The following is a 72,089-nucleotide window of genomic DNA, read 5'->3' on the forward strand; positions in this document are numbered from 1 at the left end:
AAGCATATAGCTCTGAAAAAATGACTTTTGAGACTAGAAACTGAGATGCAGACACATTCAGATTTTAGGTTGCATTTGGTGGGACCAATGCTCTGAAGAAATTTCCTTAAATCTCCCCATTCTCCCCATGGTCTAAGATGGTCTGAGAGTGTCTCCATATGTTAGGGAATGGAGGAGGAATGATTTTCTTTCTATTCTTACTATAGTTACAAAGTAAATATCCCTTTGTAAAAGCTAAGTGATGATAAATGATTAAAAAGAATTGAAAGTGGCTGCTAACAATGAGAACAATCTTAGAATGAGAGCTTGATCCAACAGCCTTAGAGAAAAACCACCCTGACAGAATGAGTCCACAGAGTAGAAATCATTGGCTTTTTTTAAAAAAGGGAGTCAATATATTATTTATTTAATTCATTTAATGAAATTTTATAATGTGTATTTATGCAATTCTGAATCAGTAATAACTATCTTAAGACAAATTTAAGGTAGGGGGAAAACCCTAAGACAATATTTCTTAGAAGCAACAAAAAATTAAGGGTAATTGGTTAGTACAGTGGATAGTGCATAGGCCCTGGAGTGAGGAGGACCTGAGTTCAAATCCTGCCTCAGAAACACATGTAATACTTAGCTATGTGACCATGGACAAGTCACTTAACCCCACTGCCCTGCAAAAATAAATAAAATAATAAAATAAAGAAGGAAGAATGATTTCTATATAAAATCTAATTTTAATCTAATTATAGAATTCAGAAATATCTAATATTGCTTAGAGCTATTAAATAAATACATTTTGAAGGAGAATAAAAGAATTAAATGGAGAATAACATGAAACATCATTCAGAATTCCTAAACCAAAACTTTGATAGTATAAAGATAGAAAAAGACAGTAAGATTTCAATCTCACAAGTATATGCTGTTAAATCAAAGAGAATAACAAATATTTAACTATTTGTTCCAATGGAAGGCAGCGTGATATATATAGCACAGTGCTTCCCATTTAGGAAGGGAGTCTAAAGGTTTTGCACTAAAAATTCTATGATAGCATCTTAAGCAGTAAATATTGCCCAATTATGTTTCAAATATATTTTTCTTTTGTGACAACAAGAATGTGCAAGTTTGAAACATTATAGGTGTGTTTCTTTAGTGATCTGAAACCATGATGAGAGTATATCCTTGTAGTTTCTCAACCAATAATCAAATTGTTTCCATACTGTCATGAGGGTCTGACATATGAGAGCAAATTGATTTCCAATGAATGGTCAAACAAAATAGACATTACTTTGATTTGTATTCTATACATTATAATAATTACCTTGTTCTCCTTTGTTACCCTGTAATCATACCTCATAAGATGTGTTCATGTAATCAATAAAGAACAAATGTTTGTGTTTTTGAAAGGTAAATGGGTACATTTTAAACCATCTTGAAACCATCACAAATCATCACAAATGTTCTGCAAAAAAACAAGCTATATATTGCCTCTCATCACAGTATTTATAAGGCCATTTTCCCAATCTCATCTTCTGCTTACATTTCTATTCTGGTGGATTTTTAAATGAATTGGCTGGCAATACTAGTCAATTGTAGAGTTTCTGTGAGAATATATGGCTGGTGTGTCAATGGTAGAAGGAGAAGAAAGTTACATCTGAAGAGATTCCTTACAAAGGTTGTTTATATAGCAACAATGTTAAAAATTAATGCAATTGCACTTTAAATATATGTCAAATTAGTATATGGGGCAGCTAGGTGGCACAGTGGATAAAGCACCGGCCCTGGAGTCAGGAGTACCTGGGTTCAAATCCAGCCTCAGGCACTTAATAATTACCTAGCTGTGTGGCCTTGGGCAAGCCACTTAAACCAATTGAGTTGGAAAAAAAAAACTTAAAAAAATTAATATATAACTTGTCTTTAGCTAGTCAAAAATGAAATATTTTATATGCTAATGATTAATTTTCACTGATAGGTTGGGTGGCTATAAAGGAAAACAATCTCAGTTCTCAGCAAGAAAATTTGTAAAATTTCTGTTTCTACAATTTAGATTTATATTGTGTAAACAAGCATTTTTGCTTAATTCTTGTTTTAAATCAAAATACAAGTATAAACTTGATTTGGAATCAGATTTAAGATAATATTTGTCAGATGCTGATACTGGAACACTTTGTCAAATAACAAAGTCTAGTGTCAAAATTAAGTTTACATATGATTACTAAATTATGCTTAACATTTTCCAAGTTATAATTTATTTCAATAAAAAGTTATTTAAATTCAACTAAACTTTTTTAGGTTGTTTTTTTTTTGCAAGGCAAATGGGGTTAAGTGTCTTGCCCAAGGCCACACAGCTAGGTAATTATTAAGTGTTTGAGACCGGATTTGAACCCAGGTACTCCTGACTCCAGGGCCGGTGCTTTATCCACTGTGCCACCTAGCTGCCCCACAACCAAACTTTTAAGATAAAGAAATTTAATGTGAAGTTTTGTAGATAAGAGTAAGGATATCTATCACATTTTGCTGTTTCTGTGGATCTTACAGAATGTCCTGCATATAATATCTATAATTATTTATAACTATAGAAAATATAAAAATATTTTAAAAAATAATACATAATGTAAAAAAAGCTGGGTTGGGGGAGAGAGAAGGAACAAACACTCCAGGGCTCAAAAATATGACTGAAGATGATGAGAAGGCTGAACTACTTAATTTTTTTATTTCATATTTATTCTCATTTTGTTCAAATAATGTTTTTTAAATATTTATTTATTCTCATTTTGTACAAATTTTTTATACATTAATAAAATATTCTTGTTTAAGAGTAAACAAAATACCCCCTCCCCCTCCAAAATATAGACTCACTTGAGTGATAAAGTAAAGGGGAGAGAAAAAAATTAAAATAAAAAAAATAATAGTGATAATTGTAGGTATGGCCAGGTGGTGCAGTGGACAGAGCACCAGCCCTGGAGTCATGAGCACCCAAGCCCACATCTGGCCCCATACACCCAACAATCACCCAGCCCTGTGACATGCAAGCCACCCGAATCCCACTGCCCTGCAAAAACCAAACCCCCCCCCGAAAAACCCCCAAATAAAATAAAATAGTAATAATAATAATAGGGGTGGCTGGGCAATGGACAGAGCATTGGCCCTTGAGCCAGGAGCACCCGGGTCCAAATACAGCCTCAGACACCCAACAATCACCCTGCTATGCGGCCCCAGGCAGGCTACCCAGAGCCATTTGTCCTGCACCCCCCAAATAATAATAATAATAATAATAATAATAATAATAATAATAATGTGCTTGAGTCTGTGTTCCAACACCAACAACTCCGTTGAGGGTGGATCACATTCTTTATGATGTCCATCACAAAAGTTACTTCCATATTTTTCCACCTTTGTCATTGCTGATCGCAACTCCCTCCTTTCTTATTTCTCCACTACCATGTACTATATTTTCTCTCTCCTTTCACTCTGATTCTGCTGTAGGGTAGCTGAGTGGTGCAGCAGACAGATCCCCAGCTCTGGGGCCAAGAGGCCCTGAGCCCCCCTACCACATCCTAGGCCCAGCATCTACCGGGCCCTATGGTCCTGGACAGGCTTCCAATTCCAGCCTCTTGCAAGAAGTAAAAAAGAAAATGTGTTATATCTGACCACTCTCCCCCCATGGTCCATCCTCTCCTCCATCACTCACATACCCTCCCTTCCCCCTGTCCCCCCCCCCTTCTTACTCCAGATGCATATACCCCATTGAGTATATATGCTGTTTCCTCTCCTAGCCACCTCTGATGAGAGCAAAGATTCCCTCATTCTCCCCCTTCCATATCATTGCAATAGTCCATTGTAATAAAGAAAAATCTTATTATAGGAAATATCTTTGCCTATTCCCCCTCTCCTTTTTCTTTCTCCTATTACATTTCCCTTTTTTCTATTGACTCCATTTTTACACCTTATTTTATCTTCAAATTCAGCTTTCTCCTGTGCTTCAACTATAAAAGCTCCCTCTACCTGCTCTATTAACTGAGAAGGTTCATATGAGTATTATCAGTGTCATTTTTCTATACAGGAATACATGCAGTTCATCATCATTAAGTCCCTCATATTTTCCCCTTCTCCTCCAATCTCCATGCTTCACCTGAGTCCTGTATCTGAAGATCAAACCTTCTGTTCAGCTCTGGCCATTCCAACAGGAACATTTGAAATTCCCCTGGTTCATTGAAAATCCATATTTTTCCATGGAAGAGGACATTCAGCCTTGCTGGGTAGTTGATTCTTAGGTGCATTCTAAGCTCTTTTGCCTTCTGGTATATTATATTCCAAGCCCTACAAGCTTCCAATGTAGCTGCTGCTAAGTCCTGTGTGATCCTGACTGCAGCTACATGATATTTGAACTGTGTCCTTCTGGCTGCTTATAATATTTTCTCTTTGACTTGGGAGTTCTGGAATTTGGCTATAATATTCCTAGGGGTTTATTTTTTGGGATCTCTTTCTCGGGGGGATCAGTGGATTCTCTCCATTTCTATTTTGCCCTCTGCTAGAATATCAGGGCAATTTTCCTGTAGTATTTCTTTGAAAATGATGTCAAGGCTGTTTTCCTGATCATGACTTTCAGGTATTCCAATAATTTTTTTTTGCTGGGCAATGGGGTTAAGTGGCTTGCCCAAGGCCACACAGCTAGGTAATTATTAAGTGTCTGAGACCGGATTTATTCCAATAATTTTTAAATTATCTTTCCTAAGTCTGTTTTCCATATCGGTTGTTTTTTCAATGAGATGTTTCACATTTTCTTCTAATTTTTCATTTTTTTTGGTTTTGAAGTATTGAGTCCTGGTTTCTCATAAATTCATCAATCTCCCTGAATTCTATTCTTTGAAGGATTTGTTCTCCTCAGAGAGTTTTCTTATCTCTTTTTCCATCTGGCCAATTTTGCTTTTTAAAAGCATTCTTGTCCTCAATAACTTTTTGAACTGTTTTATCCATTTGATGTAAGCTCGTTTTTAGCATGCTATTTTCTTCAGCATTTTTTTGGATTTCCTTGACTAGGCTGCTGACTTCATTTTCATGTTTTTCCTGCATCTCTCTCATTTCTTTTCCCAGTTTTTCTTCTAACTCCCTCATTTGATTTTCAAAGTCTTTTTTGAGCTCTGTCATAGTCTGAGCCCAATTGCTGTTTTTCTTGGAGTCTTTAGATGCAGGAGCTTGTGCTTCCTCATCTTCAGACTGAGTATTTTGATCCTTCTTGGGTTCATATGCAAAGTATTTCTCAATAGCATTCCTCTTGTTTCTCTGCTTTCTCATTTTCCCAGCCTGAGCTGGGTTTTGGGGTGCTTTCTGAGCTTTTGGGACACTCACAAGGGTCTCAGTGTATGATGCTCTGTCCTCCCTCCTGGTCTGTGAATGACCATATGCGCTCCTTTCTGCCATGGGGCTGAGGTGGGGGGGGGCGTGCTGTTCTATGCGGGGCCTAAACTGGGATCAGGATCTGAATGTGGTCAGAGCCCCAGAGTCCTGTTCCAGGGGCAGAGCCTGGCAGTCTCTCTCTTCACTCCCCTCCCTAGGTTCAATGGGCTCATGCCCTGGGGGCTCCTGCTTACTGCCTCCACCTGCTTCCATTTCCATCTGCTGGCCACTCCTTCTTTCTGTGTGCCCTGAGGCCTAGGCTTCATGAGCTCACTCTAACAGAGGTCCCCCGCTATTCCCCCAATTTGTGCTTGGTGCTCTCCTGGGCAGGCATAGCTCAGGGAACTCCCTGCTGTTGTGAACTGCGGTTCCTAGCGCCCTGGGGTTGCCTTTGGGAGGCTGAAGTTCTTTCATTCTGGTGGGCCACCCCTCTGGTGGTTCACCCCTCCAACCCTGGGGGAATAGAGCCTTTTTGCTCTTTTCCAGGTTAACTTGAGTAGGAGAACTGCCTCCCTGGGTCCCTCTGTGGGTTCTGTCTCTTGAAAATTTAGTTAGAGTCCTTAGCTTATAAGTTTTATGAAAGAGCGCCTAAGACACCATACATTCTTGTCTCCATCTTGGCTCTGCCCACCACTACTCAATTTTTAAAAAAGAAAATTTGCTTCTATTTGTATTTTTAAAGAAAATATTTGTACTAGAAACTTAAGATATGTGTGGAGGTGGTAAGAAGTGATCATTGCAATGGCCAACATTGAATCCATGTTATATCCAGTGATGTAACAAGCTTGCCACTGACCTCTCAAGGGAGATGATGGATTAGTAATGTGAGTGACATACACATTTTAGAACATGGCTGGTGTATGGGTTTGTTTGGCTTGACTATGTTTATTTGTCTTTAGGAAGGGCTTATTTTTATTTCTATTTTTTGCAGTTTCAAGAAAAGCAGAGTTTAAGTGATAATGATGTCACAAATAAGGAAAGAGGATCACTGAAGCATTTTAAAAGACACACAGAAAAGAGCAAAAGAAAATTGGAGGAAGAACCCCCCCCCCGCCCCCGAAGGTGGATATCTTTAAAGCTAATGTTGAATTTATTATATGCTTTCAAAGGGGGCATGTTATTTGTTTTAGGCATATATTGTTTCATGTATAATTATTCTTTTTGTTCTTCTTTGCATATGGAAACAATCACATTAATTGGCACTTTTCCAGTGCAAAAAAAAAAATTTTAAAAAAGATTCTTCAGAGGCAGAGAAGGAAAGAAAACACTCATACAAATCCCTGCACTAACTCCAGTATACATTCATATTTGGACTACCTAAAAGTCAAACAGGGGTTTCAGGAGTTGAAGGAATCTCTAGACACCTGCCATGTTTGGATGGACTATTGGCCTTGGAAAATTAGAATGTGTATGAATTGCTTTCAGGTAGTCAGACGAGAGCTACATTTGCGCCATCTAGTGGACTTGCCAAACAGTGACCAGACCCTGGTCTACAATACTTGGATAAATTGACCATAGAGTAACCCATAATTCAAATGTGTTGTCAGAAACATCATGGGAGACTTAAACTGATAAGGCAGAAATGAATAGTTGTGAATGGAACATATTTTCAGAGCCACATTTTAAAATAAGCCAAAATTAAGTATTGGTTAGATTAATCAGTCAATAAATATTTTTCAAGCTATCTATTATGTATCAAGGCATTGTGCTAAGTACTGGGGATACAAAAAGAACAAAAAGATGCAAGAGACAGACCCTGCCCGCAAGAAGTTTATAATCTAACTGGGACAGGAAAGAAGCAAGCAAATATATACAAACTATCTTCTGGAAAAATAAGAAATATTCAACAAAGGGAAGTTACTGGAATTAAGAGGAATTGGAAAAGATTTCCTATAGAAGATGGAAGTTTAGTGGGACTTGAAGGATGACAAGGAAGGCAGGAGACAAGAATTAATAAAAAACAAAAGTCTTCCAGGCATTGGAGTCAGAAAAAAATGTCTGGAGCCAGTAGATAGTGTCTTACTTAGAACAATCGGAAGGCCAGTAGTCACTGGATGGAAGAGTAGAAGAGAACATGTCAAAAGTAGGGTGCGAGAAGCCTAGAAAGACAGAAGGAGAAGGGTGAGGACTAGATTTTGAAGGGCTTTGAATGTCAAACCAAAGATCCTGGAGGCTAAGGGAGAAAATGAAGTTTATTAAGTGTAGAGGTGATCTACTATGTACTTTAGGAAAATACTTCTAATGGTTGAATGGAGGCTTGGAAGTGGAGAGAGAATTGAGGGAGGCAGCGATAGCATCATCAGCAATTATTGCAATATTGCCCAGCCATGAGATGATGAGGGCCTGCACAAGAGGGTGGCAGGGCCAGAAAAGACAAAAGGGGATAGGTGAGAGATGCTACAAAGATGAGATAGATCTTGGCAACAGATAGGATGTGGGGGTGAGAGATAGTGAGGAAATGAGGATGACTAAATTGAGAACCTGAGGAACTTGCAGGAAAAGTAGAAGTGGGGAGAGTTTAGTTAGAAAGATAAGACTTCAGTTTTGGACATGTTGAGTTTAAGATGTTTATTGGATAAACATCTTTGAGAAGTTTGAGAAGTCTAAAAGGTATATGGAAATGCATGATTGGTAGTTAGCAGAGAGATTTGGACAGGATAAGTAGATTGGAGAATTATCAGCAGAGAGATAGTAATTAAATCTGTGGGACTTGATACATGGGTGAGATGGGAGAGAATCATAAGGTGATTTACTGTTTGATTTACTTATTCCTAAAGGTTGGTTCCATTTTCTGGCCAACCTATCTCAGGGTATTTTTTTTAAACATTGCTTTAAGTTTTAATGTTTATTTTCCCAAGACAGCCTAGCCTTCACTCTACTTGGATAAATTTTACAAGCTAGTTTTCTGCTGCTTCTAATTTTAAACTTTAACCATGTTCTGATGACAAGGAATGCTGCAAAAATACTCTAGTCCAGCAGAGTTATGATCACAAAATAATCTTCATCCATTCTTCAGTGTTTCAGAATTACTAGTTGATTTTTAGACACAAAGTAGATAATGATGCTAATGGTGGCTAATCTGGTATGTTTCTTATAGCAAACCGCTGTTCATGCAACACGTGTACTCGAAGGGGAAGGCACAGGGTTTCCTACAATGAGCCACCTTTTTTTTAACATTTATTATTTTCAATGAAAAAAGTTATTTTCTATGCCTTCCCTTTACCCATGAGGGAGAGGGGACCCCTCATCACAAATTTTTGCATTCAAGCACAAGATTACTGCATTGGCCATGTCTAAACATGTTTGTCTCATTCTACATCTTGAGTCCGTCATCTCTCTTTCAGGAAATGGGTAACACGTTTCATTATCAGTTCTTTGGAATCATGTTGGTCATTGTAATGCTCTGAATTCTTAGGTCTATCAAAGTAATTTTTCTTTACAATGTTGTAGTTACGATTCTAGTTATTTTTTTCTGAATTAGTTCACATAAATCTCTGCAAGTTTCTCTGATGTTATTCCTTTCATTATTTCTTAGGGCACAATAGTATTTCATTAATATACCATGACAAAGGTCTGAATGGTTCAGCCATTGTCCAATTGATAAGTACTCCTTTAATTTCTAATTCTTTGTCTCTTCAGAGAATATACATGTATGTACATGTGTGTGAGTTTTGGTAAATATTAATTTTTTTACCCTTTTGTTTTGATCTTTCTTTGATGAATAACCTGCTAGTAGTCTCACTGGATCTTAATGAGATGCAGAGTTTTATAATTTGGGAGGCATTGTTCCAAATGTTAGTCTAATTTCTGCCAGACTGCATTCCAGTTTTCCCCTAAAGTTTTTGTCCAATAGTCTTAAGATCTTTTTTTGTCAGAACTGTTATACTATGAGTCCTTTCTGAAGGAAAGAGAGCAAGGTCAGCAGAAAGGTAAGGAGAGACAAGAGATTTTTTTTAGATCCAGCATCATCTCTTCAGCTGCAGTAGTACTTGAATGGTAATTTCAAGTTTCATTCAAATTTTGTGATTTTCTGAATTTGGCCAGATAGTTTTATATTAAACTGTTTTTGAAGTTATCTCTTCTTGGAGTATTTATCTTCTTTAACTTTTCAATGTGGGCAACTTGATGTAGAGTAGAATGATGATACATTAAATTTCATCTCTGACCCTTACCCTAAGATTATTTCCACATCTGTAAATGGGGACCCTACTGTTTGTGGTGCCAATCTCTCAAGGTGGTTATGAGGCTCAAATGAGACAATGAATATAATAATCCCTACTACATTTATAAGGTACTCTGCAAACTTTAAGACATTACATAAATAATCAATTATTTTATTCTTTAACCCCATCCCAATTTCCTAACTTAAATTGTACAGAACTTGGTTAAGCATAAAATTCTCATGAAAATTTCTCTAAAAGATTTTTTAATTTGTGTAAAACTCTTCCCCCAGAAAGTGTGATTCATTTTTAGGTTCCATGAGACTTTGGTATTAAATATACTCCATTTGCACATTGTTGAAACTTGAATTTAATAAATTTGCTTTTCATGTATTCTTTAACTGGTTTCATTTATGTATATATCATTTCCCTAATCAGGCTGAAAACTCATTGACAGTTGGAATCATGTCTTTCTGTTTTTATAATATTCCCTTAAAGTTCTGAAGTATAAAGGGAGTTCATAATTGTTATTAGTTGAGTTTCTTTTGGTTATCTTGATAAAGATCTAACATCTATAGTTACTGGAGATGTTATGACTTTTTTTTTGTAATAATAGTAATTCCTATGTATATTGCATGTTGAATGACAGAGAGCTGAACTTGGAGTCAGGAAGATCCAAGTTCAAATCTGATCTCAGATACTGGGGCAAGTCTCTTGACTTCTTTTTGTCTCAGTTTCCTTAGCTATAAAAAGGGAACCTTCACAAAGCTATGAAGATCAAGTGAAATATTTTTAAAGCACTTAACACAGTCACCACTATACAAATATAATTATGTATATAATTAATATTTTCCCCTTCCCCTTCCCAAGGTGAAAAAGTAGATAGAGGATTACCTGTGAAATTAGAAAGAACTAGGTTCAAACCCTGCTTCTGGTACCTATGAGCTGACACCAGTAGCCCAGGTAACTTTCTAATATATAAGAAATCAAATGAGTTGTTGATCTATGGCAGGGAGGAAGTATCCTTTGATTTCTTCTCTACCTCACCAAAAATACAAAACATTTCCATATCTAAATACATATAACATTAAGATTTATAAAACACTTTCTCAGCTATGACCTTCCCTCTAAGTTAGGTGGTACAAGTCCTAGGACTCCCATTTTACTGATGAGGAAACTGAGATAAGTTAAATGATTTGCTCAGGATGGCACAGTCAGTATTAGAATTGAAAAATGAACCAATGTCTCTGAACTTCAAGTTCAGCTCTTTTAGCACCACCAGCCCACCTACTAGGGGGGAGACTGATTTGGTATAATAATGAACTTGGCCATAAAAGAAGTGTGCTTAAAATATTAAAAAATATCCTCTTTTGGTGTTACCTCTTTCTTCAAAAATTGCTAACTTCTTCAGGGTGGGTATTTATTTTCCTAATAAGGATCACAATACTACTATTTTTGAATTACTATGGCTGAAAAATTCATCACTACAGACAAGCTGTTGAACCTTTGTCAGATCATGGGTAAGATGGTTTTAAGATGATAGATATATGATCTGAAATTAAGTCAATTCAGATTGGTAGGAATAAGTCTATGAACCTATTTTTTAAAGAGATATTTTTCTGAAACTATGCCCAAAGAGTACTAAACTGATCATACCCTTTATCCTAGCAATACCAATTCTAGGTATATTAAAAAAAATCATAAAATATGGGGAAAGTCCTACATTCAAAAATAATTGTAGCAGTTTTTTTTTGTGGTGGCAAAGAATTGGAAATTGAAGGATGCCCATCAATTGGGGAATGTCTGAACAAGTTATAGTATATGAATGTTATGGAGTACCATTGTTTTATAAGAAATCATGAGTCGTTGGACTTTAGAGAAGCCTGGAAAGAATTACATGAACTGATGCTGAATGGGAAGCAGAAATACACATTAACAACAACATTGTGAGTTGCAGGGCGGCTAGGTGGTGTAGTGGATAAAGCACTGGCCCTGGAGTCAGGAGTACCTGGGTTCAAATCCCACCTCAGACACTTAATAATTACCTAGCTGTGTGGCTTTGGACAAGCCACTTAACCCCATTTGCCTTGCAAAAAAAAAACAACCTAAAAAAATACATTGTGAGTTGATCAACTGTGATGGATGCAGTTCTTTTCAGCAATTCAGAGAGCTAGGACAACCCTGGGAGATTTGTTATGGATATCGCCATCCACATCCAGAGTTAAAAAAAACCCAAACCAAAAACCAAAAAAACCACCATAGAATCATGCATATTATATTCATTTAAAAAAAAAAACTTCTCTTATGTTTTTGCTTTCTATATCATGGTTTTCTTTCTTTTCCCTTAATCCTAATTCCTCTTGCACAAAATGACTAATATGTAAATGTGTTGAACACAATTGTACAATTTATACTTGATTGTTCTCTGCCTCAGGAAAGGGAAGGGCGATAGAAAAATGTGCAACTTATAAATTTGCAAATGAATGATGAAAAACAACCATAGTATGTAATTGGAAGAATAAAATACCAATCAAAAAAAAAGTTAATATTTGTACTTCAAGATATTGTCTTGTGCAATTTGATTTTATTTTATGCATTTTTAAAAATGTTACCCTATAAAGGAGTTCATAGTTTCTTTAGACTGCCAAAGGGATCTATGAGCCAAAAAAAAAGATTAAGAACTGTATGTATAGTCAAGAACTAGAAATTGTATTCTGCTGGCATAGCCCTTCAAGAATTTAGGACCAAGTTGATACCAGGATAACACACTAGAATAGTACTAGTACTTTGAATTAATTTCAATTTTTATTCAGACATCACCTGGTTAAATGTACTGGACCCAGGCAAAATAAAAACATTAAGGGAATAGGGGAAATACAGAATTGAAGAGAAGATTAATTTCAAATTTAAATAAAGTTACTGAGAGCAGTCACTTTTAAAAGTCCTACTCTAATACCTTATTCAATCTATATATAGTTGACTTTGAATTCTTGAAAAGTATGCTAATGGATGACAAGCTCTGAAAGATCTTACGAAAAAGCTTTGAGTAAAGTCCTAATGATGGACTTCATGTCTTTCATCTCAGGACCTCATAACTAACTGGGCTTTTAGGTGATATATATTTGAGCTTCAGCAATGGTTGAAGATTATTTGTAAAATCATACATAGTCTGTGGTGATGGAAGAATTAATCCACAATAAGAAAAATTAAAGTTTTTTGAGATATATTCAACAGATACTTTGAAGTATATATACATATATATATATATTCACACACATATGTATATGAAGGTAATCCAAATATCCTCTAATAGATGGAATTCCTGGAGAAGCAGAGGAAACATACTAAAAGACAAAAGGGTGCTATGAGTATGAGTCTAATAGCCTAGAGAAAGAGGTTGGAGCAATGATCAGTCTATTAAAGAATGAGACTCCTTAAGAAAGTTTCAGCATAGTGACACAGAAGCAGATGTTGGACTTATGATGATGGATGATGGAAGAAAACCAAGATTACAGAAGCAGTAAAGAAGATTATTGCCAGAATGCAGATCCAATATTCTCTGATAAATGGTGAAGCCAATGGAGATGTTATACAAACCTAATTTAGGACTCATGTTAAAAAACAAAAACAAAAAAAAAAAACAAAGCCAACAAAAAACCCCGTGACTCATGAGGCCAATTTTTAAGTTCTGGTAATATTTGCTACCTATCTGTCTTAATAGGATGTTTTTTGAGTGGTGGAGTTAAGCAAAATGGCCACAACATCATTGAAAGAAAAAAAAGAGGGTTAACAATGTAATATTTTGACCTAAGTGGCACCTCCCATGAAATACATTTAAATTATCCCCCAAGAATTTACATATCACATAAGAAGTATTTTTTTTGATTAACTAAATGCCCAAAATTTAATGGCCAGTGCTATTAAGAGATGCAAATAAATTTCAAAATGGGTGTGACTGGCAATGAATGGTACAATTCTGTTCTTAGAACTACTGATGTATGAATTATGAGTCAAGATGAGAGAATTAGGTCAGTGAGTTTATTGTCCATACAGCATATCTAATTGCATCCAAAACCATTTCTCAAATCCAACTTCAAACTAGTCAGAAGAACAGGTTATTAATTTTAAAAACACTGAACAAATCAGCCTTCTTAAGAGGCAATCGGCTACATGTCACAGTCTGTCCCATAACACAAACTCATATACTTTCTCCAGACTTGGCTCACACAGAGCAGGTCTCTGACAGTACTCTCTAGCATCCCCCCACCTCTAAAGCAACCATGCCTCTTAAAGAGCCCATTGTGAGAGAAGAAAATTGAAATGATGTGGCATCACACTCATTAAAGCAGAAAAAAAGTTCAAGACCGGAAACTCTGTAACTGAGTTAACTGAGGTACGTGATAATGGAACATAATGGAAAAAATCCAGTGACCTGGTATTTGATGGGAATTTAGGAATTGCCAAATTATGGGCAGTGGTCAGAAGCAAGAAACACATCTGCTTTATTATAGGCAGGGGCTTGCCAGAATATGTAGGATGATGGATATTCTTCAAGGACTTTTGTTTAACCCTTTCTAAAGTGGGTTGTATGGAAAGAGTAAGCTAGAGACAAGATACAAAGATATCATGAACTTAATTATTTAAAGAATCAATAATACACAAATGCATGGAGAAGCTCTTGTTGAATTGAAGATTCATCTATAAGGTAGATGGAGTAATCAAATTCTTGTACCCAATTTTTTGCAAATAGATTATCATCTCCATCTCTAAATAGATATCCTACTAGAAGATCTCATCATTTTCTGATTAATTCTGGAGGTGGAGGGAGAATAGGTGGGGCATTATAGTCTAAACTTTAATTTATCTTCTTTAAAAGCTATGCACAGGTTGGACTATACCAGGAGAAATCCTGGTGTCCTGGAAGACTGGTCAATCTCAAGTTGGCTTGCTCAAATATTCTCTCTACCCTCATCTTCCAACCAATTTTTTTTAATTTAGAAAAGTAATATTTATTATAAGGTGCAACTGGTCATTTCCTTCTTAATAGCCCTACTCAGAGTCATGCAGAATGAGAATTCTGCTCCCTAAGAAAGTCCCCTAACTAGGTACTACAGTGTCATTGTCTGTTGTATGGACATCAGGACACAATCTAAACAGATTCTTAAGGTTCTAAGCTAAGTAAAAATAATTTTGTATTAAGGGAAACAATTTGCTAGAGAGAGCATGCAGTATCAAAGACAGGTCCATCTCCTGACCTGACTATTCCTGTGGATTAAGTCCTGTGACAGATGTCTGTCAATGTGGACATTGTTAGTTGTTTGAAATAACTCCCTAGAACTGTACTTCCTTGGTAGTATTTCTTTTTACCTCTTGGGGAGGACTCTGTTGTCTGTAGTGGTGGGGAGATTCCCTATCAGGTTACTCTGTTTTCATGAACCTGTATTATATATTATACTATTTTACTATATTTGATGTTTTGGTTTTTTTTTTAAGGATTGACTATACTGGATGGAAAAAATCACAATGCAAAAAAATAAAAAGTCCAAATAGCTCTCAATGGAGGCGAAAGGGAGATTGGTAAAAAGTTAAAAACAAACCTGGTGGCACAACTCCTTTGATGAGATCAAGGGACAAAGGAATAAGCTAAAATTATTGGGTAATCTGGAGCCTGGAAGAGAGACTTCTCATAAGAAAACAGTATCAAGGGAGAAAGGACCTGAGATTCTTCATTAAGGATTCATTTCTCTACCTAAGTGTGCTTCCTCAAAATCGACTTCATTACACAGATCTCTGATGTTAAAAGTAAAAAGGGAACGGAAATACTAACTCCTTAAGTGTTGGGGCTGGGAAATTGGCATAGGTTGAGAAGAAATACCTTTCTCATTTGGACATTATTGTTTCAAAGACTCTTCACTGTGAATTTTAAAAATGATCTCATCTCACTTCCTTGTCAAAAATGATCATTTAAATAAATGGGGAGGCTTACTGACTGGATTCTCAGCCTCCATCTTAGGGTAAAGAATTACTACTCAAAATTCCCTTTGATTATCTTTTTGAAAAGTGCAGAGGGAAGCAGTATATTTTTTCTTCTTAGATTTTGAGGAAACAAAACTCTACACTGATGATTCTTGTTGGACTCATGGTCCTGTCCTTTAAGTTTATCCTAATTCAAGTTAGGTAAATAAGAGCAAAATCCTCCATGTGAAATTTGTTTATACCACTGGTAGAGGGCCTTGTTTGACAGTAGTAGGAGGAACAATCACCATAAAATTACATTCAAGGTTTGGTGTTTGTAATTCAGTGGGTCAGAGACTGGGGAATGAGCGACCCTTTGTAATAAAAGATCCTACATGAATAGAATGGATGTGGGAAAGGCTTTTTCTCCTTAAAAGCATGCAAAACATGGATTTGCAAACAAGCTGCCAAGATCCATTTTTATTGTCTCTTCCTGACACCTGGTCAATGAAGGCCAACCAGACTTCTAAATCCACTGCATAGTTGTTGGTACCTAAATATATGCCCTACAGGGACTCCCTGGTGTTCAGTGTATTTTTTCCACTATGATGATGAGGATACCTAATTCAAAATGGGAGCCTAAATCAATATCCTCGTGGTCAGAAATAGTTCTCAGGGGATAAGTTGCCCCCTTCAGAGGCTACAGTAGCCCATCTTCTTTCTGAGGGGGAAGGAAGAGATTTATCTTCCCATCTCCTACAGCAAGGATTTGAAAAGGTCCCCAGCAGAAGGTTGTGAGGTATTAGGAAAAAAAGAGTGTGAACCTTTTATTTTGTATCCAGTAAACCTGAGGTAAAGTAAATGCCATTTTTGCAGAATATGAGCAGGAAAAAAAAAAGAATACACTATCAGAGAAAAAAAAACAAAAGGTATACACGGGCTTTTCCAGTAAATCACAGAACTTATAAGCTCAACTTAACCACCTGCTTCAGGATTTGAAATTTAAGCAGTAAAATAATATATTATCAAAATGTTTATAAAATAGCAGCACACTCAGTGAAACATTACAGCTAAGTACTGTTAATGTGGATAAAAATGAAGGATCGTAGCTTCTTAGCAGCGCAAACAACAACAAAAAAAATCCCCAAACAGATAAAAACAAATGAAAGATACCCTAAAAATTTTTTAAAATTGCATTTTCAACCCTCATATTGCCAGACACAAGTCTGTTTATAAAATAATGCTTCAAAGTAGCCCATTATGATTTCTTTTAAAAAATGCAAACAATATTTCAAACAATAGCTTCATATACCCCCTATCACCTGTTAATATAACTGTGCAAAAAATTTTTTTTGCTGCTCCAACTCCTTTGCTCCCTCTTTGAAACAAAGTGGAAAAAATTCAAGTACACTGAAGACAATTTTGTAATAAAATTAACCACCCCCCCTCAAAAAAAAAAAAAGGAAAAAACAAAACACAACACTGCGCCCCTGGTGTTTAGTCACCTGACTTTTGCATTAACAGTAATTTTCTTTTAAGGCCCAAAGGAGAAGTGTGCAGGTAGGTGTATTAAGATCCTTCTGTGACACAGGAATAACATTTTTTTCCTTTGGAGTTTCATCAGGAATGTTGTGATGGGAATGTCACCTGAATGGGGTGTCTCTCATCTTCTAGCATTAATGCAGGAGCTATTGAGAGAGTATATCAGATGCAATATAGAAATAATAATACAGACTGGGGAGGGAGGAGAGGAGGACTATATTTTTCAACTCCTCTCTATCCTTTATTCCACATGATTTTCATAAACCATCCCATTTATCCCTCAAGAATAATTTTCAAAGTGCTTTTTGAATGGAATAGTTTATAATAATGCTGAGCTGTGGATAAGAAATGTTAATCAGTCCACGGAATTAATTTGGACTGGTGAAGGATGTGAAGACCTCATCACCCTTGTTTATTGCAGCAATTCAGACTCTGGTCCTGTTTTTCTGCCCTAAAACACGACCCCTGGGAATGGCCCAAAGCTGACCTTTCCCTTACACTGACAATGTGATGCTACTGTCTACGGTGGACCGTGTTTAAAGGAGAAACAACACATCACACCCAGGAACCAATCACCTTTATCTGTCTGGCAAAATAAAGCATCTTCTTTGTTTCCTTGGCAGAGCTACTGCAGATGGGAGTAAGCACAACTAACTCAGAGAAATCCAACATACATTTCCAATTAAACCAGAGGCGACTAGAGAGTCAAAGAACTTCTGCATCCAGAATGGTTCAATTGCATCAGAAGAGATAATTATCTTTCTCTTTTGCCCCCTCATTACTTCTTCATTTCCCAAACCCCTTTCGTCCATTGCTTTGCAATCTAATTAAACCATGAATCACATAGTTCTTTTCTCCCATCTAAATTGGGGATGTATGCACTAGTTCATAATATGGAAAAATAGAGTATAATCTGCTTTGTTCCCACATCTGCAAGCATACATTTTCTCTAGCTACTTTGTATGCTTTCATACAAGCATTTAACTATATATAACCAAACAGTAATTTGTCACAAAGATCACAATTCCCTTCTTTTTTAACATTATAGGCACCACATATTTTTAATAGTTCAACTTTTTTTTGTAGGCTTCTTTTTTCTCTTTTCTAAAAGACCCTTAAATATTTCTAGGTGGGAGGAGATTAAAAAAAGTTTTGTTCTAAAAACACACACACACGCGAAAAAACCCCCACAAAGTAAGAAAACGCCCAAATGGGAGTCTGGAGAGCAAGTACTCTCTTTTTCTCTCTTTTTTCTCTCTCTGCATTGACATCCTCACAGGTTGATGTCCCTCACATCTGTGGGGGTGCTGGCTTGATCCAGTTCATCCACCGTCTTTGTAGGATTACGTTGCTGCTCCTCTTGCCGAACTTGCCTTAGATTGTTCACCAAAACAGCCTCGATCTGTTCTTGGCAGGCTTTCAGGCAATCCTAGAAGAAAAGTGATTTGAAAGTGAAGATAAGTGAGTAGGTCCACCATAGAACTCCTCTTATCAATAGGTACAGGTGACCCACATCCAAGAGCACTGAAAGAACTGACAGAGATGACTTGACTACTGTCAGAAACTTTGAAAGATTATGGAGTTCAATAGTATAAGGGTAGGAGGGGTCTTCATCTTAAATAAAAGGTAAAGTCTGTAAACTAAAGGGCAGAGAGCTTGACTTCTGGTGTTGGCAAAATTCTACATAACTATTGAAGGAATGGTTTGAGCATTTAGAAAGGGTAGCAATAATCACTAAAAGCTAGATTGGCTTTATGCCAGACTGGGTTAATTTCTTTTTGGGAGGCAAAGTAACTAAGAGAGATGTTCTAATCACCATATACCTAGATTTCATCAAAATAGGACAAAGTATTCCAAGGGGTAATGTGGAGAAAAGTGACAAGAGATGATGGTTAGAGTTAGGGGCAGCTGATGGGATAAAAGAATACAAAGGATAGTCATTGGTAAGCGGAAGGGAGGTCTCTTGTGGTGTGTTCCAGGGATCTATCTGTCCTTTGCTCAGAGCAATTCAACATTTTTATCAATGACTCAGAAAAAGCAATTCAAAATATGCTTGCCAAATTTGCACTTGACACACAGATGATGGATATTGTGGTGTGAGAAGACAATGGAGCCAGACAATAGGAAATGAACTTGCTATCTATTTACACATTTCACACAGGTTCAAAATGTCACCTTCACAATTACAATACAGAAGAGGCATAGCTAGAAAAAGTTCACAAGGAAAAAAATTGGAGATTTGGTAGATGGAATACATACTCTGGAATTGGGCTTAGAATTCAAACATGGCCTCAGAGCTTATTTGCTATGTGACCCGGGGTGAATCACTTCAACGTGCTTGTCTACTTTTCCTCAACTGTAAAATGAGCTGGAGAAGAAATTGGCAAACTCTGCTAGTACCTTTGCCAAGGAAAACCCCAAAAGGGGTCATGAAGAGTTAGAAGTGAGATATTACTACATATAAAACAGGCAGGTACATCCTTTATTCCTATTGACTATTAGAATTAGAAAGTCTTTTGTAGGGAAAAAGAAGTATTTATTGTGTTTTCTCTATGCCATTGCCTTTACAAATATGTCATTTGCTCCTCACAACAAATCTCATTTTATAGTTGAGGAAAGTAAGTCAGACAGAGGTTGTGACCTGTTCAGGGTCACAGCAGTTATCTGGGATTGGATTTGAACCCAAATCTTTCTATTAGTTCTAGGGGAAAGGGCTTTTTTTCTCCAATCTTCCTGCAGAAAGAATACTGGACTGTGGATTAAAATCCTACCTAACATACTTAGTGGTTAAGCCTCAGTTTCTTCATCTGAAAAAAGTCATTTCTACAGTTGTCCTACTGGAGAAGAGAGGGGAAGAATGTTTAAGTCACCCTGTAAACATTATTTAAAGACCATAGAACATGTCAGACCATCATGAAGACCCTGTCTAAGAATCATGACCTCACAGGCTGTGCTAGTTTTTTTCTGAGATGATGAATGGGGGATATTGCTGGGCAAAACTCCAGAAGGCAAATCTTTATTTATTAGCTGGCATGTGGTACTGTGAAATGTTAACCACACCAACTGTAAACAGCCCTGACGGCTGTGACCCAGAGATCTTGCCATCGAGGTGACAGAGAAACCAATGCCAAAGCAGAGTAGAACAAGAGCGGGGAGGGGCACATCTAGGAGAAGGGGTTGGTGGTTGCAAGGAAGAGGGAGGGGAAGGGATGAAGAGAATTAGGGGGAAATAGGTACAAACATTCTAGGATTCTAGGGATGAAGAAAGATCTTCATTCAAGAACAAACATTCTATTAGAGGGGGAAAAGTGAGGAGGAATTTACTGAGAGGAACATTTTGGGGCTGCTTGCTCCATCATGGAGATGCTCAAACCAAGACTGGATGATGACCTGTCAACTATGTTGATAGAAAATTACTGTTCAGGTATGGTTGGGTCTAGAGATAAGTTCCCAGGCTGCAATTCCAGAATTCTAAGTGGATAAATTAGAAAGAGGAAAGGAAAGATAAAGTTGATGATGAGGTCTAAATTTAGGGAAAGCAGGGGAATGACTTCATTCAGGAGGTTTTGGTGATCTCTAAGATCCCATCTAGCTCTAGGAAGAGAACCACATCATTTTAGAGTTTTCAAAACTAGGAAGGAGCCTTAGAGGTGAACATTTCTCCCTCCACCATTTTAAGAGATAAAACTGGGACCATCGCTTGGGTCTCTGCTTCTCAGTTCAACACTATTTTCCCCACCTCAGTCTGTGCCTCTCAGCCTGAACATGTCAGCTTGGACAGGTGACATCTACAATGCCGGGGAATCAAGGCAAACTTCCAGCTCTCACGATCCCAGACCGCTGCCCCCAGCCCCATTCCCTTTTCACCCCTCCTCTCCTCTCCCTAGACTCAAAGCCCTGACAGCCATGATGTTTGTGATCTCCGGCTCATTACATGGGCTTCTCACTTCCTCTGCTTGCTGGCTTCCCCTCCGTCCATGAATGGGGATGACGGAACTTTACCATTAGCCCCCAGTGTTAACTGTGTCTCTTCATTGTCATCACACACGCACAGCACTCCACTGGGGAACAAAAACCTGAATAAACCCCCAGAGCAGCTGCCAACTCGGGCAAAGACAACTTAGGAAACTTTTTTTTGCCCTTTTCTTCCGAGGCTGATTGGTCTGACGTTCCCTTGCATACAAAATGTAGCCCAGGGGAAAAATAAGGCAGGAGAGAGAAACCTGGAGTTCGTTCTTCCCCCTCCTAACAAGTCCCGTTCCTCCTGCCCCCCCACCCTCCTTGCCAACTCCCCCCCCCCAAACTGCAAATCTCAGAAGTCCAGAAAAACATCACCAGTGCTCTGGAAAAATATGTGTGTGTGTGTGTGTGTGTGTGTGTGTGTGTGTGTGTGTGTGTGTGTATGTGTGTGTGTGTGTTGTGTGTGTGTGTGTGTGTGAGAGACACTGTGACTAGATTGGGGAAAAATGATCCCCTAGAAAACTTTTAAGGGACCCATGTTCTCAAAAGATCTCAGGCAAAGACATAGGGAGGGCCATTTCTAACATAAAATATAACGCTACAACCTTGTGGCAGACACACATCACAAAGGAGAGGGACTGATGGACAGACTTAAAAACACCAAGGTGTCTTCATATAGATGGTAAAATTGCAGTGTCCTTCCACAATGGTAACAAAAATGGCCTAATATCAATGAAAATGTCTGTGGACATTAATTTTCCTATCTCTCTCATTTTGCCTTGGGAGCAAATGAAGCCCATGAAGAGGTCATAGCCCTGAAGGAGTCAGGGTCTAGGTGGCAGGTCCAGAGTCCTTACAATAGAACCACTGAGAATTCAGGTCTGTCCAGCCCAACACATACTCCATAAGGAAATTCTACTCCAACAAGTTATCATCTAGCCCTTGCTTTAAGATCTTTCAAAGATAAGAAACCTACTACTTCCAGTGGTTCCAGCCCATTCTACTAATGGATAAACTCTGGTTGTTAAGTTTTCCCTAATATCAAGAATCTGTTTGCCATTTTGTTGTTCCCTGCTCCTTCTCTATTCATGGAGGTTCTGCCTTCCAAAGGGAACCCATCTGATCCTCTTCCACATAAAAATCCTTCACACTTGATTTGAAGTTAAACTCCTAGTCTATAAATGGGAGACCCTTATTCTCTTCCCTTTGTTTGAAAAAAAAAATGGAACATTTGCCTTTCTCTGCTTCTGCAGAACCTTTCCAATTATCCCAAATTTCTCAAATACTGCTTGGCAAAGCCCCAACAATCATATCCACCTGGTTTTTAAAGTGTTTGAGCATATGATTCATCTTTAAATTTAGTCCCCATTTTGATAGCATTATTAAGTATAGGAAAGAACTACTTAAAATATAACACACCAACAGACTTTTTATTCCTGATAAAACTGTTGGGCTTCTTATTTAGCTTTTCTCTAGAATGAAGTATTTCTTGTTTATTTTGGCAACCACAGAGAATCACAAAAGCCCAACTTTCCCAGAATTCCATTACTCTTAGATCTCAGTCATTACCTGGTTATAAAAGGAACTCATTTCAGTTCCTTAGTGGTCAGTAAATAGAACAATGGGCCTGGAGTTAGAAGATCTGTGTTCAAATTTGGCCTTTGATACTAACTGTATAACCCTGGTCAACTGTTTGCCTCAGTTTCCTTAACTGTAAAATGAAGATTATAATAGCACCTATTTCCCAGGATTGTTGTGAGGATCAAATGTGATATTATTTGTAAAACTCTTAGTCCATAGTAGATGATAATAGAAATGCTTCTTCTCTTCCCCTGAGCCTCCAGACTGGGTCATGTCAAAGGCTCTTTCCAGGTCTAAAAATCTGTGATACTGAGGTTAAGTTCTGAGACAGCCTGACTACTAGTGGCATGCCACTTTCACCTGGGCTCTTGCTTCTCCTATATGTTGATCACCTGAGGAATATCACATAATCCCTCTATGTCAATTCTTTGTGCTTGAGTTTCTTCTATATTTGAGAGCTGAACATCAAATGGAAATTATATATATATATATATATATACATATATATGTATATATATATATATATATATATATATATATATATACTTAGTTTTTGCAAGGCAATGGGGTTAAGTGGCTTGCCCAAGACCACACAGCTAGGTAATTATTAAGTTTCTGAGGCCAGATTTGAACTCAGGTACTCCTGACTCCAGGGCTGGTGCTCTATCCACTGTGCCACCTAGCTGCCCCAGATGGAAATAATTTCATAGAGTCTATTTACTTTTTATTTTATTTTTTTAGGTTTTTGAAAGGCGAATGGGGTTAAGTGGCTTTCCCAGGGCCACACAGCTAGGTAATTATTAAGTGTCTGAGGCCAGATTTGAACCCAGATACTCCTGACTCCAGGGCCAGTGCTCTATCCATTACACTACCTAGCCACCCTATTTTTTATTTTATTTTATTTTATTTTTTTGGTTTTCATAGAGTCTCTAAAAGGAGCTCCATGTTCCATATATTTTGTGGTTTGACAATCCATCTGTGCTACTACAAATCAGAGGTCCTGGCCCTCAGTGACTTCCTATTGCACCAACAGCCTCTACCACATAACTTAGTGCTTAAATAGGAAACTCTTGAATTGTTCACTCTAGTCTGAGTGTTAAGCTGTATAATGAGGTCCTTAAAAATACTAAAGGTTATTGTCCATTTCTTCTGTATTCTCTCAAAGCATCCAAAACTACTAAGCACACTAAAGATGAAGAATACATATATATTGAGTTAATTTGGAAAAAACCCTTCTGAACAGTATTGACACTATTCTCCCTCTTCCCCAATTATTTGACTGTTTTGATTTTGATTTTTTCCCTCCTATTTCATCTTCACTAGAAAAAAGCAAAAATTAAAAAAAACACCCAACCCTTATATTAAATAAGTATAGCCAAACAACATAGGTATTTGCTAGTATTTGAAGTGCCTCTGTGAGAAAAGCATCTTGTAAACCTATGGAACATTGCATACATGTGAGGTATCATTATTTATTCTTTGATACTAGTTCTTTATCCAAGACAGATAGCCAAGCAGGCCAGCCTCTAACTTCACTTACATCGAGTTTCATCCTCAAGCACCATACTTGACCAAGCAGTTTATCATCAACCATAATAGATCAGAAATAGCATTTGTATGAAGAGAAAAGGGACCCACCCTCAAATCAGAAGGTTGGAAACACCAAATTGTGATATAAAAGCATTTGTTGTTGGATTTGTTGTTGGATCACAATTTGGAATGATACAGGAATTACCAAAAAACAGATCAAAATCAAATAAAGCTTTGAATTCAAACTCCAGGGATAAGAGTGACCTTATTATCTCTGCAGAGATCAGGGCAAGAGTTGCTGCCTGTTTGGCTGGAATCTAAATTGCAAGAGAAGGAAAATTCAGGAGAAAAGAAGCAATTATTTTCCAAACAGGTTAAGGTTTATCAAAGGAAAAGTAGAGAATTTCCATTCTGAGTCTATTTCCTCATTTATAAAAAGGCATTGGACTAAATGATTTTTCAAATCCTTAAGATTCTATGAATTTAATGAAGGCACTAGTTTAATCAATAAAGAACTGTGAATGGCACTAGGGTGTCTGATTAATATTTTTGAGCACATGTTAAAAAACAAAACAAAACAAACAAAATCCACAAAACAGGTTTATTCCTTAAGGGGCTTCCTGAATAGGACATTAAACATCATCTTTGGTCCTCTGCATCTTTACAAGATAATCTCTAAATGCAGACTGCAGAGAGATAAGGGTGACCACCTGAGTTTCCCCTTCATGTGAAGACACTAAATTTAAGGACCCAGGATGCTCCAAGGCAGACTTCCCAAACTAAAACATTCTCAAAGCCCTTGGTATGTTTGGAATGTGTCATGGTGAAGTTTTCCTTCATTCTTGCATGTTGTCATGGTAATTTTCAAGCACTATTAAAGACAAACGTCCTTCTCTCCATGCTTCCTATAAACCAGGGTTACTGAACCTGAGGTCTGTGAACTACTTTATTTTTCTTCTGATACCTATCTTTCTTATTTTTGAATAAAACATTTTTTTCTAGAAAGATTTTATTTATTTTAAGTTTTTTGAGTTTTACAATTTTTCACCTATTCTTGCTTCCCCCTATAGAAGATAGTTTGTTAGTTTACGTTGTTTCCATGCTATGCATTGCTGATACCTATCTTTCAATTGATTTCCTTTGAAATTTTTTTTCCATTAAGAAAAATTATATTCTGAGATGGGATCCAACAGGAGGCAATCAGATGACATGAGTTCTGATCCTGTTTTGTTTTTTAACTAGCTATTTATTGCCTTTGGGCAAGTTCACTTCATATCTCTAGAGTTTGATATCTCCATCTTTAAAATGAAGGACAGATAAAGATGGTTCTTAATAGTCAGAAATTTTAAAACATTCCCCAATTGCATAGTTGGATTTTAATGGTGAGATGACATTAAGGGGATATGACTCATTATATTTCTTCATATGGGCTTAAAAGTCTGAAACTAAAGTACTTTGGGGATTCAAAAAGAGAAAAAAAGAAATTAGTATCTATAATAATGTTTTGAAGATAATAATGCTTCTTGGTCTGTGGATAGGGCCATTTCCTAGTAAGCTGAGACTATGCCTCAGCCCCACTTGACTAAAAGTCACATACAACCAGAGGCCCCTCATTGGTCCCCATGAGAGCCTATGTGAAAAATGATTTCTGACCAAGCAGAAAAAACTGCCCTCTATGTAATAAATTTTAAAAGGAGAAATGATTGTCACTCTTGCTCTCCCCTTCAACCCTTCTTTTGTCAGTTAGGCTTGGGACTTGAACCCATGGACTATCCACCTATGTATGGTGGCTCTTCATGACCATGAGTTCATGTATTTGTCTCATTGAACCTGAGACTGGATTTAAAGTCTCTGACTGTCTATCCTGCTTTGAGTTTTCTTCTTTGATTATGGGTGGCCCAATAGTGATCTTGAGACTGATGTTTCTGTAGCCTTGGAAGCTACTCTTTTTTTGGGGGGGGGTTGTTTTTTTGCAGCAACTCCTTAAAGCTTGGGAGTTCCCAACTGGGCTCTTCAGAAAGGTCCCCCTTTTAAGAGAAGATGACCACATTCAGGAGAAAGAGCTGGCCAAAAGATCTAGAACCTGAAAATCCACTGGTCAATCCATAAGAAAACTTCAACATTCATACAAATCTCCTGGAAGTCTTTCTTTCCTAGCTCCCAATCTTTCATAACAGGGGCAATGTTTGTTTTTAAGTAAGTTTTAATACAGGTTTATGAATCTTTTGCAGCATTTGTTTTGTGATGAGATAGAAAGTTAGCTAGAAAGATCCTGATATCTACTACTTTATACAATGAATAATTGCTCTAGAAAGGATGTTATTAATCCTTTATTTGGAACACAACTCTAAAATATAAAAGATGAAGTTTCAATTATACCACTTTCTCTTTACAGCAAACATTAGAAGGAAAAAGTATAAAAAAAAATCTACCCAATTTGTGAGTATTAAACCAAACTTCCATTTCCCTCTGTTAGAAAAAGAGAAATTCCCAGGCTTTTGCGAGGGGGGAGGGGCTCACATACCACATCTGTATTCGTGATCTTCGCCAGCAGCTCTGTGAGATGCTCTGAAAAAGAGTTGTCTTCACTGTCAAGCTGGAGGCCACAGATGGCTGCTCCCACACTTCCAGTTGCAATCATCGAGGGTGGGTACATGGCAAAGTTAAAGTCTGTGCATAATGAGAAAAGGCAAAGAGATATAAGGGCACAGGAAGAAGACACAGTAAAATCATCTTGGTTTGTGGAAGCTCAACAATGATACAACCCCAAAAGAGCCCCTACTGGGCAAGACAGGTTGGGGAGCAAATGCAAAAGATATCCTTATCCAATGGGTTTCCCTGCTTTTGATCCTTCTACTCATAAGCACCTGATTTTGAATCCTGATTCTACCTTCTGGGTAACTTTTTGTAAATCATTTCTTCTTTTTTATTGAAATTTTATTTTTTTTCTCCAATTACTTGCAATGGTAGTTTTTCAACATTCATTCATTTGCAAATTTATGAGCACTATAAATTTCTACTACCTTCCATCCCCTCTTCATGGTGGCCAATAGTCTGGTAAAAGTTGTACAGGTACATTCATGTTTAACATATTTACATATTAGTCATATTGTGAAATCACTTCCAACATGGGACACAAAGAGGTGGTTAGGGAAGGTGATTTTGGTTTGCTAACATGTTTTATGTAACAGTGTCAAGATTAATTTGATTGATCTAATTATGGTTCCAGAGCTGGTGAGGGAGAGGTTGGCCAAGTAAGAGCAGGGAAGATGGCCAGGGTAAAGTGAAGATTGGCTGATTAGATAGGAGTTGTATAATGTGTATTATTATATACTCATACTAGAATGTAACTGCATTTAAGGCAGGGTCTATTGTATTTCCATTGCTTAGACCAGTAACTTAACATATGGTAAACATTTAATAAATGATTTCTTATTGACCAATTCATTCATTGAGAAATATAGGTCTTCTAAGTTAGTACTTCTTCTCCAATATGAATTCTTATTCATTGAATATCAATTACTAGTATTCTAGGGGGAGATTCCTAGAAGCTTCCCTCCTGTTCAATCCATCAAATCAACATTTACCAAGGAAAAGTCTCCACCTAACTTTGGGGGACACAAGGCTTGCAGTCCCAGTCCTTAAGGAGTTTACCAATTCTACTTTGTGGGAAGGAGTCAAAGATTTGTCTATTTGTCTAAGTACATGGAGATTAAGTATTTTTAAGATAAGGCTATTGATAGAGTAAAAAAGAGTATTTAAAGAACAAAGCAAGTTCACTAATTTGAAGATATCCAGAGAGAGAGTTTCTTGTAGTCAGAAAGAAGTGGTATCCAAGTTTCCAATTATAACTCCTCCTAGTCCTAGCCCTCTTATCCACCAAAAGGAAAAATACTCTAGGAAAATTCAGGTCTGTTGTGTTCTCTGAAATTATGATAATTTTTATTATATTTATTTATATTATTTATTTTTTTATAATAACTTATTTGGGCTTCACAACACTATGATACTACAGATATAATTATCCACTTCACTGAAGAAGAAACTAGAGCTCACAAAGTTAAGTGACTTGTCCATGACCGTTACTATATTAAATATCAGTGGCAGGATTTAAGCTCCAGGTCCAATTTCCTCTCTGCTGGAAAACAGTTCATGCAACATTTTCAGGTGTACAGAAGGATTTTTCTACATAACATAACCCCTATGTAAACATTACTGTACCCCCAAAAGAGGAGTGAAGTCATTTGTCCACAGTTCCCTCAAAGAGAAAGTATGGTACCCAGGATGGAAGCCTGCCTACCCTGAATCCAGAATCTACAGAATTCAGTTGTCTCTAATATTATACAACCTCTCTACTTGTCCAAGGGGTTCTTAGGAGTCCTCAGCAAGAAATACAGGAATCCTTATGGCCTTTAAGTACCTTTCCTTCACTTACACTGATCTAGACAGCAGGTTTTTTTTCCTTTCCTACCTTCTTTGTTCCTTTAAGGTTTACTATGGTCTTGGATAAAAACTGCACCATCCACCCTTCTAACCTGTTCCCTTCCCCCCTCTGCCCTGCCAGTTTGGATGAAAGAGTGCCCCTGCCCCCATTTAGCTCTGCTGTAGGTCTGCTTCCACATGGGTCACATGAGAGTGTTTCTTTGCCCAATAACCTCGTTAGCTCCCCTCTGTGTCATTCACAATGCAAATGAGACAGACATCCGAGACCCATGAAGGCCTCTGGCTGGAAGCATCTGGGGGTAGGGAGAAGAGAAACTAGCCCTGGCCCTTCTCTTGCTTCTGCCACAAGTTCCAGAACCAGGGATTTCAAAGCTCACAAATGCTTGGATTTTGCTATATAACAAACTGAGGATTTGTATGGTCAGCTCCTATTAATAATTACATATTAATTAACTGAATGAAGCAGTTGCATATAGAGGACAAGTATGGAAAGAATTCTGGAGAAAGCACACAGCAAGAAAGTTGAAGGATACTGTCCAAATTCATTTCTTATTTAACCTGTTAGCTACAAAGCTTGGGGTGAGTGCTTGCCAAACTGGGTGTGAATATTTTAATTCCCATGAGAAATGTGAACCCCTTGAGGGCAAAATCTTTTGTTGCCTTCCTCAGTTCTTAATACAGGGATGGGGAATTGTTTTTCTGTCAATGGTCCTTTGAATATTTATAGGGCCATACAAAATTATTACCTTAAAAATCAGTCTGCTATATTGGTCAAACATTTATTTAATTCACTTCTAAAAGGTTCCAAGATTTATTGAATTTTCAGTTGCCATGATTTGGAGGGCTAGATGTTCCCTACCCCTGCCTGGGTACAAAGTTAAGTATTTGTTGACAGACTGATAAAAATTTCTTTGTGGTCAATCTTATACCTGGATAAATGGAAACTTGTCTGATTCTGGGGAAGATTTTCTAATAGTTTAGGTTATTACTGTACTCCAACCAGCTACCCTCTCCAAAAAAAAGTATTAAGTCCCCTCTAGAGAAAGGTTTTACTTGCTCTCTGAATGACAAGCTATCCATAGGGGATTTGGGGCAGGAAATAGAAAAAGAGCTAAGGAAATGACTGAATCAAAAATTCTTGACAATGTTCTGTGAAGATCTCCACCTGTCACTAAGTTTGCCAATGTAGGGTGTGAGGGCACCCAAGCTAGCAGCATGGTGGAAGAGAAAGAACATTGAACTTAGAATTTGAATACCTTTTAAGAAGTAATTCCCCAATCTAAGGGCATTCCTTTGGTTTCCAATTTAAAAAAAAAAATTTATTATTATATTTATTTATTTTAGGGCTTTTTTTTTTGCAAGGCAATGGGGTTAAGTGGCTTTCCCAAGGCCACACAGCTAGGTAATTATTAAGTGTCTGAGGTCGGATTTGAACTCAGGTGCTCCTGACTCCAGGGCCGGTGCCTTATCCACTGTGCCACCTAGCCACTCCGGTTTCCAATTTTTAACCACTGACTTTCAGACATAGTTCCAAACTGTTCTCCAAAATGGTCAGACCAATTCACTAACAGTGCAAAGAATTTAAGAACTATTAGCTAGTAGGCTGATGTCACCCTTATCCAACTTGTAAAATTTTCTTTTTACCTTAGATAGCCTCAAGATAAATACAAAAAAGAAATACCAATGGGAGATGTCCCAAATAAAAGGGCTCACCCCTTACCAGACTGGGGGAGGAAAAATAAAGATGAAAAAAAAATAGAGCCAGGAAGACTCTGATCAAATGTCTGGGGAGTGATATTTTCTTTCATAATAAAAGCAAATCATTTAAATCTACCCCCCTCCAAAAAACAAAAACAAAAATAAAAACCAGTCCTTCAGTTATAAAGCTCTGGACAAACATAATCTGGTTTGGCCCTGGAACATCCCTCTCAAGGTCAGCAGCAGTGCTTCCTGGCCTCAGACTAACAGTTCAATTCTTGCTCCTTGCCTAGTCTCAATGAAGAAATGACCCCTTGACCTTAGCTTACTCTCACCTGTGACTCCCTGGACAGGGTCTCAAAAGGCAGGATGACATTAGTTACCCTCCAAACAGGCCAGAAAAACCACAACACGGGACACATGGAAACATTCCAAGGGGCCTTGGGCAAAACGCCAACTAGCAGCTTAATATTAGCAGCTTCCTTAGTCAGAAAGAATGGGATGATGTAATAAATTGTGGGGTAGTTCAGATGGTTGAGTTCAAAGAAAAGAGAGTTCAGTGTGAGCTGGAATAATCTGAGAAGATTTTGTGGAAGAGTGGGACTTGAGTAGGATTTGATAGAGAGGAGGGATGAACCAACACCAGCAAAGCTTGGAAAGCAGGGAGTGTGTGGGGGGCCAATGAGGGTGGATACAAAAGGAAAGGGGGCTCAAGAACGCCTCTGCTCCATCCGACCAAGCAATCAATAAGCATTTTATTAAATACCAACTGCTGGGAACCCAAATACAAAGAAGGGAACCATTCTTATTTTCAAGGACCTCTCCTTCCAAGGTTCTGCAACTCAGTGGGGAATGATACTAGGAAACATTTCAAAAAGCTCTAGGGTCAGTGTGAGGTTTCGGTCCTGATACAAAATTCCTCTTTTGGGTCAACAAGAGTACAGATAAATACTTTTGGGGAATCTCAGAGAGAAACCTCCTCCTCCTCCATCGGCCCAGGTGGCTGGGGGTGGGGGTAGGATGGAGGCACATGGCTACTAACTCTCACCTTTCTGAAAAGTATATAGAAATGCCCCTTAGAGAAATTAAGAGACATTCCCTCTGCTCCCAACCAATAACTGGGTGAAGAATTTTCTATTTACCTCCCATTTACCTTTGGGAGTAGAGCAAGAATTTTCCCTAGGAGCTGGGGGTGGTGGTGGTTCTCTAGTATGTTTTTGAGATTTTTTTTCATTTTTCATTTTAATCAGGTCAAGCCATCAGAATCTCATAGAATGGAGAAATAGTCTATTAATTATTTGTAAATCTATATTCAAAATCACTTTTTCTTTAGATCAAAGATTCTGTGTGTGTGTGTGTGTGTGTGTGTGTGTGTGTATGCACATACATGAAAGTGAGATAGAATCCTATGGAAGAATTGTGTAACTATAGAACCCTTCTCAGAATAAATTTTTTTTTGACTTTTGCAAGGCAGTGGGGTTAAATGACTTGCCCAAGGTTACATAGCTAAGTAATTATTAAGTGTCTGAGGTCAGATTTGAACTCAGGTCATCTTGACTCCAGGGCCAGTGCTCCTTTCACTGCAGAATAATTTTAATTGCATAAAATTAAATATGTAGGATTATAAAGAAACTCTTCACATTCAAATAGTTATCAAAATATATTTTTAAAACACCTCAAAGGAAACAAAGTTTACCAACAGTAGGTTAAGAACCTCTGTGGTCTAATGGAAATGCTTATTAACATGTATAGATGTGAGAAGGGAGAAACTCTTCCTGGACTGGATTCTTTTCAGATATTTTTAAGAGGTCAGTTTAAGGAAGGAGGTCCCAGCAACTCAGTGAAAGAGGTCCAGAAAGTCAGTAGATAGAGCACTGAACCCCCAGTGTAAGGAAGACCCAAGTTCCAATATGGTTTAAGACATGAGCTCTATGACCACGGACAGGTCACTTATCCCAAATTTTCCTCAGTTTTCTAATCTGTAGAATGAGAATAATAATACCACCTAGCTCTGAAGGTTGTATCATGGGGACAAAATGAGATTATATTTGTATAGTGCCTTGTAAATCTTAAAGCATTTTATAAATCTTAGCTATTCAAATTAGAAAAGAATCCGTCTTGGAAACCCTAACCACAGCTTATGGAAGAGGGTCAGGGGAGATCAGATTCTTTTAGAGCCACCATCTCCTGCCCTCTTTGCAGACCTTCTCCTATTTGCCACGAAACAGGGTTTCTGTCATCTCAGAGAACACACCAACTACTACTAGGGACAATTTTGAACCTTCTAATCACTCCATGGACCTCAATAAGTTTGGACTCCTGGTCCTCCATCTCCGTTTCTACTTTAACTTCTAACCTTATATTAGAGGATTCAATATATGCACTTGTTCCCTCACCAACCTCTAATTTCCTTACTCTTCAATCTACTCATTTTTCATGATCTATACACACAGGGATGTCATAACCTTGATCTTACCACCACTCAGGGGGATTTTAATTTTGTTATGAACTCTAACATACCTTTACTTTTTCAAAATTTCTATTTTCTTATACCTTATGACCCCTAACTCTGTTCTTCATGCTCACTTCAATCTTAGTACTTTAACCAGGCTATGTCCCCTTGCCCTGACTCACCTCTCCTCTGCCCCTTTTCCAATCCTGACCTTTTGGTCAGCCCTATCAGCACTACATTCTCTTCTCTCAAAACTCTTATCTCTTTGTTCTCATGTTTTGTAACTACATTGACAGAGAAAACTACAAATATGTATCCACATATGCAATTGATTTTTAAAATTTAGTTAATTTTTCAATTACATGCAAAAGTAGTTTTCAACATTTATCCTTTTACAAGCTTTTGAGTTCCACATTTTCCTACCACCTTCCCCTCCCCATAGCAGCAAACAATCTGATATAGGTTTTAAATATATAACTGTGTTTAACATATTTCCAAATTAGTCATGTAGTATAAATATTAGGACCTCACTGCAACAAAGCAATTATACTATATTATTTTATTATTATCTCCCCAAACATTAGTTATTGCACTCACCACAGTTCCCCTCAGGCTTCCAAAACACCTCCTCCCCACCCTCCTAGGTGCTCATAAAGGCTAGGAATAGCTTTTATTAAGTGCTCGTGCTAACCCATTTCAAAATGTTATCTTGTTTGATTCTCAAAACAATCCTGGGAAGTGGTTACTATTATTATTCTCATTTTACAGGTGAATTTCAGCCAGAGGTGAAATGACTTGCCAAAGGTCACACGGTTACTAGTATCTAAAACCACATTTGAACCCAAGTCTTCTAGACTCCAGGCCCAGAAACCTATTCAATGAGCCCCCTAGCAGTCTAAAATGGTGCTCAGTTTCCTTTTCTCTCCTTCTTCTCATTTCAAATTATTTCCACAATTTCTTCCTTTACTCTCTAAGTCCCCAGTAAGTTTACTATGAAAGATGTTTCTTGTGAAGGCAGACTGATGTATATATATATATATAATATATATATATAATTCCACTGCTCTTTCTGGCTGTCTAAAAACATGCTCATGTCCTCCCCATTCTTCAAAAAAATACAAAGCTTCATTTTATTCTAGCACATCCAAAAGTTTTCCTTCTATATCTCTTCGTTTTCTCTCAGTTAAACTTCAAGAAAAAATCAATTATATTTGGTGCCTAGGTGCTGTCCCCCAGCAGTCCATTTACCAAATCCATTTTAACTGCTTGTTCTCTATACTTGGAATGCTCTTACTCCTCAACTCACCTTTTTTTAATATCCTTAACTTCACATACACATGCATGCACATATGTATATGTGTGTGTGTATACACACACACACACACACACACACACACACACACACATACATACATACACCTGTGCCAAACACTATGTTAAGGGATGAAAATACAGAGGGAAATGGAAGAACATCCTTATTCTCAAGGAGCTCACTTTCTAATGGGAGGGGACGACATATAGAAGAGACCCAAGATTCAGTTTCAATCAGTTGGTATGGATCTGGAAGTATCTATTCATTTTCAAGCTAAATTTTCCAATAGATTGTGAGCTCTTTGAGGGCAGGGACTATTTTGATGTTTGCTCTTATTGGCATACAATGTAAATGTTTAAGGATGGACTAATGTTGATAAAGGGCAACTGAAAAGCCTGGGGTACAGAAAGATGCTGAGAATAGGAGGCCAAGCATATGAGGGGTTAGAAGAACAGAAATCTTATTTTCTTCTATTCAACAAGTTTGGTACATGTTCCAGAAATGAAATCAAATTCTTACTACAATCCACCAATCATCATCTAGATGAAGTAATCCACCAATCAGCTTTATTGATAAGAAAACTGAGGTCCTGAAATAAGGTTAATTTTGTCCAAGGACACACTGTTGGCAGTGATGCGATTAAGAACCTAAGTCTGGGCAGCTAGGTGATTCAGTGGATAGAGCACTGGCTCTGGAGTCAGGAGGACCTGAGTTCAAGTCCAGGCTTAGATAATTACTAGGTGTGTGACTATGGGAAGGCAAATCACTTAACCCCTGATTGCCCCACAAAAACCAAAAAAGAACCCAAGTCTGATGGTTCCCAGTCTTTTTCCTACACCAAAATTTAAATTTAAACAATTTGCTTAGAGTAACTTTGGACATAGAACTAAGTTTTTTTTGTTGGTCCTCCGGGCTCTTAATAGTAAACATTAAAGAAAAATCCAAAATGTTATTTCTATTTTCCCTTTTCAGGGCTGGAGAGAGAGTGATCTCTTATCCCACTGATTAGAGAACAGCACCATAGAAATAGATAGAACTGTGGCTGAAAGTCATTTTTCAGGACCAAGAAACACTCAGATCATTGAGAATACTGATCGTTTTATTTTTTGCATTTGGTACTCCTGGTACCTAGTAGATGCTTAGCAAAAACTTGTGACTGGTTGAATGCTATGCCTCTTGGATACCATGATTAGTGTTAGTATATTGATTTAGGTTCCATTTTTATGATAATGCAAATAGAGGGTAAAGACATGATTGCACTTAGGTCATTTGCTCAGATATTAATTATGGAAATTCTCTGATCCAAAATATAATGAATTTTAAAATTAAAATTAAGAAGGATTGATGAAAGTCCCACCTTGAAAGGAAATGACTTAGATACCTGCTCTGCAATAGGTAACCACTAGGAGGCAACAGAAACCACAGCCTTGAGAAAAACAAAGCCAGAATAAAATGGTCCCAGTCCCGTATTCCTTCCTGCTACTTCCAAGTGCAGGAACAGAAAATAGATCCCCCCTGAGCTTAGTCATTGCTACCTTAACTCAGAGGCAGAAATAGAGGTTGGGGCAGGGAGAAGAAGAACCAGGACATACCCATTACACAGGTTCAGATCACAAATAGCATACTGATTACAGCCTGTGGAGCTTTAAAGATCACTGAGCCCAAAGCTCAAACTTTACTGATCAGAACCCAATCCAGAGAAGGGAACTAAGTAGCCTGAGGTCACATGGATAATAAGAGGCAAGGTCAATACTTAGTGTCTTTTGATAAGCTGGGATTATCATTTTTAGAATAATAGGGTTTAGATGCTACTGACTATAGAAGGGATGAAAAGCTTCAAGGCAAAGGAAATATGGCAGCACAGGGATAGATTCATGGTGCCCAAAGGAGTGTGAGGCAAGAATGTGTTGATGGGTTTTTGGAAAAGTAGTGTTAATCACCTTCTTTTTTTCTCACAATGTTGAGTTCAAAAGGAGGTATTATTGGTTTTTCTGTTCTCACTGGCATAAAGAGTCAAACATCATAAAATACTTAATTAGGATCCCAAGTCATCAAAAATACCCATTTGTTGGTTTGTTTTTAAAGAAAGAACACTGAATTTAGAGTTAAAAAACTTGAGTTCAAATCCTGGCCCTAGTACCTTGCTGTGTGACCTTAGGGGGAAAACAAAAATCACTTGGTGTTGTTATATTCCTCACTGGTAAAGTGAGGTGACTTGGAATAGATTATGTTGAAGGCCCTTCACCAGTTTAAAAATCTATGGTTCTTCTAATCAGAGACCCAATGACATGAAGCAGGTCCTTTCCATGTCTAAAAAAATCAATGACCTAAAGGGCAATTAATATTAGATATGAAAGCAGTTTATGAGAATGATATAAATGTGTTGTTATTGTTGCCAGATCTAGAAATATGAAATTCAAGTTTCTGGGGAATATATCTTAGGGTATAAAAGTTCCTGACCTTAGCAGTTATTTAAAGGGCATTCACTCAGGGACATTCATCAAGGATGATGACTTTGGGTTGGGGTAGATCCCAGTGGGAATCCAAATTTTTTTTTTTTAGTTTTTTTTTTTTGCAAGGCAAATGGGGTTAAGTGGCTTGCCCAAGGCCACACATCTAGGTCATTATTAAGTGTCTGAGACCGGATTTGACCTAGCCACCCCCCTGGAATCCAAATATCTTAAAGCCATATCTAGCTTGATGGCCATTTAAGGCCAGGCTCAATTGAGAAAGAAGAAGCTTTTGTGTTGGTAGGTTCTTACTCCTAGATCATATATACTGGTAGAATTTTCATCACCTTCCTCTGGCCCCTCTGGTTTCACTCTCCTTACCTTGCCCTTTCACACACATATACTCTCCTTAACACCACTTACTGAAATCACCACCAGTTCTTTTTCACAGCCATCCATTCCCATGATCTGGCCTCATGACTGGCTCTAGGTCAACAAGGGGCCTCATCTTGCTGAGGTTGACCATTGCCACTGATACACTCTCCCCAGGTAGGAAAGGAAAGTCACAAGAGTAACAGGAAAAGAACGGACTAGTTCTAGGTCTTGATATATAATTTACCTGAACCTCAAAAGGCATGTGGTATCTGCATCCCAGCGACCATAAGCAAAGCACAGCGCTTACAGCTCATATGCTCACCCATTGATCCCTAGGATCTTGGAATCATGGAAGGCTGATGTCCTGGGCAAAGGGCCATCAGTTTTTCCTCCTGATAACACCCCTAAACTATAAGTTCCAAGACCAGAACAGGGACATATCTGTGTAATATTTTACATAAAATCAAACACTAACAGACAATTAAATCAAAGCACTATGATAATATGATTACTTCCATGCTCAATAAACTTCCCCTCCAAGAAGCTTTCTGAGATGAATCCTATCCAACTGAACACTCACAGTTTGCACAGTATTTATTTATACTTGCTAATAGGTCTTTTCCTGTTTATGTCCCTTTCTTCCTATGCAGAGAAAAAATTCTCTGAGGACAAAACATTTTTGATAGCATTTCTCACAACAGGTTCTGTCTGAGCTGAATTTACTGTTTTGACTAAATAGGTTGCTGTCTTTAGTTCTGATGATGAGTTAAGTGCAACCAGCTTAACTAAGGAAGCCAGGAAAGGAAGCCCTATAATTTAGGTTAGGTGTGAAATTAGGGGACCTGTCCTGTGGGGAAGTTGCCCTACTCCTAAACTGGAGGAACCTTACTGGTCTAATCCAATTCCCTCATTTTTATAAATAAGAACACTAAGACCCAGTAATTTTCAGAAGTCAAAATGTAAAAGAATATATCCTAAATAGTAAGTAGGGATATAAAGACAAGATGGTTCTTTGGCTCCCAATAGCTAGGCAGTGAGGGAGCTTAGAAACTGGGGTCAGTCATTGTTGGGAGCAGAGAAAGGACGAGTCAACCTCACCCCTACGGTGCTGGGTGATGAACAGAGAGGAAAGGGAAGGACCTGAGGAGAACAAAATAATGAATCACTGAGGGACTGACTCCTATGAATCAAGCCAAAAGGTAGAAGGGAAGAAAGTGGAAAAGGATTTAGTCTAAAAAGACAGTTTAGTCTAATCTGTTAGGGATCTGCAGATCACTGGAAGAGAAGCTAATACCTCTCATTGTAAGTATATGGGATACATTCTGCATTGAATAGGTTAGGATATGAGGGAATCAAATCCCGAAAAAACTACCAAGGAAAATAAGAACCCTGTACTGTGGAATGAAGTCCACATCATACAAGAAAAAAATATCAAAGGATGGCATAAAGAGCATCCCTTAATCAGATTTAGGGATGGCAATAATGCTTAGAAGTCTTTTTTTTTAACTGGTCCAGTGATTTCATTGGGTGTAAGAAACCTACTAATTTTTTTGCCTTCTTTTAAGTCTCTTCCAAAATGGACCTTCTACAGGAAGCATTCACCAAGTCCTCTTAATTCCAATGCCTTCCTTTGGCTAATTATTTCCCATTTATCTTGTCTAAAACTTGCTTTGTATACGTTTGTTTGCAAGTCATCTCCACCATTAGATTGCAAGCTCCTTGAAGGCTTTAGACTATCTTTTGCTTCTTTTCACATTCCTAATGCTTAGCATAGTTCCTTAAACACTGTAGAGCTAAATAAATGTTTTATCAATTGATTAATTATTGAGCCCCCAATCTTCAACTTCTATTCTTAGAAATGCCTGGGTCACTGGTTAAGTGAGTTGCTCTATATCACACAGTCAGAATGGGTCAGAGGCAACACACTAACCCAGATCTTTTCTTAGTCCAAGACTGGCTCTCCAAACACTAAATGACACTGCCTCTCTTTGCAAGCATGTGACAAAATGAATATAGAAAAGGCTATCTAAAGTGATTATCTAAAGCAAATGTTCTTAATTTCATGAACCTTTTGGGGGGGGTTGTGAACTTAAAAAAGGACAAATTTTAAATATTTTTTTAAATTAAACTTTGACTCCTTTGTAAACTATGTCATTTATTTTTTTTGCTTTAAAAACATTATTCTGAGAAGGGTCCACAGGCTTCACAAAGGATCCATGACAAAAACAGTCAAGAAGCTCTGCTTTAAAGATCCAAGAAGTTAATTCCTAAAATACTAACAGTTGTATAACTCCCCTCTATGTCTAGACTGAGTTGAAGAAACCATATCCTCATATAGGTCTGCTCAAATGTAATCTGTATATAAAGTGATGTTTTACTATTCTCAACTCCAAGCCACCCTCACTCTCCATTGGTAGGTTGAATTTCAGGTACACAGCCTACTGCAAAAATGAGGCCTGAACAATGGAAAGGTTACCATTCAGAAAGATGATGTCCAATCTCACCTCTAGTTTCTGAGGACACTGAAGGAAAAGGGGTTCAAGAGAACTTACATTGGTTGAACATACTATACTAAGTTTGAAAAGTTTTAAAGTAAAAAAATGTGATTACTGTCCCCATTTTCACAACATCAAGAGCCAAGATATTGTAGTTGTAAACCCAAGGAAGAAGAGAAAATTCAGCTAATTATATATCCTCCCAAGCTTTCAGATATCTAGTATTTTCACTTATTAGAATAAGAAAGATCTGTATTTTGGCATTATTCCTTAACCTACATTTATAAACCAATTCCTCAATTTCCTTTCAGCTTATCTCCAAACTATTCTTTCCCTGAACAGATTAAATATTTAACCACAATTAGAAGGCAATATATGCAGTTTTCAAAGAGCATTTTAGACACTATAAAGATTTTAAAGGGCACCATTTTTTTTCTATACCACACCTGTTCTCATAAACCATTTATGAGTTCAGTGGAAAAAAAAAAGGAGAATGTTTAGATTAAATACAACAAAAAAATCACAGCAATGAAACTGAGGAGTCTAAACATAAAAACTCTAAAAATCTACCAAAATGTAGCCCATGCTTCTCAGTCTCTGCAATCGAAAACACAAAACCTACCCTTACCTGTTGCACAAAGAGCAATAAATGTCTGTGCATGCTTTCTGATCAAAAGCAGCTTGTCCTTCGGCAGGGGCAGCTTCCGTAAAATGTGCTCGATAAAGTCATGGGGAGTCACAGCTGCCAGATTCCACTTCAACTTGCCCAATACCACCAATTCCCACTCCTGGGGAAAAGAAAAGGAAAAACGGAATGCCACCTGAACATAGTGGGAGGACAGTTGCAAGAGATAGATATTAAATTACTGCTAAGATTTTAGGCTTGAATCCTTTTCCCCTTCCTTCAATGCTTTGTGGAACTGTCTTGTACTTTATGTTATTAGAAGAGTAAAATGCAAATACTACCACATTTTACTTATAGCAGGAAGTAGTAATAGTTTGTGGTTAATATGGAAGAGATTTCTGGTGTAATCCCCTAATTTTTTAAACTGCCCTGGCTCTGTAACATCTCTACCTAGGATTTGGGACTATAGTATTATTAAATTTACAGGGAACACAAAGCTGGGAGGAATTCAATTAATTTCAATTTACATGCCCCACATAGACAAGGTACTGTGAAAGACTTACATTTTACTGCTGAGATACAATATAAACATAGGCAAGTCAAAACAAAGTAATATGAAGATAAAATACTAACAACAAGATTGGAAAGTCTGAGAGATACAGAAGCCTTGGGAAAAGGTAAGATTCTGAGAGGCAAAATTGAGGAAGGCTAAATATGAAATGTTTGATGATTGTTAGTATCCAAAAAAGAGCTTAATTAGTCCAGAACACTAGGCTCAATTTGTTTAGCTAGAAATAAATGTAAAAAATACTAATCTAGGGTTCAAAAACTAACTTTAGGGGCAACTAGATGGCACAGTGGATAGAGCCTGAGTTAAAATCTGGCCTCAGACAATTACTAGTTGTGTGACCCTGGGCAAGTCACTTAACCCTGATTGCCTCGAATAAAAATACATAAATTAATAGATTAAAAAATTAACTTCACAGGAGCCAGAGGGGAAGACAAGAGTAAATCATTGTGGTGGAGAGTGGGGTAGGGATTTGGAAAGGGACTCTCCATGAGCACCCTGCACAAGAGAAATTTAACAACCAAATAAAATAACAATATCTAAGGCTGCATCAAAAGAAACAATACCTACAACAGAAATACTCTGATCATACCCAGAGTACTGTGTTATCTTCTAGGTGTTCCATTTTAGGGAGGTTATACTCACAAGCTACAGTGGGATCATAAAGAAAATGCCAAACCAAAATAAATAAAAGGAATTGAGCCTAGGAAAGCCTTGGTGGAGACAGGGTAGTTATCTTCCAAATAACTAGAAGGTTATCTAGGAAGAGGACTGTACTGGTTTAGCTTGACCTAAAAGGCAAACTGGAAGCAATGAGTAACAATTACAGAAAGGTAGATTTGACTGGATGATTAAAAAAAAAAAGGATCCCTAACTCTAAGTATTGGGAAATGGAATGGCTGTCTCCAGGTACTCCATCATTTGAGATTTCAATAGGCAGGTTGACCACTCATTTGGATAGTGTGGAGAGTATTTTTTTAAAATAATAACTGATGTTTAAGACTGGCAAAGATGTATTTTATTGCTTTGTTTGATTAGGTACGAGTTAGAGTAGATGACACTTAAGTTTCTTCAGACTGTGATTCTGTGAAAATTGCTCATTTTCTCCTTATGCTAAAAATGTAAAACCTTGATAAGTCTAAGGAGAACCTTCCCCTGGTATTTATTCTTTGCCAAGATTTTATTATTTCCCTTTGTCCCAAATCCAGTGTTGCTATTTGCCCACTTAAGAAAGTTTAACCAACAGTTAGTGTCAAGGTTGCTGTGGTCCTTCAGTAAAAATTTATTTTTAATGTCTGTGTCAGTGAAATTTAGTAATTTAAATTCCTAATAAAAAAATGAAGATTGAAATAATGTTCCTTGACACTGCTCCTTGGCAACCTGCATCTTGTCTGTACTTTCTAGGTCATGCCAAAGATGCAGGATTCTCTTTGTTGACTTATAAAGTAAAAACTTTTTGGAAAAATGAGACACTTTTGAGACCCTTAGCATTTCCTCATCTAAATGTGCTACAGTGGGGATTGTTACTAGCAATCTCCTTTTTCTAGACAGGATAATTTGAAGATCCATGACCTGGGACTCCAACGTATCCCTGAATTGTTATCTCTACTACAGTATACCCTAAGTGATTATCCAATTTCTGCTTTGAAGTCTTCTAATGAAAGGGCATCTACTACTTGAGGCTCTTGTTTGTGGTTGTTCAGTCTTGTCCAAATCTCCCTATTTAGAGTTTTCTTAGCAAAGTTACCACGCTGGTTTACCATTTTCTCCTCCAGCTCATTTTATAGATAAGGAACTGAAGCAAATAAGCTTAAGTGACTTGCCCAGGGTCTCACATCATCTGTCTGAGGCCAGATTTGAACTAAGGTCTGATCCAAGTCTAGGGCTCTATTCTGTGCACCACCTACCTACTTGAGGTAGTTCATTCTATTTTTTTAGATGGCCCTAAGTTCTTAGTGTTGTCTAGCATAAAGAAGGACTTTCACCTCTCTAATACTTGAGATAAAAACTCTCTTAATGCCCCTAAAAGTTCTATTTTTGGCTTCCATATCACAAAAAGGATTCATTTTGAACATGTAGTCTCTAGAAACTCAAGATTTTTTTTAGATGAAATGCTATCCAGATATAACTAGACCATCTTGTACTTATGAAATTGATCTAAAAAAATAAACCTCAAGTGTAAGATTTTGTATTTAACCCTAAAAAAAGCTTATTGTTTGACATTCTAGTAGTCTTACTCTCATTGTTGGTGTCAGCTCTCCCTTCTGCTTTGATAAAGCTGCCTTTATTATGCAGTCCAAGAGCTAAGCATGCAAACTTCAATTTTTCCAGGCCTCACATCATCATTTCCCTTAAAGATCAGACCTAAATGAACTCTTTCAAATCATTTAGCCTAAGGTTGAAATAAGACTAAAAGGACATGACAACTGGAGGAAAAAAAATTTACTTCAAAGATATCATCAAATAAAAGGAAGAGGGAAAACTCCATTTCCATTTCCACTACCCTCATGTTTGTCCTAAGAAATCCAAATCTCTTTTCCATGTTCAATTTAAAGACTGTCATTTGATTCCTTCATCTAGAAAATGGTTCGTATTCCATGATCTTCAAGATTCCTTTTTTCATCAATAAAATTAGTTGTCTATGATATGAGAATGGGGAATGATATAATGCCCTTTAATGATAGACTAGATAGTCCCTGGATGAAGGGTCCATTATAGGTTTTCAGGTAACTCTGAAAATGTCTTGCATATCATAGTGTATTTGGTTTTATATTTATATCTGAATACATTTTACACTCTTACTGTAAGTTCCATGAGGTCAGAGACCATTCTATTTTTCTATGGATCTTGTCCTAAAGCAGAATGCCTTGTCTGATGAATCTCAATGTTAGCCTGGCTCATTAGTCTGGTTTCTTGCTTAAAGATTTGTTAAATTGAACACATGACTTCTGAATATGCCAGTGTGTTGAAATGAATGGAATTGTCACTGATGTTGACATCTTTCTTCCGGCTCTTATAAATTGATATAGGCACATTCCATTACCCTCAGAATAATAGCCTGTACCCAAATCCTCCAGTTTCCCCTCCATAAGCTCCAAAGTCAACTTTAACTATTTTTGGAAACTGGTGAAAAATCCTGAGGTCTTACTGCCTACAAAGCTAAGTTGAAACCCCAGCTTGTAGTTCTATAAAAGGATATTGGTGCAAGAGCCTTTTCTTGCACAATGTTAAAAAGAGATATCTCTCTAGAGGAAACCACTTTTCTTCAGCCTCAGAGAAGCAGCTGAAATTTGGCAGTGTTTCAAAGGTGAAGTCATTCACTGCCTCCATCTATATTATACCCCTTGGCAAATCCTTCCTCCCACCTCAACGGTTATGAATTTCTGCCACTAGATGGCACCACAGCCTTAGTAGGAAAGAGTCCCCCCCCCCCCTTTACCAGTTACTGAAATTTCCATAGGAGAACCCCAACCACTTTTGATGGTTCAGGACCACTATGCAGATCACAGAGCTGGAAGAGACATAGAAATTATGTAATCCAATCCTGGTATATGAGAGACAGCTTCCAGGGAAAAAGAAAGAGGATGTTTCATATAAAAAGGAGAAAAAAATTTTTTAGCCCTCTTAATAAGGTTTTATTTTGTGGGGGAGGGGTGGTTGAAAGGGAGTTCAAAAAGTTCCATCACAGGGATCAACTGATTTGTAACCTGCCAATATTTTCTCCCCATCTCCTCCCACTCTGGCAAAAAAAAAAAAATTCTTGCCCTACATAGTCTAACACTTCAGTGATGATAAAAACCAAAGGTCAAATATTGAATGTCTTCGATATCTAAGGTATCCCTGCGATAAAGGGTATTATGAAGTATGGTCCCAGATTTCAAATGGTTGACTAAATAACCCTAATTTGCTAAATAACTAAATAATTTCATCCCTGCATGACTCCGTTTACTCAGCTGTGAAATCAGGGAGTTCTTCCACCTCTAAATCTACAATCAAGTTAGACTCCACCAGGACCCATCATCTGAAGTTGGATTATCATTTTCTCAGCATCCAAGGATTCAAATTAAATCTCTGTAGAACTGCAGGCTCCCGGCATCATTCCTTTCTTTCACAAATACCCACTATTATCAATATAAATAAAGATTTCAACAACCCAGATATACCTTCTTTTCTTAATTACCCATGACATAAGAAAATTATTTATATAAGTAAGCTATGGTAAATGCAAGAATCTAGGAAGATGCGGGATAGGAAAGAGGCTAAGGCTGAATGGAGAAGGAACAAAATTGGAAAGGGGCATTAATTACCAGCAGCTCTTGGGGTTTGACTGAATTATCGGTATAAATGCACAGTTTCTCTGCGGTGAGGGGAATCGTTTCCTTCAGCTTGGAGGCCAGGAACATGCAGACAGCACCCAGAAGCTGCAGCCGACACTTAGGAGTGGGCACCCCTGCTAAGAAACGGTCCAGGTAATTCATGGCTAAAGGAAAGACCTCTTCTTCGCATTTCTGCTCTTCACAGACCTACAATTGGGAGGAAAAGGGGGGAGAGAGAGAGAAGAGAGCATTGGAGATAAAGAAAGAGGGAGGACCAGAATACTGTTAACCAACTCAAACGATTTCATTTTTGGGGGTGGAGAGGGCTGCGGATGTGATGGAGTGATAAGATTAGAGCAGAGGAAGTTATAGACAGCTGACCAGGTATCTGACATCCCGATTCCATGCAGAAAAAAAATAGAAATGAATTAAGTAAAATCCAAAACTCAAAGGAATAAGTCAGGAGGCTGCCCATCCCACGTTCTCTTGCTACATACTTCTTTTGCCTGCTCTCACACCTCCCTCTTTTTAAAAAATTTCTTCATGTTAGAAAAATAAAATCAAAATTATCCAGGCAACTGGTGGGCAATACTTAAAACATTCAGACCTCGGGATCCTTTCTCTATCACTACTTATAATTGAAAAAATGTTTGGGAAGCTGGAGGGGGGGGTTGCGACTCTGAGATCCTGCAGTCGCTAGTAGGGTGGGGGTGGGGGTGGGGAAAAGAAGGGGGAGGGAGGAGAGGAAGGGATGTCGCAGTCTCAGCAGCACAGAACACAAGTTGCCTCGGCTGCTTCAAAAATTTACTAAAAATCGAAGAATAATCCTAGAGGGGTCCTTTGAGCATGAAAACCCTGGGAAGGGTTCCGGCTTTCCAGATGGATGTCTTAGGTGGTCTTAGACGCTTTTATTTCGACTTTTTGGAATGCTTCCTTCCAGAGGTCCAAGTCGAACAGAGGCAGTTAAGAATGGGCGAGTGACCGCTATATCCCTCTGGGCCCCACAAGGATGAGAAGGAGGGAAGGTAGTGGGGGCGGGGTGGAGGAATGGGGGGGATGCGCAGAGCCACTGAGGGTCGGCCACCCTCTTACTCCTTTTAGGGGTGTCCTGTACCCCTTTTCCCTTCCTTCCTCACCCCACCCAACCCTCCCCCGCCCGAAACAAACTGTTAAGCTGTTTAAGTAACCCTTCCAAGAAGATGGGATTAAGGGCAGAATCAAAGGGCAGAAGAGGGACGCTGGGGTTATGGGGGGTCTTATGCAGGTCCGGGGGTAGTGTGGAGCTTCTTGAACCCAAATCTGCAAAGCAACATGGCGAAACCAGGGCAGATCCAGGGTTATGCATACGTGGGCACATTGAGAAATGGACTGGGCAAAGATTTGAGTGGGGGAGGAGAGAGTGTGTATGTGTGAATGGGGGGGTCATCTCTGCCCCCCTTTTTCTTTGCGGCGTTTGGGACCATGCCCCTCTTCCTTCGGCACTTCCCCTCCCCCAGCCCACTCTTCCATGCCAACAGTGGGAGCCCCGACCGCATGCGGAGGCTCGGGGCTGGGATGAATCGGCTTTTTACACGTTTTTTGCAACTTTTCTGCTCGCATAGCCATACAGAGACAAGCACACGCGCGTGCGCGCCCCGGGCAGACAGACAGACAGACACCCATACACGCAGGCTCCGCGGACAGGCGAGGGCAGGCAGCCCTGCAGGTTGGGGGTGGAAGCGAAGAAACACATGCGAACCTGCACACGCGGGCGACTCCCGGGCCCTGGGTCGGGCCCCCAGCGGCCAGCACCCCCACCCCCACCCCCGGCACCTCTCCGCCCCCGCCCCCAGTCCTGCCTGGCTCAGACTGTAAAGGAGGCCACGAGTCCGGCCCAGGCGCCCGCTCCCCCGGGGTCCCCGAGACCCAGGAGGCGGGGGGAGATCCTCCCCGGGGAGGGTCCGGACCAACCTCCAGCATCCAAGTGGCCACCATCCTCCTCATGTAGGGCTGGATGTCCTTTTGCACGCATTTGAAATAGGAGCACTGGGGGAGATAGCGTTCCTCGATGGTGAGCAAGTTCAGCAGGACGCGGTCGTCGAACAAGAGGCTGGGGTCCGGCACGGCCCTCCGGATGGGGTCCACCTCGCAGCACAGAAGCTCCATGACGCGCCCCGGGAAACCGGCTCCTCTTCCCTCCCCGCCCCCCCCTTTCCTCGAGCTCAGAAGAGGTTTTTGGGGGGGTGGGGTGGGGGTCCTGGCCTCCTGGCTCTTAGAGGGAGAAGCGAGGCGAGGGGAGGGAAGAGGGCGCGGAGAGGAGGAAGGGGCTCCGGGAGAGCTGCTGGGTCCCTCCTGCACTCCCTTCAAACTTTTCTGGTCTTGGGCTCTCTTTCCTCCTGCAGAGGAGGCAGTGACGTAAGCCGGCTGGGCAGTCAGCTCCCCTCCCCCGACTCACTCTCCTCCCCCTAGTTCCTCCTCCGCTCCTTCTTTCAGGCGCTCTCCCTCCCTTCCCCTCTCGTTATTATGGAGAACAGCAGCTGGTCAGACGTAACTTCAAACGCTCCCCCATCCCTTTTCTTTTCTCTTTTGCCCTCTCCCTCTATCCGCTCTAGCAAAAAGGAACCAGGGGCCCACGTAGAGGGTAGCCCAGAAAAAATGACAGCTTCCCGTTTCACCCCCGTACGCGGCTTTTTTCAATGAATCCTATCAGGCAGTGTCCCAAAAGTCTTCGTGCAGTGGATGCATGGGTTGGGGTGGGAGGGTTCCCGTGGCCCCAACAAAACCCCGTCTCCGTTCAGTCCCTTGACTTCTCTCTCTCTCTCTCTCTCTCTCTCTCTCTCTCTCTCTCTCTCTCTCTCCCCAGATGCTTGGACTGGTGAATGGTGAAGGTTGCACGCGAGGCAGTGGTAGTGGACAATTCTGAAAATGGGCTTTGAGGGGAAAATCGGGATTTAGCTTAAAAAATAATTGCATGCGTCGCTTTAGAGAGGGTGGAGGCGCCTCGGCGCCAGATAAACTTCTTTCTGTGCACTTTTAACCAAAAGTGCTCAGAATACAATGTCCCGTCCCCGCCTCCCCTCCGAGTCCCGCGCGCGCGCTCTCTTAAACCACCTTCCTTTCCTCTAGAGCAGCCAGAGAAGGAAGAGGAAGGAGGGGACGGTCCAGGGAGGGTGGATGCACCCCCAGCAGACAGAAACTAGAGGGAAGCATTCTGTTCTGAGAGATGTATGAGCTGGGGGGGGGGGGGGGAGGGGAGGCAGCGTTGGCCTGAGGGGACGGGAACCCTAAGGATAAAGGATAAGGTAGGGCAAGGGAAGAGTTTGGGCGAGGCCTGACTACGACCCTGGGGTCCCCCAGGAACGAGCCTTCGGGCGTTAAAGCCCCCCCCCCCCCAAGTTTGCCTCTGTGCGGAGAAGCAGCCGGAGGTTTCTGTACAGGGCCTGACCACACAGATACAGCTTTCTAGGAAATAGAGGGGAGGTGGAGGAGGGGACTGATTAGATTTTTAGCTCCCCTCCCCCTTTCCTTCTTCGCTAAACTGACAGTCTCCGCTGACTTTTGAGGGCCTCCAAATTGATACCTCAGGATACATTGACACAGCCAGCGTTTTCTTTCTTTCTTTGAATTAGGGTTATTACATGCCGACACCCCACCTCTAGGCCACTTCTGTTCTCTCCCAAGCCCCCCTCCCCAGAATCTAATTTTAGGAGAGTGGGATGTCCTCTGTTATCTCCTGGCCACACCCGAGGGGCAGAGTCAGCACGTGATGGGGGGGGTACCTGGCACTGCTTCTTCCTCCTTTATGAGCAGAAGAAGAATACTTGTGAAAGTTTTGACGAGTAGGGACAGGGAAAAGGGAGCTGGGAAGGAAAAGAGGGTGAGATGGGGGAAGGTGGTGTGGTGTGATGTGATGCGGAGGCGGTGAAGTTGGAGAATCTTGCTCTTGAGATTTTCATGAGGACCAAGAGATGGAGTAGCAAAGAGTAGGTAGAAGTGGAGAAAATCCAAAGTACATGCAATTAATTCAGCTCCTTTAAAGGAGGGTGGGGCGGAAGGGGTGGATGATTGAGGGGAGGGGGCATATCACTTTAAAAGGGTGAGTAAGAGTTTGGGGAGCTGTCTCTCCCCTCCCTCTATTTGCATAGCCAATAGCTCAGAGACTCTTGCTACTGCGCGCTGAATGTTACTGGGCAGATTACTTTTTTTTCTTAGTAGGAAGCATTCCCCTCTATATCAAAAGAAAGCAAAGTTGGCGAGAAGCGGAGGGGGGGCTGGGGAAAGGAAGGAGGAATCTGTAGACCTAATCAATAGAGGAGAATCGTTATCCGATCTACTCTATGTGAGGGCAGGAGTAGAGAGATGTGTAATTGCTGATTGGAAACCATTAACTTTGTATAAAGAAATAAAAGTATAAAAGCTCACTGGCAAACCCAACTTGCAAACTTGAAACTGTTCTGCGCCACAAATGACCCTCAGTTTGAATATAGTATTACCGGGAATACACCAAATTCATTTCAAACTATTGGTTTTAGTCAGCTTGGAGTTCCCGATTGGGGGTTTGAGTCACCGGATAAATAAACACCTCTATTTTAAAAAAGTCATTGAGAAATAATTCTTAAGTTCACCTTAGCTACAGATCAAACAGCCGTGGTTTCGTGTGTGTGTGTGTGTGTGTGTGATGGCGAATTGGAAGAAGGCACATTTTATAGAAAGAAGATATGGGTTTGGGTAAGGGACAGTTTCCAGGCCGGCAGTGTGTCATTCATATTTTACATTATTTGATAACTAGTCACCATCCCTACCCCATCTCCAAGCAAGAAAATGGAAAGTACCGTTTTTATAGATGCTTAGTGGTGAAATGAAGCAAGTCTCAGTTCCCCCAGGTCTTATTCACCCCGGGGAGGGGAGCCGAGGTGAGGAATCCTAGAACCTATGGGGCTAGGCTAAGATGCTAAGTCTACTCTGCTGCCCTTCCCCCCTTCCCTCCCCGAGGCTGGCTTTACTTTGAAATACCAGCAAAGCGAGGCTGAGCAGAAAGGGGGAGGGGAGAGGAGGGACAAGAAAGAAATCTCCGATTCTATCCTTCATTCATTAAGATCGTGAACTGGGGGAAATTTCGCTTGGCATGCTAAGTCCGGGAAAGCCTCTTTAAAAGTTTCTTCATTCCCTTCTTTCCATCACTGACTGCCCCGGTACCCTAGCGGCGCTCTTTATCACTCTCTGGTTTCTAATTTATCTGCGTGGGGGAAGGGGATGGTCCACACGAGTCTCAGGCACCACCGAGGCTAAAAGGTAAAATGAAGAACAAAACCAAAACCAAATGCAAAAAGAACTACAGTGTTAAGAAGAAAGCACTTCGATTTCTAAGCAAACAGACAAAAGAATATTTTGGGGAGGGGGAGTCAGAAATTTTCTACCTTTAGCTAAAAAATACCCACTTGGATTTCACTTGGAAGTTAAAACAACCTCTAGGACCAGAGTTTTTCTCGGTGTGAGTTCTTCCTCTAGCAAGGCGGTTTCACAAAGGAAAGCATCCAGTCATATCAAGGCTAAATTTGGGGGAATGCAAGTTTTTTTCCTCTCTCTACACCCCCCCACCCCCACCCCCCCTCCACGTGTTTGTGTAGTTTCGGTTGGAAAGTGTACAAAACGCTGTAGGGGTAGGGACCGGCCCGGCGTTCCGAGCCGGGTGTAACAGCGCAGGAATCTGCAGGAACACACTTAGCTGGCAAATACAGCCGGCCCAGGTGAGCCGGGAGCTGGGTGAAAGTTTAGAGGCACGTGTTCAGAGCTAGGACCCACAGTCGGCAGCCTTAAACAGTGCTCCACGGAGCAACGGGCTGGGAGATTGGGGAGCATTTCCTACCTTAGCAGAACTAGGAAGTCTCGATGGAAGGGATGGGGGTGGGGTGGGGGTGGAGGGGCGAGAGTAAGGAGGGGACAGTAATTTTTCTTTGATAGTGCGGGTTTTATTATTTCATGTAGGGAGAGATGGGCAGAAAATAAAGCTGAATTAATCATATGATCACTTGAAAATTATTCACTAGGCAAAATTATTTCTCTCCTTTGGACCTTCTTTGAGTGACTTAGGAAGAAGTAAAGAAGGGGAGGAAAGGAAGGGGAATAAGAAGCAAAGGAGAATGAATGTGTGGTGGACATGGGCTGTCGACTGAGCAATAATGGCAGTTTGTCTAGCCCTGGGCGGGGAGCACAGGTATGGAGGTGTAAGTTAGAGTTTCCGGGGAGCTTTGTCGAATCCCCAGGGCGTTTCAGGTGAGAGGATGGGTCGGGTCTTGTGTATGTTTCTTTAACTGTCTGATTATTCTGTTTATTTACTATATTTTAATGCAGACTCGTGTTTTCTTCCGGAGGCAGCAGATGCTCCAAGTGCATTTTAAAAGGTTACCCGCTAGCCTTATGTTCACCTCCTAGCGTCCCATTCTTTTTTCCGGGAAAAGTAAAGCTAAATAAATAAAAGGTCAAAACTTTCCACGGCCCTCCTGCCTGATTCAGCCGGGAAATTTATTACAGTTTTATAGAAATTTATTTTCCAACAACATGGGTGGTGGGAGTTCTCCTAGAAGAGAATAGCAGCTCCCCGACTCCCCAGGAGGAAAAATCCCCACCGAGCTTGTTCATAGTTTTCGCTCCTAGAGCGCCCTGCTGGTCCCGGCCACCCCTACTGGTGCGCGTGGGGGGCGCGGGGGAGGGGGGCCAAACCTTGGCAGCCACTCCACTGTAGCCGCCACGCGGCTTTTTCGAGGAATTTTGACGTCATTCACACGTGGGGGGAAGGGGCTGGGAGAGCAGGAGGAAGCTGTCAGGGAAAGAGGGAAGAGTATGGAGGGAAGCCGCAGCTTCGCTGGGGGGGGGGGTCTTCCCACTGCACCCCACCCCCTGCTTCCTCCGCTGGTCCAACCTCTTCGTGGTCCAGTTTTGCAAGCCCCGGGCTTGCCGGCAATTGTTTGCAGAAATTGCCATTGCCTGTACCTTCCCAAGGCAACTGGGGTCCAGAGCCTGCCTCTCGGCCTGCAGTTTGCGACCCTTCCCCGCCACCATCTTCATTTGCCAAGAAGTTTCCTTTTCCTTTGACCCAGTAGCAGGTTAATCCTGCTGGGAAGTAGCAGCCCCCCCCCCCCCCCAGCTCAGTTTTTCTGTTGCCTCGATATTCAGATATCGTGAGCTGACAGTAATCGCGATTGTTGTTGGAGACTATCTACGCCTACCTCTCTCTCCAATCTCCAGGAAAAGCAAAAGTAGCTTTAAAGGAAAGCCGCATCCCTGACCTAGAGACCTTTGGACTGCTGGATGAGTGAATGTGTTCTAAGGCTGTTCAGGTAGTGAAGTTCTAGATACAGTTTCACAAAAGCAGTTTTCATGCTCAATAAACCCCTCTCCACAGCTCCTCCCCGTGATTCCACATAGAGAAGAATGGAAGCTTGGGGTGGGGGTGGGGGTGGGGGAAGCGATTACTCTCAGAGGAAACCCATCAGTGCCTATAAATGCTGCTTCTACTTTCTTACACTAGTTTTTACTCATATTTGTTGACAGAAATATCATTTGAATCAGGGGGACTAAGGGCAAAGGCTGCAACAGAGTTACTATCCAACTGGCATCCGGCCCCCAGAGCTATCTATGATTCCTTAACTGTACATTTAACCCATAATTTATTACCTTCTTTAAAGTATTGCTGATCCTTCTTAACCTTTCATTTGGGGTGACATTGGAGTAGGATTCCTTTCCCAAAACCAAACTGGCAGTTTCTGCCTTTATAATGAAATATAGTGGAAGAACTCAAAACTGGGACATTGGAGGGGCTTGAGGTGGGGGATCAAGGAAATACACACAACTTGCACTTATATTCATAGGTAGATTTGTACCACTGAGGAAATGGTTTGGAACTGAGTTCTTAAATTAAAAAAAAAAGACACTCCTGAGTTAAGATAATTTGTCTCAGATTGGGAGAAAGATGATTATGGGGCTTGAGTATCCTGGGTATTATGAAGTGTGGAAACATTGTTAATAAAGATTGTCAGAATTCAATTACAAAAGAAATGCTTCTTTAAAAAATATTTCTCCTTTTTTGGGGTTTTTTCTCAACTTTTTAATAGCTGATGATTTTATCCAAGTTAGCATTTTATAATAACCTCTGAAGAGAAATAATTAGTAAAAATTACAATTTTTAAAATGTGGTAGTTATTGGTGATTGTGGTTGATTAGCATTATGGACCCTGATTTGACCTACACTTAATTTGTATATGCAAAGGTAGGAAGTAAAATGATTTTGTGAAGGAATAAAGTGAAAGGAACAAAAAAGAATGCATTTTTTTAAAAATGAAGAGGTCAAAGGAATTGTTTAAGGGGCTGAAAAGTCACTTAAATTTTATTTCAATTCATTATTGAGTTTCTGAAAAACTGGAATCCTTTTTTAAAAAAATTCTTACTAGTTTGGCAAAACCATACACAGAGATTGTTTTGTAATTTATTTTCTCACTTAGTTTTAATCAGAAATTACAAAAGAATTTCATCCTCATCCTCCAAAATTCATTTCCTTAGTCTACTTTTGATTTTACAGTTTTCTTTCATTTACCAATTAAACCTGGATATATTTTTCTAATAATTTCACATTTTTATTTTTAAAATACAAGGTTTGTTGCCTTGTTAATAGAATAGCCATACAATATATAAGAACATCGAACAGATTGGTGTCGCATATTATAGTCATTTTAAATGAATGAATAAAAACTGGGCAAATTTCTTGGTTTGTCCTTTGTGTTTGTGGTAAAATGATTTTTAAATATCTCAAATTTTCTTCCTTTAGGAAGAAAAGTTTTCCTTTTCTTCTCTGCTTCTACTTAATTCTTTCTGTATCAGTTCATGAAAGTGTTACAGGTTTTTCTGGATTCTTGATTTCTTATGTTACAGTAATATTTCAGTCCTTTCCATTGCACACATTTTGTTTAGCAATTATTTTCTTTAATGCTTTTTGTAGAAGTTTGCTTTGTTGAAAATGAGCAAATTTACATTCAAAGCAGTTTGTTCCCAGAGTTTTTTTTAATCCCCAAAATGTATGATAAGCACATCCCTAATGTTTTAGGATTGACTTGATTATATACATTTTATAGTCTATTGAACTTAATAGAAGTCAATTCATTCTAGGACATGTATTTCCTCCTCATTTCTCTTTAAACAAGATCACACTTCTGTTTACTTGAAACAAAGTTTGTGTCGATAGAAATTCAAACCTTCTAATTTGTTGCTATGTATGATTAAAGATGAAATTAGAGTAGAAAATCAAGCTAATTCCTAGTGTTATCTCTGCCAAATCACATTTTCATTATGGTTGCATGATCTCTGAGTCAAATAATTCTTTGTGGGGTTTAAGAGGTAAATTTCTAAAGGGATATCAATTGTTGGGGGAAATCACACAGCAGAGTTAAGATGTAGTCGAGGCAATTGGTTTGGGGATCTCACTGATGTGGGTATAGATTTCTTTCTTTGTTGAGGATACTGATATTCAGACAGTAGTGACAGAATTGCCCTGCTGGTCTGAGTACTGTTCTGAACATTCTTCTGTTTTCTAATGGGTACTTTTTACATGCTTGATTGCTGTTTATTTTTGTTTTTTATGTTCACATTAACTGTGTCATCGTACCAACTTCCTTTCCCTCTACATAGAAGCCTTCCCTTTTAACAAATAAATATAATCAAGAAAAACAATCAGTACATTAAGTGTATGTGGAATTGATCCTCTGGTTCATCACTGCAACTTGGAGGTATATTTATTTGGCAGTCTTTTGACATCACATTTGATTATTATAATGAACAGATTTTTTTTAAAAGTCTTTTAAAGTTGTTTTCCTTGAAAATGTTATAAACCAATAAGTTGTTTTCCTGATTATACTTTGCATCAGTTCATATAAGTCTTCCAGGTTTCTCTGAATTTATCATATTTTTAATTTCTAAATTATAGTTATATTCCATCATATGCATAATGTCATAATTTATTCAGTCATTCACCAACTGAAGGATACTCATTTTGTTCCTAGTTTGTGCATATGTTTCTATCTTTAACTTCTTTGGGAATCTGATTCAAAGAGTAGATATAATTTAATGACTTTTATTTGCAAATCACTTTCCAGACTGGTTGGATCAATTTAGAACACTATAATTCTCTAAATTTATCCATAGTTTCATAAGACTGAGAGCTAGAAAAGATCCTTAAAATGATTCAAACTAACCTTATTTTACAGATGATAATACTGAGGCCCTAAGAAATACAGTCATTTCCCTTAAGTCACAAAGGCAGTAAGAAGGAAAATCAAGTTGTAATGCAATTTTTCTTATTCTAAATCTAAGGTTTTTTCCCCACCAAACTTTGACTTCCTTGTAAACAGTTGAATTTTAAAGATTTTTGAAAAAAGCACTTATGATTCAAGCTTGTCCTGATTTTTAAAAAATCATTATTTTACAAAAGAAAATGTTTGTATAATTATTCTATATTTTTATTTTTATTGCTACCTTTTGTTATTATATTATCTTTGTTTTCATCTGGAAACCTCTCTGTTCCCTACTCAGTGAGTCTTCCTTTTGTAATAGATTCTTTAAAAAAGAGAAAAAAGTAATTCAACAGATTCAACCATTATGTCAACCATATCTGAAGGTATATGCAACATTTTTCATTGCTAGTGTCTCTACCAGTGCATTTTTCCACCTCTTTGAGGCTCAAGTTCCTTTGTTTTAATTGTATCTAATGCAGTTACATTTAATTGTTTTTCTTTTTTTTGCAATATTGTAGTTGTGTTTTTCCAGGTTCTGAAGCTGTTCTTTTAAATATGATGGTCAATGAATTTTGTTGTTCTTTTCTTTTCTTTCTTTTTTTGCTTCTATACATTTCATTTAATTTTTAATTTTCAACACTTTTTTCAAGGTTCAAACATTCATTTTTCCCCCTTTCACCCTATCCTCCACCTAAAAAAAATAAAAACTCTTGTAATAAATAAACATAAGCAAACAAGACAAATTCCCACATTGACTACTTCAAAAAATATGTTTTATTATACATTTTAGTATATCAGTTCTGTTAGGAAATGAGTACTATTCTTCCTTATCTGACCTCTAGAATCATGATCAGAAATCTTGTATCTTTCAAAACTGTTCCTTTTTACAAAGTATAAATTATTCTCCTAGTTCAGTTCACTTCACTGTGCCTCAAATCATACATATCTTTATAAATTTCTTCATTTCTTATAGTACAAAAGTATTCCATTTTATCTATGTACTATCATTTGTACAGCCTTTCCCAAATTGATGGGCACTTCTTTAGTTTTAAGTTCTTTGCCACCTCAAAAATATATATTATAAATATTTTTGAACATCTAGGACATATTCTGCTTTCTCTGATGTCCTTAGGGTATAGGCCTAATAGTAGTATTTCTGTGTCAAAGGGTATACACAGTTTAATAATTTTTGGGGCAGAGTTCTGCATTGCTTTCTAGAATGACTATACCAATTCATGGCTCAACCAGTAGTGCATCAAAGCCTGTTTTTCTGAGGTCATTTCAACATTTCTTCTTATTTTTTTCAAAGAAACAGCTTTCAGAATTGCTTACAACTTCTATAGCCTTTTTGTTTTCCATTTTATCTCTCTAATTTTCAAGATTTCTGTTTTGTTCTTTTGAGTTTGTGTGTTTATTAATTTTCTAGTTCTTTAAATTTCTCAATTATTAATTCTCTCTTTTTTCTATTTTATTTATGTGTTTTCAGAGGCAAAATTTTTCCTTGGAGAACTCATTATGATTATTGTTCACATAGTTATTGAGTCTTTCTATAGTCTGTCTTTGATTACAGTACTGTTTTGAACCCTAAATAAGGGTGTCATTATCAAATCTGTATCTTTTGCTTGTGTTCTCTGTATGAATTACTATTTTTTGTTGTGTTATGGATACTTCTAGTATTTTTGCTTTTGTTCTCTTATTTATATTTTTTCTTGCCTTAATAATGGTCCATTTTTATAAAGTACTATGTGGTAATGAGAAATATGTATGCTATTTAATGTTCTTATCCAGAATATGACTTGTCTATTAGATTTAACTTCAACAGTTTATTAGATTCCATATTTTTCTTTTTGTTGATCTTTCTGTCAGATTTATCCAAATCTAAGTGAAAAACATTAGTCTTCTAAATTTACTGAATATCTTTTGCAATTTAGTAAATCATTTCTTTATGTATTTAAATCTATGTCATTTGTTGCAAAGATATATTTGTATATACATAAGTATATATGTATGCACACATACACACATTTATGCAAAATATAGGTATTCTCATTTCCTTTTGCAAGTTTTTATTTTAGAACTATCTAATAAAATGATTTAAAATCTTGAAAATTTGAACCATTTAATATTTAGAAGACTTTATTATATAGCCACTCATTTTCATTCTTTTTGTTTGTTTATTTTTAGATGTTTCTTTTAAATAGCAAATGGTTGGATTTTGTTTTTTTATCCATTCTGCCATTTTTCTCCATTTAACTTAATTATTTAATAGATTTACATTTAAAATTATTATTGCAAGGTTATGTTTTCTTCCTTTTATTTCTCTTATATTTATTATTTTTGTCCCCTTCCTTTTTTTAAGTCAGTATTTTGTTCCTGAAATTGGTTTTGCTTGTACTATTATGATAATAGTCTTTTCGCATAGGCTTTTTTCTGTTCCTTTTTATATGTTCTATTCCAAGTTCCTTGAATTTGCTTAAATTGTTACTTTTTTGTTCTTTCATTTAAAATTTTTTCTCCTTCTTTTGACTCATCTCTTTCTATGTCTAGTATGTTAAAACTTTCCTTTCCATTTTTCATTAAAGCAATATTCTTTTTTAGCATAATATTTTGCACTTATATTCTCTTTTTTTGACTTTCCTTTTTGAAATTTTATTTATTTTGAATTTTGCAATTTTCCCCCTAATCTCGTTTCCCTCCTACCCCCCACAGAAGGCAATCTGTTAGTCTTTACATTGTTTCCATGGTATACATTGATTTAAGTTGAATGATGAGAGAGAAATCATGTCCTTAAGGGAAAAAAAAATAAAATATAAGAGATAGCAAAATTACATAATAAGATAATTTTTTTAAAATTAAAGGTAATAAGTCTTTGGTCTTTGTTCAAACTCCACAATTCTTTCCCTGGATACAGATGGTATCCACAGATATCCCAAAATTGTGTCTGATAGTTGCACTGATGAAATGAACAAGTCTGTTAAGGTTGATCATCACCTCCATGTTGCTATTAGGGCATACAGTGTTCTTCTAGTTCTGCTCATCTCTCTCAGCATCAGTTCATGCTTCCCTGAATTCTCAGCTTCCCTGAATTCCCATCCTTCCTGGTTTCTAATAGAACAATAGTGTTCCATCACATACATATACCACAGTTTATTAAGCCATTCCCAATTGATGGACATTCACTCAATTTCCAATTCTTTGCCACCACAAACAGGGCTGCTATGAATATTTTTATACACTTATTGTTTTTACCCTTTTTCATAATCTTTTCAGGGTATAGACTCAGTAGTGATATTGTTGGATCAAAGAGCATGCACATTTTTGTTGCCCTTTGGGCATTAATTCCAAATTGCTCTCCAGATAGGATGGATGAGTTCACAGCTCCACCAACAATGTATTAGTGTCCCAGATTTCCCACATCCCTTCCAACATTGATCATTGTCCCTTTTGGTCATATTGGCCAGTCTGAGAGGTGTGAGATAGTACCTTAGAGATGCTTTAATTTGCATTTCTCTAATAAGTAGTGATTTAGAGCAATTTTTCATATGACTATGGATTGCTTTGATTTCCCCATCTGTAAATTGCCTTTGTATATCCTTTGACCATTTGTCAATTGGGGAATGAAAGCAATATTCTTTTGCAGTGCCCTTACTGAAAAAAGTTTTCCTTTGCTTTTTTCTTATTTCTCTTCCATTCTAGTTTGTCTTGAATTATCTTTTCCCATTCATGGGCTTTATTCCTGTAGGTCTTCCATCTTTATTCTCTGCCCCTTAAGAAGGCAAAATTTCTGGAGAACTCCATTTGAACTCCTTTCTCTATCTGATTCAAAAATAATTGATCTGGGGGCAGCTAGATGACACAGTGGATAGAGCACTGGCCCTGGAGTCAGGAGTACCTGAGTTCAAATCTGGTCTCAGGCACTTAATAACTACCTAGCTGTGTCACCCTGGGCAAGCCACTTAACCCCACTGCCTTGCAAAAACCTAAAAAAAAAATTGATCATAAATTTTACTCCAACACTTTTTCAAATCTATTTTACCACCCTGAAATATCAGTTCATGAAGGAAGTAATGTTTATGGAAATACAATATGGGAGGAATTACCATTTGTCCTAGGTCATGAAACCTAGCATTACCTCCTGTCCTTATCATAATCACTTTCCATTCTAAGACCCAGGTATCTCACCTATGGTTCTAAATTTTTCCTACTATTCTGGGTGCTGACTGACTTTAGAGCTTCACATATTACCTCTCCTGAGATGTGAGGCAGTTCTGGAAACTGAAACCCTTTGTAAATATTTCCACATGCTCCAATTCTTTAAGACTATACCCTTCCCCCCCTCCCCCGCCACAATACTCCTATCAGATAATTCTTTCATTCAACTTTACTCTCATTTATTTTTATCCTATTCTCCCATAGTTCAAACTCTTAGTAAGGAAATTATTATCTTTTCTCCGTTCACCTATTGATTGGGTTGGGAGTATATACAAGGAGTGTGCTGGTAAATGTTTAACAGCTGACTTTCTGGGAAAAAATGTATATACACAACAATACGCTTTTAAGTTTAATCTGCATTATAGTCATCTTTTCTATGACTAAGTCTATTGTCTAGACAATCAACAAAACAATAAATCAAGCCTTATTTCTGAGTAATAGATGCTCACACTGAAAATTTAAAAATCAGTTCTTGAGAGTTCCAAGGTGAGAGTTCCAAGTTCTTGAGAGCTCAAGATGGTTCCAATATATCACTGAGTAAAACATTATTTCTTTGTCTCTGCATTCACTCAATTTCCATGGAATTATCCATCCAGCAAAAATATTTCTTCACTCATAATGATTCCAGGATTTAAGTTGTGGTCATCTTTCTCTTCTCTTCTTTTTCTTTAAATTCTCCTAATGTTTTTTGCCTCTCTGTTCCTTGATCTGATTTTTTCTTTATTTTATCTTTTTAGTCCAATTTCTTATTTTTTCTTTTTTTTTAAATTAGACTATAAGTATAAGAGAATTAATTTCACTACTTTATTTCTAAAATAATTGTACTTGCTTTTCTTGTATTTTTCTTCTTTGGACTATTTTTAGTTTAGATATTTGGGTCACAATTGCCTTTTTCCTTTATTTTTTCAGGAGTGCTTAAAATGCCTCTACTTAATTGAAAATGCATCTTTTTTCATTGATGATTAGCTTAATTTTGTATTATAGACTACTTTTTTGTTATACATTTTTGGATTATTTTTTCCCATCATGTTATCTGATTTCTCTTAACTATAAGTAATCCTGGATTATTCAAATTGTGCTCATAGCTGAAGTACAAGCTATTAGAAAAATTCATTTGATTTTGAAATTCTAAAATTTAATCACTTTGCCTTTGAGTTTCAAGCTTAGATTTTTCACTTTTTTTTCTGGCAGTGATATTTGGATTTGTTATTCAGTTTGTGTTCAAATGTTCTGAACAATTTTCTTATATTTTCTACAGTATGACACTTTGGTTTTTTGATTTGTCATTTAATTTTGGGAGACCTAACAACCTTAAATTTCCTCTACTTATCCTGTCTACAAGGCCATTTTGACTTACATTCATTGAGATATTCTTTTAAAGTTTTTTTCCTTGAATATTTTCTATCAAATTTCTTTCCAAGTCTATATTTTTGTGTTCAAAAGCCTGCCATTCTCTCTGTTCTTTTGGGAGATTCTCTCATGTCTTCTATATTTTATTTAGGATTTTTGCAAGGCAAATGGAGTTGTGGCTTGCCCAAGGCCACACAGCTAGGTAATTAGAACTCAGGTACTCCTGATTCCAGGGCCAGTGCCCTATCCACTTCGCCACCTAGCCATCCCCTTCTATATTTTCCCTAAAACCAACCCTTATCCTAGTGTACCCATTTCTTTAATAAGCGGCACAATTTTACAGCTTACCTGGCTTCTCAATCTTTCCCAGCTAAAGACTTTAAGAAATACAGACATCCTTGAAACACTTCCACTTCCTTTCTTCTCTCTCTTCTTATTCTGTAGTCTGGTTCTGACTTTATCATTTAATTGAAGTTTCTCTCTCCAAAGTTACCAGTGATCTTTTAATTTTCAGACTAAATGATTTTCTCTCAGTACTCATGTTTCTTAACCTCTCAGCAACCTTTGAAATTGTCAGTCGTTTACCATCTTCTCTTGACCCTCTTTTATTTCTAGGTCTTTGTGACACTACTCTCTCTTGACTGACCCTTGCGTCTCAGTCTCCTTTCTTTACTCCTGGATCTTCATCTAGGTCCTACCTGTAATGATGGGTGTCTTCCAAGGCTCTGTTCTGTGTCCTCTTCTTTTCTCTCTCTATGTTTAGTAAAGCTTGATTATTTCATCAGTAAGCCATGGATTTTATCATTATTTCTATGCAGCTGATTCTCACATCTATTTGTCCAACCCTCATCTCTTTCCTGATATCTTATTTTCATATGTCTATCTGCCTCTTTTGCTTCTCAAACTGAATGTCTTATAGATACCTTAAACTCAACATGCCAAAGACTGAAGTCATTATTTTTTTTTATTTTTATTTTTTTAGGTTTTTGCAAGGCAAATGGGGTTAAGTGGCTTGCCCAAGGCCACACAGCTAGGCAACTATTAAGTGTCTGAAACTGGATTTGAACCCAGGTACTCCTGACTCCAGGGCCAGTGCTTTATCTACTGCGCCACCTAGCCGCCCCAAAGTCATTATCTTTTCCACCAACCATCTCCCCTCCTAAATTTCTTATTACTAATCAAAGGTACTGCCATCTTCCTAGTAACCCAAGCATATAATTTAAGTGTCATTCTTGACTCCTCATTTTTTCTTATTCCCTCCCCTCCATCCAAGCAGTTACCAAATCTTGTCACTTCTACCTTTGTAAAATTTCCTGAATATATCCTTTTCTCTCCTGACACTCCCACCATTGCAAGTTCCTCATTATTTCATACCTATTTTATGTTGGTCTTCCTGCCTCAATTCTCCACCCACTCTAATTCATCCTCCCCTTAGTTGTCAAATCGATTCTCTTAAAGCTCAGGTCTAATCATGTACCCTCCTCCCCCTCAAGTCAATTAACTTCCTATTGGGAACCACTGGAGTTTATTGACTTTTAAAACCCTTTATAACTTGGCCACTTCCTACTCTTCTAGTCTTCTTTTCCCTTACTCTCCTCTAGATACTCTGTGATCCAGTGACTCTTGTCCCCTTTCTGTTTCTTCTACAAGACCTTCCATCTCCTGACTGCATATATCTTCACTAACTCTTACTGAGATTATCCCCCTCCTTATCACTATTTTTTTCCTGGCTTTCTCCAAGTCTCAGCTAAAGGCCTCCAAAGCCAGAAGTCTTTCTTTAACCTTGGTGCCTTGCCTCTAAGATTATCTCCAATTTTTCCTTTATCTCTCCTATTTGTACATAGTTCTTTGCTTAGTGTGTCTTCCCTTAAATTGTGAGCTACTTGTAAGCAGAGACTTTTCATTATATCCCTAATACTAAGTACCTACTGTAAGTGCTGTGTTAAGTGTTTAACAAATAGTATCTTATTTGAACCTTATACCAACCCAGTGAGGTGGGTGTTATTTTTATCCCTTTACAGTTTAGGAAACTGAAGCAGAGAGAGGTTGTGACTGACCCAGGGTCATATAAATCACAAGAGTCTGACTCCAGACCCACTTCTCTTTCTATTGTACCATCTAGCAGGCACTTTATGAATACTTGTTGACTCAACTGATTTCAAGTCGATGACATCACAGATCTAGAAACATATTGATCTTTTGGGGGGTGTCAAAAAAGAAAGCAGTGAATTTTATATAGATAGTTTCTTATATGAGATGAGAATACAATTTCTTATCCATTGATAGTGTCGATGAAAAGGGGCAGATGACTTTTGAATTTACCAGTCTGTGAGCAAAGAAGTATGCATCTTGATTTCCATGATTATTTCTTCTAGTCATCACATAAAAGAACATCTCAAAGAGAAAACAAAGATTTTTTTTGTTTTTTTCTTTTGTTTTATTACAAATTCTCGTTATTTTAGCTTCAGCCTAAATTCTTGATATTGTAAAATCATTCCTATGACTTTTAACTTTGGACTTATTAGCTCAATAAAACATCAGATGTGGGGACCAAATTTTAATGGCTTAACAACAAGAACTACAACAACAAAAGCCAATATGGACAGTCATAAAACATTTAACAGTGTTCCTTTGGAGCTGGAACCACCCTTCCACAGAACAGCACAGATATCAGAAACACACAACTTCAGTCATGCTCAAATAGCTGAGATGCCTGAACTGGAATGGAATCTCTGGCAGTACCAGTCATAGGGCCAACAAAAGCTATTCTAGTCCCAACCTGTACCTGACTGAGAATTCCCCCTACAGTAGTTTTATCAAATTGTGACCTGGCCTTTACTCAAAGACCTTCCTCCCATGACAACCCATTTCACTTTCCAGATAGCTCCAATTGTTGGGAATTTTTTCCTTTTATCAAAGCAAAATCAACCTCTGAAAATTCCATTTCTTTTACCATCTGAGATCTAGTCTAATCCCTCTTCTAAGTGAAACCCTTTTCCTTGTCCCTATTGTCTTCTCTTTTCCAGTCAAAACAATCCAATTTCCTTCAATCTATCCTTGCAAGGGCATATTTTTTGGGGCCCTTCATTATTCTAGTTGCCCACCTCTGGTTGTTCTCCAGGTTATGTGTCCTTTCCAGATGTGATTTCAAGATTCAGTTTCAAAAACTGAACATTTTTAGTTCATTCTTTGCTTTGTGTTTCTCTCTCTCTCTCTCTCTCTCTCTCTCTCTCTCTCTCTCTCTCTCTCTCTCTTTTAAGGTTTTTTCAAGGCAAACGGGGTTAAGTGGCTTGCCCAAGGCCACACAGCTAGGTAATTATTAAGTGTCTGAGACCAGATTTGAACAACCCAGGTACTCCTGACTCCAAGGCCGGTGCTTTATCCACTACACCACCTAGCCGCCCCTTTGTGTTTCTCTTAATGTAGCCCAAGACCAAAACTTAGCTTTTGGTCTCCCGCCCTGCTTTATTCCATTGTAGACTTATGTGTGGGGCTAAAGGTTAGAACTGGGTTTCCCCTCTGCTCTCTATCTCAGTCATGCTGCTATGGTTCTGAAATTTGTTTTATGACCCATTTCCCTCCACCCTGGGATGGTGACCCTGAACTAGGTGATGGAGCTGCCAGATGGCACCTGTTCCTGCTAGTAAAGAGGCCCTTGAGAACTTTCTTTCCAAGTATTCAGTCTCCTTACTAGCTCTGGGGATTGTGCTGTTGCCAAACAGCCAGTGTTACTTCCTACTGCTGCCATCCTTCCTGGCCAGTCCAAGATCCAATGTATGAGGACCTCTTTTCCTATCTTCATAAGTTGCCCAGACCAGAAAAATGATTCCTTATGATGTTTTCTTGGTTCTCTAACCAGAATTTTATTTGAGGTACTTCCTAGGAAAATGTTGAGGAGTTTTGGGGATAGCTAAGACAAAATTGTGACTTCTCACCCTACCATCCTGACTCTGCCCCCATTTCTATTTGAATCTGACACCATTGGTCTATGGTACACCTCTACAGAAATCCATCTAAGTCATAGTTATTCTTAAAGTACAATCTTTCCAACCCTCCTAAAGGTATAATCTCCTAGCCAACATTTCTCTATCTTATCCACAGGAAAAACATGATATATTTTGTCAAATTTTTGCTGTTCTCTAAATTTCCTTGATCTACCAGTCTAGTAAATTTCCCCACCCCAATCACCAAAAAGAAAACAAATTTGTATGATCTTACCTGTTCTTGGTCAAGTCAATGCTGATTTTTCTGAATGATCATTAGTCATCACTTTAATAATACGTTTTAAAATTTTGTCAGGAATTCTCAGCCTAATTTATAGACACATTTATAGATTTGACTCTTTCTGTTTGAAAACCAGGGCAATATTTTCCTCCTTTCCATGAATATTTAAAGATCAATAATCACCTCTACTAGCTTTTTTTCAGTATCCCAGGATTTAGTTCATCTGGGCTTAGTGACATGAACTCATCAAAGGTATTTTTTCTCTTCTTACATACCTTTGATTTTTATATCCAATGATTATTTTCTTTTGTTCTTTCCAGGTCAAAGAAGAATTCCTATTGAGGGTGAATGAAGGAAGAAAGAAAAGAAGGAAGGAAGGGAAGAAGGAAGAAAGAGAAAGAATGTTGGAAGGGAAGAAGATAGGAAGGAAGGGATTTTTTAAGTTATTGTGCTAAGTACTTTACAAAGATTATTTAATTTGATTCTCACAAGAACCCAGGAAGGTAAGTGCTATTATTATCACCTCCATTTTATACTTGAAGAAACAGGCAAACAAGTTAAATAATTTGCCTAGGGTCACATAGCTGGTAACTGTTAGAGACCCTATTTGAACTCAGATCTTCCTGCTTCCAGACCCAGTGCTCTATCCATTTCACAACTTAGCTTCCTAGAGAAGCATACAAACAAAAGAATTTGAGTAGTTTTTTCCATCTTTTAGCTCATTTCCATTCTTTCTAAGTGATATTGCTTCCTGTTCTCTAATCTTTTTTCATGGGAGTTAGGTTTAACTTGGTGGTTCCCAGTGCAGCAGCAGCAATAGCTGGCTACAGCAGGCTTGTTTTCCTGTTTTAACTATCCCCCAAACTTCTCAACTTACAAAGAAGCAGGCTGTCATTTAATTAAATTATCAAATAATTAACTGGCAAGGGAGTGTAGTACATATTTTAGCCACTGAATGGCACTACTCTCAAGCTACCAGCCAAGTATTCAGTTGGCTGTCCCAAAGGCTGCAATAATTACACCACATCAAACAATAATCTCAGCAAAGGATGCTCAGTTTATAAATTCTAAAACGACTCCCACTTCATCAACCTACTCTGAGCTCTCAGATCTCACAAGACTTTCGTGTTGGTCCTGGATTCAATATAGATCTAGAAATATGACATAGAACATGATGCTCCAGAAAATTCTCTTATCTCTGCTCTTAAAACCTCCATCTGTGATTTTGGAATAATCTTATTTATGACTTACCATATTTATTATTGTGCCTACATCTACACTGTTGCTACATATACTGTATTATACACAGAAAAGAATTCCAGAGATTGGTCAAAACCTATTCCATGGGACCCCCAGCAAATCTTCCAGAGTACTCTCACTTCTCTTGGTGCATGGGGGGCTCAGTAGGGATATCTAGGGCTTGGAAGAAGTTCTAAGTTCTCTTTCATGTGAAGGTCATGACAAGTTTAGAAAGAGAAATTATTTCCAAATCACTAATAAAAGTAATGTAAATTAAAATAATTCTGAAGTTTCACTTTACACCCACCAAACTAGCAAAAATAATTAAAGATGGAATTCAATGTTGGAGAGTTTGTGGAAAGTTAGGTAAACTAATGCACTGTTTATGGAATTTTGAATTAGTCCAACCATTCTTTAAATCATTTTGGGAATTATGCCAAAAAATTACTTAAATGTCCAAACCCTTTGGCCCAGAGATTCCCTTAGGCACATACCTGAACATGATCAATGATAAAAAGAAAGGCTGAATATATATCAAAACTTTTTGTAGTGGCAAAAATGCCTGTTGCTTGGAGAATGAATAAACAAATTGTGGCAAGTGAATTTAATTAACAATTACTGCTCTATAAGAAACAAAAGGTGATTACAAAGAAGCATAGCAAGATAATATATATGAATTGATGCAGAATGAAGTAAATAGAAGCTGAAAGATAATGTACACTATGATTGCAATGGTAAGATTCTTACCAATCAAAACTGATGACTGAAGTTGACTTCCTAGAAGTATTAAGAGAAGGTACTCTTCCTACTTCTTTGTGGAGATTTTTTTTTTCGGTTTTTGCAAGGCAGACGGGGTTAAGTGGCTTGCCCAAAGCCACACAGCTAGGTAATTATTAAGTGTCTGAGACCGGATTTGAACCCAGTTACTCCTGACTCCAGGGCCAGTGCTTTATCCACTGTGCCACCTAGCCGCCCCAATGTGGAGATTTTAAAAAGCAAATATGTCAGACTTTTTAAATATATTAGTGACTTTTGCTAAATTTTTTTTTTTTTTTGCTTTTTTTTTGCAAGGCAATGGTGTTAAGTATCTTGCTCAAGGCCACACAACTAAGTAAGTAAGTAAGTATTAAGTATCTGAGGTCACATTTGAATTCAGGTCCTTTTGACTCCAGGGCCATTATACTATCTGCTAAAAATTTTTTTTTAAGGGACATTTATTTGGGAGATATTTGACAGCTTGGTGGTGCAGAGGATAGAGTACTGGACTTGGATTCAGGAGGACTCAGTTCAACTCAGATAGGAGGAGTCAGTTCAAATCCAGCCTCAGACACTTGCCACTTGCTAGCTGTTTGACCTTGGGCAAGTCACTTAACCCTGATTGCCTCACATCCAGAGCCATCTCCAGTTATCTTGATTCACATCTGGCCACTGGACTTAAATGACTCTGGAGAAGAAAGTAAGGCTGGTGACTTAGCATAGTATCCCCTCACTCAAATCCAATTCATAGGTTTCTCATGGAATCACCTCCCTGATTCCTTAAGAATGAAGGACAAGAGGGGCAGCTAGGTGGCACAGTGCATAGAGCACTGGCCTTGGAGTCAGGAGTACCTGGGTTCAAATGTAACCTCAGACACTTAATAATAATTACCTAGCTGTGTGGCCTTGGGCAAGCCACTTAACTCCATTTGCCTTGCAAAAAAAAAAAACCCAACCCTAAAAAAAAAAAGAATGAAGGGCAAGAGTCCCATGGAAGATCAAAACACATACTCAGATAATGACAAAATTGAAGCTTCCTTATCCAAAACCTCCAAGAGAAATAGAAAATGGGCTCAGAGTATGGATGAGCTTAAAAAAGACTTTGAAAAGCAATTAAAGGAGGTGGAGGAAAAATTGAGAGGAGAAATAAAAGCAATGCAGAAAAATCATGAAAACCAGATCAAAAGCTTGGTGAAAGATATATAAAAAAATACTGAAGAAAATAATATGTTAAAAACCAGTTTAGGCCTAATGGAAAAAGCAAAACAAAAGGTAAATGAGGAGAAGAATGCCTTAAAAAAGCAGAATTGGCCAGCTGGAAAAGGAGATAAAAAAGCTCTCTGAAGAAAATAACTCCTTCAAATGCAAAATGGAACTAAAGGATGCTGATGATTTTGCAAGAAATCAGGAAGAAATAAAACTCTTCCAAAAAAGCCCAAAATTAGAAGAAAATGTGAAATATTTCATTGGAAAAACAACCAATCTCGAAAACAGATCCAGAAGAAATAATTTAAAAATTATTGGAATATCTGCAAGCCATGACCAGGAGAAGAGCCTAGACTTCATTTTTCAAGAAATAATACAGCAAAATTGCCCTGAGATCCTAGAACTTGAGAGTAAAATAGAAATCAAGAGAATTCACCACCCCCTGAAAGGGATCCCAGGGGCGGCTAGGTGGCTTAGTGGATAAAGCACCAGCTCTGGAGTCAGGAGTACCTGGGTTCAAATCCGGTCTCAGACACTTAATAATCACCTAGTTGTGTGACCTTGGGCAAGTCACTTAACCCCATTTGCCTTGCAAAAACCTAAAAAAAAATAAATAAAGATGAAAGGAACCCCAAAAGAAAAACTTCCAGGAATATTATAGCCAAATTCCAAAACTCTCAAATCAAAGAGAAAATTCTAAAAAGTTGCCAGAAACAAACAATTCAACTACCAAGGCTCCATAGTCAGGATTACACAGGATCTGGCAGAATTTACATTAAGGGCTTGTAGGGACTGGAATATGATATTCCGGAAGGCAAAAGATCTTGGTTTACAACTGAGAATCAACTACTCAGCAAAACTGAACATCCTCTTTCAGGGGAAAAGATGGATTTTCAATGAAACAGGGAACTTTCAAACTTTCCTAACAAGATGACCAGAGCTGAACAGAAAGTTTGATCTCCAAGAACAGGACTCTGGTGAACCATTAGAGGGAGTGGAAGAGAGGACCTAGCTATGAGGAACTTGATGATGCTGAACTGTTTGTATTCTTGCATGGGAAGAAGATATTGATAACTCATATGAACTTTCTCATTTATAAGAGCTGTTAGAAGGTGCATATATAGACAGGACATTAAAAGGAGAGGAATATAATGGTATGATGTGGTAAAGGGATGGAGTCAATGGGTAATGGGGGAAAGTACTGGGAGGAAGGAAAAGGAGATGAAGAAGAAGCTCAGAGATTTCACATAAGAGTCAAGAAAAAGCTTTTTTCAATGGAGGGGAAGGGGGAAGGCAAGGGGGAATGAGTGAGCCTTCATTCTCATCAGAAATGGCTCAGGGAGGAAATGGCATGCACACTTAATAGGGTGGGTAAATCTGTCTTACCTGGAGAAGGATGGGAGGAAAGGGATGGGATGAGGGGGAATGGGAGGGGGAGGGAAGGGGGGGAATAGGTGATAGAAGAGAGGGAAGATCAAGGGAGAGGGTACTCAGATACAACACACTTTTGGACAGGGCCAGGATGAAAGGAAAGAGAGAATAGAGTAAATGAGAGTAGGGAGAAACAGAGTGGAGGTAGAGTTAGTAATAGTAACTGAGGGAAAAACGTTGAAGCAACTTCTCTGGTGGACTTGTGATAAAGAAAGCTACTCACCCCAGAGACAGAGCCATTGAAATCTGAAGTACATTTTTTCCCCTCTTTCTCTCTATTCTTAAGGTTTCCCATCTTCTTGGGGGGGTTATGTTTATTCTTATGTTTACTCTTATAACGTTCAATTTACATCAATGTATGACATGGAAGCAATGTAGAGACTGTCAGACAGCCTTCTGTGGTGTGGGAGGGAAGGGAGGAGGGGGAAAAATTGTAGAATTTAGAGCCTTGCAAAAAATGATGGGTACATATTACTACTGCATATAATTGGAAAACAAATAAAATGTTAAAAATAAAAAAAAAGAATGAAGGACAAGGGGGCATCTAGGTGGTGCAGTGGCTAGAGCACCGGCCCTGGAGTCAGGAGTACCTGCGTTCAAATCCGGCCTCAGACATTTAATAATTACCTAGCTGTGTGGCCTTGGGCAAGCCACTTAATCCCATTGCCTTGCAAAAACCTAAAAAAAAAAAGAATGAAGGACAAACATCATCATTTGGGAGATGAATATCCTAGAAAAATGAAATTATATAAATCAATAAGGGTTTTTTTTTTTTTTTTTTTTTTTTTTAGTTTTTGCAAGGTAATGGGGTTAAGTGGCTTGCCCAAGGCCACACAGCTAGGTAATTATTAAGTGACTGAGGTGGAATTTGAACTCAGGTACTCCTGACTTCAGGGTCGGTGGTCTATCCACTAGCCCCCCTGCACTACCTAGCCGCCCCAATAAATTTTTTAAAAAAGAGATTATGCCTCTAACCTTTAGCAAAACTGTTCCAAGAGACAATAAGAAGAAAACATAAAGTAGTTTTACTTAAGTGAAAGAGCAGTGATTTTTGAATCAGAAGACCTGAGTTCAAATTTTACCTCTGAGGTTTAATACCTCTCTGACTATGGGTAAATCCTCAATCTCCCTGAACCTTGATTTCCTCATCTATAAGAGGACAGGATTGGACTAGACACCCTCTACTTATGCCATCCAGGTCAATACCTGTGATCCTCCACTGAGCTGTTCAGCTTTTCATTGAGCTGAGTCTGACTCTTTGCCTATTTAGACCATCTTTCTCACCCCAAACTTCTTTATTCCATTTCTGTCTGAGCTCTGTTCAGAACAACAATACTCTAGAGAATCTATTGGATTGAGGACAATGAGAACCAAGACAGGAAACAATCAGTGGAAGTCAATATTTATATAGCACTTTAAGGTTTACAAAACGCTTTACATGTTTTTATTTCATTTGATCTTCACATTAACCCTATGAAAAACTGTTTTTAATCCCCATTTTTACAGAGATTCAACATTGATATATCACTTGAAGATTAGCAAAGTGCTTTACCTGTTATTTCTTTTGAATAGAGGAGGAAACTGAGGCTGAGGGAGGGTAAGTAACTTGTGTGCCCAACAGCATACAGCTAATAAAGATCCATGGAGGTCTTTGAATCTAGATTTTCTGGACTCCAAGGTTGGTAAACAACTTCAGCTGCCAGTGGTGTCTGATTCCTCCCTTTGGTAGATGGAAAGAAAGGTATAGAATGGTCAACTGGAAGTTTTTTTATCCAGGGTAAAGTGGAAAGGAGACTTATACCCTCATAGCTTTCTCATGGTCCCAGTGATCTCTTTTCCTAATCAACTTAGAAACATATTCTGAAATAATAAAAAGCATCACATTGTTCTGAGTTCTTTACTAACCTCAGCTCATTTTGAGCTTTAGCAGACCAGACTCTCTTCTTATGGTACCAGGATATAGTTTATTTCAGTAGGGGCAACAGTCTCCCCTTTTATGCGTTTATCTTCAATTAACTCCCCTTATTTTCCTCTTCTGGAATAAACACATTCCAAAAATCTAAGGCAGTCTGAGTTCCCTGCATGAGAACCCACTTTTTTTCTTTTTTACTTAGCAGAATTTTTTGCCTTTATGTCTTGTTTTTAAGAGCTGACTTTTCCTTTATAACTTCCATGTCCTTTCTTTGAATCATTTGAAATCTTCTTTCCTAAATCAAGGTGGCTTGTCAGATCATGCTTTGCTTTCTTCTTCACTATCACAAAATCTAAGATATATTTTTTCTCCCCAACATTCCTATCATTTATATTATAAGAAGTAGTTCCTCCCTGATCAGATCCGGAATGATACTTCCTCTTATTGTTCCTTTTTCTTTTGAAAGATGAGTGAATATGAAGACAATTAGAATTTATTGGCTATTGTGACTTTGACATGGAGAGAGATTCAATATGTCTGTATAACTGAAGTCATCTGTTACCATTGTAATACCCTATTAGAGCTTACTTGGTCAATTTACACCACCGCTGACCAGTTGGGTCCCAGAAGGGTGGCTATTGCTACTTCCA

At 38.4% G+C, this 72,089-nt stretch overlaps 1 protein-coding gene across 1 annotated transcript; it reads right to left on the reverse strand.

Annotated features, from left to right (window-relative positions):
* Window positions 1–13,572: 13,572 nt before the first annotated feature.
* CCND2 (cyclin D2) lies at window positions 13,573–47,225 on the reverse strand. Its single transcript, XM_074194620.1, has 5 exons — window positions 46,801–47,225; window positions 44,842–45,057; window positions 39,970–40,129; window positions 26,641–26,786; window positions 13,573–18,474 (listed from the first exon to the last, which is right to left on the reverse strand). The coding sequence occupies exons 1-5, from the start codon at window positions 46,993–46,995 to the stop codon at window positions 18,319–18,321; spliced, it is 873 nt and encodes a 290-aa protein (XP_074050721.1). The 5' UTR covers window positions 46,996–47,225; the 3' UTR covers window positions 13,573–18,318.
* Between the last annotated feature and the right edge of the window lie 24,864 nt (window positions 47,226–72,089).

This window comes from Macrotis lagotis, chromosome 7 (assembly GCF_037893015.1).
Source record: "Macrotis lagotis isolate mMagLag1 chromosome 7, bilby.v1.9.chrom.fasta, whole genome shotgun sequence".
Taxonomy (NCBI): domain Eukaryota; kingdom Metazoa; phylum Chordata; class Mammalia; order Peramelemorphia; family Peramelidae; genus Macrotis; species Macrotis lagotis.

Bases quoted from the DNA above. Each gene is read 5' to 3' on its own strand.
- CCND2 (XM_074194620.1), bottom strand. From the start codon at position 46,995: ATGGAGCTTCTGTGCTGCGAGGTGGACCCCATCCGGAGGGCCGTGCCG. The intron at 40,130-44,841 runs GTAATTAATGCC...TCTTTTCCCCAG, and splicing joins TCAAACCCCAAGAGCTGCTG to GAGTGGGAATTGGTGGTATT. The intron at 26,787-39,969 runs GTAAGGGTAGGT...CATTATGCACAG, and splicing joins TATTGCTCTTTGTGCAACAG to ACTTTAACTTTGCCATGTAC.